At 31.3% G+C, this 68,300-nt stretch overlaps 1 protein-coding gene across 1 annotated transcript; it reads left to right on the top strand.

Annotated features, from left to right (window-relative positions):
- The first annotated feature begins 30,608 nt into the window (after positions 1–30,608).
- LOC141705021 (uncharacterized) lies at positions 30,609–57,412 on the top strand. Its single transcript, XM_074508095.1, has 7 exons — positions 30,609–30,708; positions 30,797–30,947; positions 31,048–31,173; positions 31,294–31,381; positions 33,224–33,415; positions 52,165–52,276; positions 57,354–57,412. Exons 1-7 carry the CDS (start codon positions 30,609–30,611, stop codon positions 57,410–57,412), a joined length of 828 nt encoding a protein of 275 aa, XP_074364196.1.
- Positions 57,413–68,300: the final 10,888 nt, after the last annotated feature.

The raw sequence follows: 68,300 nt of genomic DNA, 5'->3' as shown, positions 1-68,300 counted from the left end.
GTCACATAACCGTCTTTTACAGAACTCCATGGAGAACCCATATAATTCTACCCCAATTACCCTCTTACAGAATGTCATCCCAAATTGTAAAATTTTATTCAAAATTTATAAAATTTGATACTACTATAGAATGATAATTATATTGTAATATTATAAAAAGTTTAACACTAAAACTTTGATAAAAAAACAATTGATTTTAAATTTGATACCGTTGTAAAATAATTTTGGATAAATGTGATTCTACTACATAACTATTTTAAACTATTTCATTAATTTTAAATGATTTTAAATAATTTTTTTGCAACTTAGGTATATATATATGTATATATATAGGTAGTAGTGTTGACAAAGGTAACCTCCAGATTTCGGGTTGTTTTACTCTCTTTCAAACTGTGGACTTTTCAACCATTTTTGCTCGTGCTAGTGCCCCCATAAATTTTTGTATTTCTCGCAATATGAGATTGAATGTCATAACTCTTATTTGTATTTTACTTCTTATTGGTGCTGTTGAGAAATCTGCACAGATAGGATCACATACTTGGTCTAAAGAAGCCTGTGATACGGGATCAAGAAACTAACCCTACGGATTCATACTCTTTTTATCTTTATATATATATATATACATATATTCAATGCACATTTGTCATGTCTAGAATTAATATCAAGTGCACATCAACATCAAATTTAAACATTTATTTTTACATCATCTCTAACCTTCATTTCCTCTCTTATCATATATATATATAATACATGTATGTGTATACTTACGTATGTTATTTCTTCACATTCATCTCCCAACACAACAAACTGCCACAAAACGTCATTCACAATCATCATTTTTCAAGAGCTCCGAAAAAGTCATCAATATTTTATATATACACAATATATATCTTATATTCGTTAAGGGACTAAATATACCGTTATTGTTAAATTATGATCTTGTTTCATCATTATAGTATGCTAAAATAGCCTCTTAACACAACTACTTATATTCATATCTGAATGATATTATCGATTTTGTTTCAAAAATTTGGTGATTTGCATTAGTGATTTGGATATAAAATTTTGTAATACGAATAATTTTTTTTGTGATTGATATTTATTTTAGTAATTCATCAACTTGTGATGTCGTATAGTTTAATTATATTTGGTAATTTTGGTGGCGGTGGGTGGTAGTTATGGTGCTTTGATAGTGGTGATGGGGGTGGTGATGGTGGCATGCTGACGGATAGGTAGGTGGGGTCGACGTATATAGCACTCATAGTATTGATAGTGGTGCTGGATGTCATTATTGTTTAATCACTACGATATCTATGTTTAATTATTTGGTGATTGATTTTTATTTTAGTGATTTTTAATAAGTTATTATTGCTCATTTTAATTAAGGGGTTTCATTGAGTAACACTAAATATATATCATTAACATTCATTTATTTTTTTTAAAACGAGTCAATATTCAACGTATCCGTACTTAAAAATATATCCCTTATATTCAATTATACTAGGGTATACTTTGTTAAAACTAAAAAAATGTCACACACAGCTACATGGAAATAAATTAAATTCAAATCACAAGTCTACAATATGCAATTACAGCTAACTAACGAAATTAATCAAGAAAGTCAAACAACTTTTATAATCAATAAAAGCAATATTGTACCCCAATAAGAAATAGAGGTTACTTATATGTCTCTAAAATAAAAGATAGCCTCATCATACAAAAGACTAGTTGTTATTGAAGACAAATTCGTTCCACCTACACGTTGTGCAAGGATAGTGCGGATTCACTTCGAGGATAAAACATAAACAAGAAATTTGTCACGACCGGAAAACTTCAACGGAGGCCACACCTCAATTTGCTCCACAATCTAAAAATGATCTAAACCAAGAATTTAACAGAAAATAATTTGAAATATTTTATCTATTTGTAACCAGAAACCGATCAAAACCAAATAATAAATTGTTTGAAGAGAATATGATTCAAAGTACGAGATCAAATATGTATCTATATCTGAAATTTAAAAATTGAATAAAATTGAATTTTAGTTTAGTTGTTATAATTTTAAAGAGTCATAACTTATATTTCATATAAATTAAACTATGTTAAGTTAATAAATTATCTATTCATCTGAAAATTTTGTATTTCAAATGATGTTTTTGTATAAAAATAACTTAATCCGATTTTTTCGGATAATTTTGTTTTCGAGTTAAACCTGAACCTAACCAAATTCAATATAATATGAACATGATATAATTATACAATTACCGAAAATTGATCTGATCTGAAATCAATTCGATTATGTAAATTTTCATGTCTATGTTTGTATATGCGGGAAAAAAAACTAGAAAAGGGGTTATCTAGCTTTTTTTTTCACTGAAATCAATCTGATTATGTGAATTGTCATGTTTATATTTGTATAAAAGATAAAAAAATAGAAGGAGAGGTTAGTTAGGTTTTTTCACTGATATTCTCTATATGTCTATCTTCGATTATATATGTAGAGCCTAATTGACTCGCTTTGGATGGCTTGTGTCTAAGGCATTGACTCTTCCGTTCAAGCCCTTTAAAATGCATGACCTTGAACATGTAACTCAAAGTCCTTGATCTTTATATAGACAGTACACAAGTCATAGACACCATTCATTTATATAAAATATAGTAATGAACTCAATAAAATTGATAAATTGTCCAGGTCGAAGGTATTAACTTGGTTTAAATGTTCTCACCTCATCAAACACCTTGTTTAACAACACCTCAAATGAACTTTATAACAACACATTGCAGTTGTCTAACACCTATTTTCAAGAGATATTTCTTAGAATATAAATGTTTACACTTTTTTGAATAATATTGTGTGGTAATTGCCATCAATATATAACATTTTGACACATCTTTTTGACAAACAGCCAGGGATTAATGATGTTAATTTATACCAAAGCCAGAAGACATGCCCCTCTTAAGTTTCATTTCATAGAGGATGGATGTGTTGTTAAATCCTTCAATTATCCCCTGCTTCACAAAATAGTGAATTATCCCCTGCTTCACAAAATGGATGGTCAAGCAGGAGAACGAAAATATGTGAATTCTTGATGTATATACTTATTTCCTTTATAATAATATGCATGTTCTCCTCTTTAATTCCCTTTGTAACTTCTAATAGTTGGAAATTTTTATGTACAGTTTCTCACGTCTGAGCTGATAGAGGTGAAGAGAACTAAATCTATGACGCCATCAATGTTCATTGTTCGTCACAACACCATTTTATTCCTGACATTAAGGAATGAAACAGTAGGTGTGTGGAACTTACGCACATCATTTATTTATTAAAAACCGATGTATTTTACCTTAAATAAGGTGCTAATAGCTTTTTAATTGTGCATAATTAAGAGATTATAAGCAATTTTAACATATCATACATAGTGTGATTATAACCTGTTACATGGTTTATTTTAGAAAAATGATATTTATAATAACAATTCACATCATGCTCATAGAGAGCCGATGTGAAATGGCTATATAGACATCAGTTTTCCTAAAGATGTAGTGTATATGTTGGTCTTTTACAACAGTCGTCTAATGTGAGCGATGTTAATGATTATAATAGACATCAGTGCATGACTGATGTAAAAAAGAATTGAATTTTTTTAATTAACAAAGACATCGGTTCAGAGCCGTAGTCTATTAGCTTTAACATCAATCTGTAATTCGTCTACCTGATGTTATTGATTATTACTTACATCGGTTTTTTGCCACAAATAACACATTGTAATTGTTGGTTTTTTCTTATGATAGTCATCGATTTGCACATTTTTAAGTGATGTGTAATATTAAAATATTCAACTAGCCCAATTAACAAATGATCCATACCAAAACGGAAATTCCACCGATCATAAACCAAAACTTTCCAAGATACAAAAAATACAAAAAAAATTAAAGCTAACAAGCTACAAAACTAGCACTAACATAAAACAAAAGTTATAACATTGTAAAGTATCCATAATATGGTCGCATATATCTCAAAATTAGAATTAGCGCGTTAACGATCATTTCAACAATACCTTACATACTTCATCTTCCATAACTAGTCCAATTAAGTAAATCATTTCTTACATATCAACAATTCATCCATAATTTGTCCATATCAAACACCAACCAACAATAGGTAGTATAAGACTACATAAGCAAATCAAGACTACAAGTACATGTTCAGACTACAAGTACCAGACTACAAGTACCTGCAAAACAGTGACCAGCCAAAAGACCAACTATCCAACAATGTACTGATCAAATATTGTTCCCTTATCACAGATGAAAACTAAAAAAACTCTTGGACATATTGAAGAGCCTCGAATTATACTTCATCAAGTTCCTCCATTGTGTAGGACTTTTGAGTCTTAGCTGCCCACTACAGAGTACAAAACGAGCATAATCAGCATACTACGTATAGATAAGGTGCTTACAGATTGCAACTAAGGGTACATTTATTACCTTGGGTCATGAATTTCATTTCCTTATCTTCCAATATATATTTCATGTAGCGCATGACAACGTACCCACACTCGTATCCACCCGTTTGTTTCGGGAATCCCTAATTCAACAAAAAATTAACAATCAATCATTCCCAAAATAGAAAGAATATACATAAAAACCCTACTAAATAAAATGTGCCCAAATTAATAGTTATGCTAAGGGTTCTTAACCTTGGGGATATTGTTGACCAATCCCTTTTAGCATTATAAGATCTAACCGCTCTGTACAGATTAGTATGCAGTAGCGTCAAATCTAAAAAATCCTAAATAAAATAGACATCATACATATAGAAAAAATAGTTTAATAAATATTACCACGTTAATGCTGCTCCAATTTGGAAAAATTTGTCGGATGAGCCAAGGGTTTGAGAATGATATTTCCGATTCCCGAATCATAATCAAAATCTAATGATAATTGTTTTAATTTTAAATAAATCAAAATCGAAATTTAAAAAATATAGAGACAGGTTCTACTAATATAATCTGTACTTATGAAAATGCTAGAACTCATTTCATAATGAGATATTAGCAAATATGGCGAGAATCGCCAGTATTCATCCGTTCGACAATATAAGCTTGAAAAATCATCGTTGAGGTTACAATGACCGCTGGATCAATAAATGCATACATGTCAGATTGTTTTCTTTTATGACCTCGTATACAAATACCTACAAATAAAATTACAGATCTTTTATTATTTACATTATAGAACCCTTTCTTCTTTTTTTTTGTGTCAAGAAAAAAATAACGGAGTCGAATGAGAAGCCAAATATATTTGTTCTCGAGAATTTATTTAGATCAGGTAAAACTCATATACCCTAAAATTGCAGTCGCGCACAGACTCACTGCATTTCGAAAATTACACAACTACCTACATATATTAGTCCCTAATAAATTACTTAAAAACAACATTACTAAAAGATTTGCGAGAATATTAGCACAATATATCAGCAAAACCATATATCACATAAAACGAACAATTATACACATAATTCACAAAGACACAAGTGCACAAATAATCTGTCAATACATAACACCATTAATCAAAAGATGAAAAAAAATCAAATTTAATTGAAAATATAACTTACAATTTAAGGGTTCAATTTGTGTAAACAAGGCTCGGTTGGTGTAAACTTGGCCTCATTCGGGTTGTATAACACTTTTTGAGGGCTGCAGTTAATCTTTCTTGCTCGATTAAGAAGTTGTTGGAATGTTGCCTAAACTAGGCTTTAATTGGGGCCTTATTATAAATCACCATCTACATGCCCTATACTATTTCTATCAATAAATATTTGTTTCCCCCTTTTTTGAACATCACTTCTTTCTCACCATTTTCATTTGCCCCCAATTATTATTTAAATATATTGTTATTTTATAATAAGCAAAAAAGAAGGCATGTTGTTAGATTGAATTTGGAAAAAACCTTGTTTTAAATCAGCAAGAGATTATAGTTTATAATATTTATAGGATATCTCCTAGGACACTCTTGAACTTCTCTTAATCCCTTTAAAACACATGACCTTGAACCAGTAACTCCAAGTCCTTGATCTTGGAATACACAAGTCCATAGACACTATCCATTTATATATAAAGAGTAGTAATAAACTCAATGAAATTAATAAATTAGCCAGGTGGAAGGTATTCACTTGGTTTAAATGGACTACCCTACCCTAAGTATTCTAACCGTATCAAACACACTTGTTTAACAACACCTTGGATGAACTTTATTACAATACCTTTTAGTTATCTAACTCCTATTTTCAACAGATACTTCATAGAATATAAATGTTTATATATATGTACTAGTAAAGTACACTTTTTGAATAATTTGGTGCGGTAACTGCCATCAATAACACTTTGACACATCTTCTTGACCTATAGCCGGGGGATTAATGATGTTGATATGCCTAGTATAGAACCGGAACTAATCACTCACAAACTGAATGTGGATCCAAATCGAAAGATCATGAAGCAAAGAAAAGAATTTTTTTCCCAGACAGACAGGAAGCAATCAAGCTAGAAGTGGAGAAGCTCGTGGAGGCTGGTTTCATTGAGAGATACAATTTCCAGAGTGGTTAGCAAATCCTGTAATGGTGAAGAAGGCTAATGGAACAATGGAGAATGTGTATGGATTTCACTGATCTGAATGATGCATGCCCGAAGGATGTTTCCCGTTGCCAAGGATATATGTATTGATAGATGCGATCGCTGGTCATGAAATTATAAGCTTATGGATGAATTCAATGGATACAATCAGATCAAGATGTATAAGGATGACAATCCCAAAGGTATCATTCATCACTGACTTTGATAATTTTTGTTATCTTGATATGGCGTTTGGTCTCAAGAATGCATGAGCTACCTATTAAAGGTTGGTAAATAAAATTTTAAAGATCTTATTGGAAAAACTATGGAAGTATATGTAGATGACATGTTAGTCAAGAGTATTGTGAAGAATGATCACATAACCCATTTGAGGGAAGCTTTTGAGGTTCTGAGATATCACAAATGATGTTAAACCTTGTAAAGTGTACTTTCAATGTGGGATCTATAAAATTTTTGGTATTGATGGTCTCCAAGAGGGGATTGAACCAAATCCTGGAAAGATAAAGACCATCTTGGACATGGATCCTCCGCGGTCTATTAAAGAGGTTCAAAAACTCACTGGAAGGGTTGCTGCCTTGGACGATTTATCTCCAAATCTAGAGACAACTGCTTGCCATTCTTCAAAGCCTTGAAGAAAGTAAAAGATTTCATATGGACCGAGGAAATTCAGAGCCTTTTGAAGGATTAAAGAACTACATAGTTCAAGCCCCGTTCTGGCTAAACCTGTCTTGAATGAAACTTTGTACTTATATTTTGTCGTCTCAGAAAATGCCTTGAGCGCCGTGTTGGTTAAGAAGACTTAAAATCCGGAAACCCAAATACTATGTCCGTAAGATTCTGCATGGAGCAGAGTTGAATTATTTGACTATTGAAAAAATTTAATTTAGCCTTGGTGATGGCTTCAAGTAAGTTGCGTCCTTACTTCCAAGCTCATAAGATCGATGTACTAACAAATCAGCCTTTGGAAACATTATTCACATTCCGAAAGCTAGTGTGAGACAAATTAAATGGGCCATAGAATTGGAGAATTCGACATCAAGTACAAGCCGTGAACGGCAATAAAAGCCCTGAATGATGCAACTAAAGCATGAAAGTTGGTTGTGCGAGCATTGAGATATTCTTGATTGATGGAATTTCGTACAAAAGATGTTATGTGGTTCCTTACTTAAGATGTCTCAGACCTGAAGAGGTGTGTTTAGCTCTCGAAGAAGTACACGAAGGTATTTGCGGGCAACACTTGGGGAGCAGAGATCTATCACATAAGATAACCAGTTAAGGCCTCTACTGGCCAGAAATGATGGTTGATTCCAAAGATTGTGAAGAAGTGTGATCGCTGTCAGAAACATGCGCCGGTTGTTCGACAGCCCCCCCAGATGTTAACTTCCATCAATTCTCCAATTCTTTTTGCTATGTGGGGAATGGATATTCTCGGGTCTTTTCTGATGGCTATTGCTCAAAAGAAAGTTCTTGATTGTAGCAAATGATACTTTACTAAGTGGATTGAAGCTAAGCCTTTGGCCAAGATTACAACTAAGCAAGTTGCTCATTCCTGTGGGAAAATGCACTACGCCATAGATTGGATTCCGTAACCATTCACACTAGGGTTGCAAACAAAAGTGTAATAATAGCCTTCTAAACCCATCTCTATCGCAAACCCCTATTTTTGATATTGCAGTATAGTCCAAAATGTGTTACCAAAATGACATAGATGATTAAAGATGATTTTTAATTTAACTAATTAATAATTAACATAGAAATGATATAATAATTGAAATATATTCTTTAATGTAACTCAAAATTATTATTTTTTTAAAAGTGATTTTTAATAAATTAATTTATGGACTTTGTAGAAATTAAATATACGCAAAATAACTATTTTTTTTAATATTTAATAATATTAAATTTCTTTTACTTGTTTAAAACTAATTAATAAATTTCAATAATTATTTTAAAATATTGATTAAATTCTCCCAAAATAATTTTTAATTAAAAAAATCAAAGTATGTAACATATTTGAATTTATGAAAATATATTATAATAAATTAATTACAATAAATATAATATGTGCAATTTAAAAAATATTATAGACTAAAATATTGAAAATTTCATTTAAATAATGCAAAATTAAATATATTAGGCCTTGTGGTTGAATTTGGGTTGGGGCTGGGCGGCTATGTCTTGTATAAGGCGGGAAATGAAATTTTCATTGAGAGCCAAAAACAAAAAGGGGGAATCAGTACACCCCACTCTAACTCTTATCTTCTTCTCTCTTTCTATCCAAATTAGGTCTTCTACCTTTATCCCTCCATCTAAATTATGGTCCGAGGTGAGTTGGGATTCAAGGGTTCAATTGGGGTTTGAACTTTCAGTTTGATTTTGATTTTAAGGTATAATCCTCACTTGATATGTGTGTAATTATTGTGTATCTCTCTCCCTCTGTCTATCTATCTCGCTTCGTGTATTTCATTCTCTCCATCTCCTTCACTTTGTTATTTTTTCTTTTTTACAGATTTTCAAGATGGGTAGTGGTGAGTTCGTAATTGATTAAGTAATAACTAATACCCAATTGATCGAGTAATAGCCAAAAAAATTCGATTATATTTTTCAAGACTTAAAGCATTTGATTTTGGGGATTATTCCTAATTAAATCCCCAAAATGTTTTTTTGTATACAAGGTTGTCAATTGTCTTATCTGTGGTTATCCAAATTCCCCTCTTCGCTTTGAATTTGTCGAGTTCACTGATTATGGTAAGCTTATAAAAACTACTACTATTGTTAACTGTTTATTCGATTTTGTAGTTGTGTTGATACTCTTGAGTGACCTGGTATGTTCATACTTTATGCAGGAAATGGAAGTTTTGGATAGTCTCATCATTAAGATCCATAATTCTTTCTCTGCTGACGTACATTTTGCAGCACCAATATCTCTTTGAGTACAAATGAAGTTGAGTTGGTATGATTAGTTTCATCCTCACATAAACCACTGCTACTTTTATTATTAATGTTTTACTACATTTCTTCTTATCATGACATAAACATTTCTACTGTATTTAGGTTCGAGGTAGTGTTACAAATATTAAAAGGGTGCTCTAGTTCTTTATCGAATTTTGAATATATCGAATTTTCCTCCTGGTGATATTTTTTTGAGTTAGATATTCATATTGTCATATAAATCATACTTTTATTCTGAGCAGAAAGGAGATAGTCTCAAATTATTGTTGATCTTGAACAGCTATATCAGAAACTAGAAACTATATTATCTGATACTAAAGGAAAAACAAATGAAGTGTTATAATAAATGAGCTGAAAGTAGGTGAATCATTGGAACGTCCCTGCAGATAACAACTTTGCTGGTAAATGTTGAAATATACGGGGTGTTAGATGATTAGGTGTCTGGCATTGGTGGTAGTAGCTGAATCACTGGAACTTCCTGCAGATACCAAAGTCTTGGCTGCCATGATATTTATCTGTATTATAGCAAGCTGACGAGCAACAACTGCCCATTTTCGTCCCTATAATTGGGTCAGCATAATACAATAGCTGTGCTACTTGAAAATATCATTTATCTGCGTGTACTGTAATAGCATGATTGAATCCTAGCTGCGAATTCATAAAAATGAATCGGAAATGATGTATTGGAGATCTACATCACCTAAATATGGTGAGAATGAAATGTGAAATACTGATTTGCCTTATATTATTCTCTGATTTTCTGTTTTATAAGTTAGATGTCTTTTTCCAAATTGATTTGGCAGAAATGCAGAGAGCACATTGATAGAGTGGATTAATACAACACTTTCCTAATGTGAAATTGCCCGTACATTCTTCTGATGATGAATTGAGAGCATTGTTTGCTTGATGGTAGTGTTTTATGTAGGTTATTGGAATAAATTGAGACCTGGTTCAGTTAGCGAGGTAGTTAGATGATTTCACTTTACCTTTTTGCATGTATGTGTTCTTATAATTGTTATGGTTTGCCATTGTTCTCTCCCTACTTTTTATTTTGTCGTTAGTTAAGAGGTTCTGATCATCCTTCAAAATTGGGCGTAGAAAATGTGGAAGGTTTCTTGTTGCTATTGACCAGATGGCATTTCCTAGATTTCAAGTTCATGATCTTCAAAAGGTAAAATTATCTGCTTATATTAACTTGGTATTATTGCCTATATTACAAATTTAAAACGTGATGCCTATAGGCTAATGTTTTATTTGTGTTATTCTCCCTCTCTATCTTTGTTTATCATTAATTCTGTCCCGATTTTTTGCTTACTTATGGTTCCCCAAACATCCAGGGATCGAAGCCTATAGTAGATCCGTATTGGACTCAGTGACTCTTCTCCATGCGGAGAAAATTATATACCTACAATATTGGAAGAGCAAAAACGGAAAGGTTCATCGAACTCACAATATCAACATGCTGATCTTAATCCCATCATGTCACGTACTCTCTCTCTCTCTAACAAAAACATGTGTATGTGTTTGTGTAGTTGTTTCTACCAATCCAGCTGTGGTTATGTTGAAAAACCAATTTATTCAGGCAAACTAAGAAATTGAATAAAATTTTCTGTATGAACATAAAATTATGCAGTACATGGAAGTCATGGTTAACAAATAACACCTGTATTTTTTTGTTGTGACTTTGTCAATACCTACGCTTGTATATTAATATTGAAATGATAATGGTTTTACTGAGACTATATATCGTTGCAGAAAACCATTGGATTGTGACTGCGTTTTTATTTTGTTCTTTTAGGTGTTTAAATCAGAAGTCTTCAAAAATTAGTTTTATATCTCATTCGTGTTTTTCTAATATCAGTTTTGTTTTCTGAGCGAGTGGCATGCCTATTAGGAAAGTCATCCAAGAGATAGAGCGCCGTATGTCCACTCAAGCAGAGCACATAAGAACTGTAATGTTATTAAGTTTGTATTATGGACCACTTAAGAATTGTAATGTAACAGAGCCTGTCAGTTGTAAATTTGTAATTCCTATTCAATGCTCGAGTCTAATTACTATATTGAATTCTGCACGTCAGCAAAATAACTTGTTCAGGCTCGTGAGGAAAGATATCAGGCAAGAATTAGAGTTCTTGAAGCCCTTGCAAGCGGTACTAATGAAGAGGCACAGGTAACTTTAACTAATTGTGAAGTTTTATGCACTATTTAGCAATAAATCAGTTACTGTGGTTGTTGACAGCCTACTAACCAAATATTACTGATATTTATGAGCTAAGATATATTAACGTTCAATCTTTTAGGTATCTACGACTAAGAGGAGTAAGCTCTAGCTAGTAGAAGTTAGATGTTACCTTGGTAATGAACAACATGAGCACATGAGTTGTGCAAAACCAGGACGAGACTTGCGATTATCATCATAAAAACCTTACCAACTCCATTCTAATCTTTGCTGAGTTACCTTAGGTGTTGACAGTTGAGTATTCTCTATATTCTCAGGTTCTCTAAACTTTATTATTCAACGTTCAAAAAGAGACTAAACATGTACCAAACCGAAATATATTTGAGAAAGATGACCATATTTGACGTGATGGTCGTGTGTGTACTTCTTATCCTTGATCACACGTTTAAAACTCTGGTAAGAGCCCATAAAAAACAAGGGCAGAGCATAAGCTTTAATTACGATAGTCTCTTTTTATGTCTTAGAAAAAGTTTGCTTGATCCAACACAGGTCCTGCAGAAATTACTTGAAGCAAACCCCGGGTTGAACATTGACATGACTCAGATGTGTGGGACAATTTCAGGTGACACAGGAGGAGCTGATGGTACTCCTCTTATCGGTGGTCGAAGCACTTGGACCATTGGTTATCTCTCTTCTATGTTTTTTTCAAAGACTTATATGCTTTTGCGTTATCTTGCACGTTAGTTCTTAGCAAGAGTACTTGTATTTCTTAAGTTATATTTTGGTGTGATGGATTGTAATTATGGTTGGACAGAATGTAATGGTTGGATGTGTAGTTAAGACTGGTTGGATGAATTGAATTGGTTATGAATGTTGTTGAATTTATGGGAAATCAAGTATTTGAAAAGTATAATTCATTTTTTTACAGCTCAGGTGTTGCAATAGCATATTAGTACTTTGCAATAGGGTGCTAAATTATGCAGATAAATTCTTTTTTGCAACATTAAAGGTGTTGCAATAGGTGTGTTGACATAGATGATAAAGGGCCCCACATATGGCCCATAATATTATACTGGTAGCCCAAACCCTACTGTAACACTTTTCAAGACCTATTGTAACCCCATTAAAGTTGTAATAGCACGTTTCTGTAACGGATAAACAAGGGTTGCAATAAGGTGTCACCGGGGTTGCAAAAAATTCTATGGCAACGCCTAAATTGCAACCCCGAAAAAGAGTCGCCATAGCCTTTTTTCGGCCTTTAGCAACGCTTTTTTTGGCCTTTAGTAATGGTTTATTGGGGTTGCGGAATCCAATCTATGGCGTAGTGATGTCATGTGCAGATATGGGATCCCCCGAATCTTGGTGAGTGATAATGGAGCACAATTCAATAATGATGAATTTAAGAAGTATTATAAGGAGAATGAGATTGAGTTACGTTCACTTCTGGAGCACATCTCCAAGCCAATGGGCAAGCAGAGGTTGAAACCGAATTATTCTAGATGGATTAAAGAAGAGGATTGAGAAGTCCAGGAGTAGTTGGGTGGATGGAATACTTCCAATACTTGGGTCTACAGGACCACATGTAGAGTTACTACAGGAGCAACACCATTTATGTTAGCATATGGGGTAGAAGCGGTCATTTCAGTGGAGATATCACATTCATCTCCAAGAATCCAAGCGTATAATGCTGAAGAGAATGAAGAGGGACAAAGTTTTGCCCTGGAGTTGATAGATGAAGTGCGGGACAAAGCACACGCAAGGATTGAGGAACATCAAAAAAGGCTTCTTTCTACTATAAATTAAGGGTAAAAGAAAGGTTTTTTAAACAAGGTGACTTGGTTCTAAGGAAGGTGGAAGCTTCCGGTGGGGTAAAAGGGAAAACTCGCCCAAATTGGGAAGGACCATACAAGATTAAAGTTTCAAGGAAGAGGATCCTAGAAGCAAGAAACTATGGACCGTTTTGATTGTCCAAAGAACTTGGCACACTCAAAACCCGAAAGTCTATTTTGTATTAGTCTGATTGGAAAGATCTTCATTTGTCAAAGTGGCAAATAGGTTGAAAAGCACCTTAAAGCTTTGATTGCTTAGAATTTTATGTTTTATAAGACTATTATTTTCAAGTTTTAGTTTTAGCAAGAATTGTGTAAGGGATGAATCCCAAGAGATTATGGAATTTATAAAATTTCCAATATGTGGTATTGAGTTCCTACAATACATAAAGTTATAATAAATAAAACTAAGTGCATAAATTCGGATATAAAATGTAGTGTTCGATAAATAAAGAGACTATTACAAGTTCTAATCATAAATAACAAAGCCACGCAGGGCCAATAAAAACTTTTAGGAGCAGAGGTGCCATCGGCATCCATGTTATCGCCTCCTTCTCTCTCATCAGAAGTCTCTATAGTAGCGGTCTTACTAGAAGAAGGGGCGACATCGTCCTATGCGGGTCGATAAAAGGACTTAGGGGGAGGAAGAAGCTAGTCCTGAGGGATATCATCTAAGACGACTACGCAAGTACGGAACCTCTGTAGTAAGGTGTCATCATCGGGGCACATGTAATCCATCGGGTTAACATCAGGACAAGTCTCGTTCACGGTCCCGGAGGGCCGTGTCCATCCAGTCCTGAAAAATCCAGGGAACACCATGTTCTTCCTAACCTCTCATGGACTGAGCAAACTCATCCGTGTCCAAGTAAGCATCAATGATTCTGTCCTTCACAGCCTTCAGAGTAACTAGCTCAGCATTGGCATCCCCTAACTCTTATGCCTTGTGCTTCATCTTGTTCTCCAGCGCAACATACTTCCTCTGTTTCCTTCTGAGGGCATTAGTCGCGTTATCCGAGGCCTTCTTCCAGGACTCAGTTTGTCTCACAACTGCTTGGAAATAAGCATTAGACTGAAAGGAAGAAGAAAAATAAAAGGACGTAAGGAAAGGGGATAAAGTAGCCATAAGAACAAAGAAATTTTAAATATATATATATAAAATGGTTAAAAGGGGAAGACCCTTACCGAGGCTAGAGAATGGGCACCCATAAGCTTTACCCTCTCCAAGTCTGGACCATCCACAATATCAGTGAAGTCCTTAGGGGTCACATAGTGATAAGACCAATCTCATGCGCGCTTCCTGGAACCAACCACGGAATCCCCTCGATGGAATCCCCGGAGAGACTGGAAAACACTAGTAGCTATAGTAGCAGGAGCATCTGGGGTTTCAGTTCCCCCCAGAAGGAGCCTCCCACTATGGGCTCTTTATGCTTCTTCAGAAAGATAGGCTCCGTTGAATTACCACAGGGATCCAACCCCGTAAGCCGGGCCTTTTTCATTCTTGGTGTTTTCTCAATGACAGGAAAGTTCTTATTATTGATTTCCTTGGCGGCTACAAATACAAGGGAAAAAAAATAATTGGTGTCAATAATGCATGAAGAAAATAAAAATAAGAAGGGAAGAAAAAATACCCTACAACGAGATTGAGGAAAGCCCACTTGGATGAAAGAAAACTCCTCTAAGAGAGTCCAGCTGGGAGTTTCACCATTATTATTTATAAAATCATTATATATGGCATTCTCTTCGGGAGTTAGGTGAATGGATTTGGGGCTATCATCACTGACCTTCCCCAAGGGGGATCTAAAAAACTGTGCCCCGGTCTTCATTCTCCCAATTAATCCCGACAAAACTGTCTCTTCAGTGTTGGTTATTATCAGGAATTGAAGCAGTGTTAAAAATTTGTTTACACTTGGGCCTTTGCATAATATAAACTCAACCATAAGAGTTTTGGGCACTGTTATAGCACTGGAAAATTTTCCTAAACACAGCAACTGAAAGAGGGAAACCACACAAAACCATGAAATAAAGAATATTTTTATAGGCATTGGGAGGAAGCTAACAAAGTGTAAACAAACTCGTGGAAAGGAAACCTAAGCTCCGCAGTAAGGGCGTCTGTATAAACAAACAAATTATCGGGCTTTCAATGGCATGTACGGTCACCACTTTCTGCAGGAACTATTCTAAGAGGGGGACGAACGTTCTAGATTTCGTTGAGTTTGTTAATAGCATTTGAATTATACCACTTATTACAATAATCAAAGGAGTCTAAATGAGTTTCGAATGGATATTCATCCCCCTTAATATTAATTATATCTATCAACGACATATAAGAATAGCGAATTTTAATGTCCTTACCTATCTTAGAAGCTGGAGCAATCTTCGTTGCCATTTCTGAACCTTTTCCAGCCATTAATGGAGGTTGGAGTAGAGCTTGAAGTGGAGGAAGGAGGAAGAAGGTGGCCGGGAAAAGGCTGATTTCCCCGGAAAAAGCTTTAAGGATGCGGAAGGAGATTTTGAAAGGAGAGTTTAGAAATGAAAAAGTGAAGTGTGAGAAACCACTTCACTCCCCCCACTCTTATATAGGACTCCCAACAGGTCATTGGGCCAGTAAAAAGGGCAGACCAGCCAGTCATAACAGGTTAAAAGCCCAGCCCAAAATCAAGAAAGTTCCAGAAATTTCCTGGATAAATCAAATATAATAATAATAAATATATATTTATAGTTTCCAGAATATTCTGGAATAGTGGGCCAAAAGAAAAGTCCAGATAAATAATGAGCCAAAAGGAAATCCCAGGTAGAGATGGGCCAAAAGGAAAGCCCCTTAACAACGCCCATAGACGCATCCTGATTGAAGATGAAAAAATTTAATCAAAAATCTCGACCTAAAAAATTATGGTCAAAAATAAAAAAAATCATGACCTAATTTCGGTTAGGAGTTCTGATCGAATGATCCTAGTCGAAATAACCCATGATCAGGAATTTTTGGCCAATAATTCGGTTAGGATTCTGTTAAAAATAAGAAATTCTGACCTAAATTAATACCAGGATCGTGATCGAAAGGTACTGGTCGAAATAAACTTTCGATGAAGAATTAAAGACCCTTAATTTGATCAGAAAGCCCAAAGTCAACGTTAAATCCTGACCAATTCGGTCAGGATTCCTGGTCGAATGATCCTGGTCGAATTACTCCATGAGCAAGGCAAAAAGGGAGCATAATTCGGTCATATTTGAATTGTTCCTGACCGAATTCGGTCAGGATTCTGATCGAACCAACCTGACCGAAAGTAGCTTCGACCAGGGCTTTTGGGACCATAATTCGACTAGGATCCCGATCGAATGGATTCCTCGTCGAAATTATATATTAAAAAAAAGAAAAAAGAAATAGAAATTCTTGAAAATTATAAATATTTTCTGGAAATTAAGGAATATTCCTAAAAATTCCTTAAAATTATAAATATTTCCTGGAAATTAAGGAAAATTTCTAGAAAATTCCTGAAAATTAAATGAACTTAAATTCAGCAAAATCCAATACGATTTCCAAAAGTTAGGGGGCAAATGATAGGGGATAAAATAAACCTCGATTATGTCTTTAATACATAATTAATTACACCTGACTTGGGCTGCTTACAAGGCCCATTTATGAATGCCCAAATACGCTGAATATTAATTAATTTAATAATTAATTAATATGGGAAAAATCAACTGATAACTAAAGCCTAAATAAGGACACAACTTCTTGGAGATATGCTTTCAAGAAATCTCATAGGATAAGGATTTAATTTCATTCATCATAGGACTCCAAAGTTCACTCTAAATTTGAGACTTGTTCACCAAGTCTCCTAACCTTAATCTAATTTTAAGGCATCTCATGCCTATATAAGGGGTCTCCCCTCATAAATTAGAACTACGTTTTTACTTGATCCTTGGCATACAAAAAGGTACGTAGGTATCTTGTTAAGGCAGATCGAGTCAAGAAGCACAACTGCAGTCAAATCGAGCCTCAAAGCTCACGAACACTAGCAATAATTACATCCTAAATTTTTATCTAAAACAATATGGTTATAATTATATATTAATTTAATTTTAGTATTTATTATTTATATCAAAACTATAAATAATATAAAATTTAAAATTTATTAAATATTAATTAAATTCTAAAGTCAGTACCATTAAAAAGGGTTGGTAGGTACCAAACTAAACCACACCCGTATAGACGGACAACGTATTGCACGACAACATCGTAAGTGACAGATGCATATACAAATTGTACATTGGAAATTTAAGAATTTAAGAATCCAGAAAAATCATGAATTTAAAAATATTACCTTTCACCGTAGAAAAATCTAGTACATGTATACAATATTGACAAATGATTAGAAATTTACAAAATTTCCATAGAAGTCTTCATGCAAGAACTTGACCATTTCAAATTTTGATAACTTTGATGGATTGCAAGGTTAAATACGTAAAGAAAAGAGATACATCTATAGTGAATTAAAGTTTTCAAATATTGAAATCCCTATCATGATGACAACTGCTTTTCCATGCGTGTACTAAAATAGAGAAGATGGATGGGTTTCCTCAACAAGTCTTTGATATTGATGGGTATCGACGAAACGAAGAGTATTATCATTCTTAAGATGACAAGCCGCAGATATATCATTTACCCGCTGTGTATAATGTAACCAGAAGCGTACAAAGCATTCTTTTACACATCCTCGCTTCACTCCCTTTTCTTAGTTAGTTTGCTTTCTATCAATTATATTTGTTCGAACATATTAATGATTCGCTAAGTTCTCCCTTCTATGGCATGTTTCGCAAATTTCTTCCCTTTGTGGAATTTATTAACCGATAAAATTGATCGTCGTTCGTCCTCGTTTGATATGTTAACATAAATCATTTTTGCAGCCGTCCGCTATGTAAAATGCGTACAAGACTAATAACGTCTTTGTCTTATAGAATTATTAGCTTTTGTCTAATAAACAAACTGAAGTCTATAAGTCCTATTAGATTCTCGTAAATATAAGGAATATAATAATGATCGGAGATTAAGAATAGTAATAATAATATTTTGAAAAATGAGAGGGTTGTGATGGATCGTTCAAAATATATTGGCTTAAACTCTGGTATATATATAAACACAAAACTCAGAAAGTAAATTTTGTATATACAGAAGAAGAGAAGATATAGTAATGCAAAATATTGTATTACTTCTTTAACGAAAAGCTGAATACAAATTACTCTATAATGGAAATAGTAGCTAGCTAGAAATAAGCATCAGACTCATAAAATGATACCACTTACTAAAACTAAGTCCTGAAAAACTTAACTATGCTAAGACTTATTCTCATGTGCTCTAGTGAATATTCTACAAATAACAATTATTAATTGAACCTAAGCTTAAATTATATTTTCAACAGACAACCCCGTAATCTGAACTCCAGACTGCAGATTTTTAATGCTAAGCAAATCTCTCATTCTCTCAACTTTACAGTAGCCACGTGGATTTGCTTAGAATATCTGCACGCTGTCTCCTAAACTAATATGTCTGATTATAATTTTTCCATGTTCCATACAATATCACATAAAGATATATTGAATATCGATATGCTCACTCCTCCAATGGAACACATGATTTTTGGTCAATTATTTCAACGATTTATTGTCTATATTAATTACCAATCCAACGAAGTAAATTACTAAGCTACACCTTATGACACACAACACCTGTAGCGGCCATAAACTCAGCTTCGCACAAACTCAAAGACACACATTAACATTTCTGAGATACCCAAGTGATCAGACTATCTTTCAAAAAAAATGCCATTTCACCAAGGCTCTTTTAATCCTTAGTGTTACATGTTAAGTCACTATCTTAGTATCTTGAAAGTAAGTAATTTCCGGTCCCCTTTGCGTAGCACAAACCACAATCGACATTTCCCTTCATGTATCTTAAAACTCAATTTAGTAGATTCATGTGGAGAGTCGTGGAACGCTTTATGTACCTACTAACGATACTAACATGGAACGCTATATTATATTTGGGATGAACAAAATACCTAAGACTATGAAGCTCTTAAAAATAATAAACTTTACCGCCTTCCCCACGTTTGCTCAGTTGAATATTAATTTCCATTGGATATTTGATAATTTTGCATTCACTAAGTAAAGCCTTATTGAGAAGAATTTTTTATTTATGTTGCTTGCTTTAACTCTATAAATATCTTTTATAGGTTCACTTTAAAACCCAATTAGTACGATAATATTCCAAGGTAATTCGTTTCAAAATTCTAGTTCATATGCCTCTTGAATTTGTTGATGTTACTAACATTATTACCCGTAATCATCAGATCAACATCTCCCTTGACATTTAGTATAAACTGTATGCTCATATGAACATTTTGCTAGTTTCAAGCAAAATCTTATAAGGTCTACTAGTTTATCGTCTTTTTTACCTTCATAAGTAACCTTCCTACTCTATCATATACCTACAAATAGCTGACATTTAACACCGTTGTTCCCATTTTGTAGTAATTGACTAAGACTTACAATGTTTCTAAAATGTTTCTAAATTTCTTCTCCATTTATGCTGGTACTGAATGAAGGAGGTCTTCACCACATATTTTTCCTCGATTGTCTCCCAAAGTTTTGATATTAGTCACAAATCCATTCAATTTGAACCAGAAAATTTATGGGTGCACACCTGTTTAAGGAGAATATCAAGGAATTAAGGAAGGATAGTTGATCCTAAAATCAAAATTAATTTCATCCTACTATGAATTTTGCTATTGATCAAAAATCGGGGGTCATGAATTTTAGTTGCAACGCATGAATCGGTACATGGATTTCTAGTTGTAACTTGCACGATAGTTTATGATTATAGACTACGTCATAGATGGCCATATGCTATATTTTTATAATGCAAAGATAACTTTCTGTTATAATTGCCCAAATTTTTAAGTAACTGCAATACTATAAAAATGATGTTACAATAGACACAAATCTTGTGTTGCAGCTCAGTTGTAGTGTTGCAATGTGCAACACTATTGAACAAGGCTGATGGAGTAGAAGTAGGAGTAGTTCCATGTTTTTAGGTGCCACCTCTGTAGCTTTAGGTGTTTAAATTCAGGCAAGTAGTAAGTATTTTTTTTATTTTTTACGAAAAATATTTAGCATTCCGGGGGCTGAGTTGTTTTATATTTTTTTATAGTTAACGAAAAATCGATAAAATTCCATTTTTTTTAGTTTTCCACATTTTCAATTTTTAGCATTATATCCGTTTACTATAAATTAAAAATTGATAAACTAAATTGGACAAGTACAAGAAAAATAATAAAACATAACACTCACAATATTAAAAAAAAACTTAAAACTCAAAATAATCCCTTATAATAAAAATTCGAAAATACAGTTTCGAACAAATAATTAAAAAATACATTTTCACTCAAAAATTTTAAATTCAATATTAAATTTAAATATTTTAGTTTAAAATATTAATTCAAAAATATCAAAATATAACTTCGAAAAAATATTTAAAAATTCATTTTTAAAAAAAAAATTAGAAAAATAAAACGAGGAAGAACTGTTACATTTAAAACAACGTCCTCCAGTTTCATTGCACTAGTCGCAATGAAACAATGTTGTAGGTGGCAGAAAATATTTTTTTTATTTGTTACGTAAAATATTTAGCATTCCGGGGCTGAGTTGTTTTATATTTTTTTATAGCTAACGAAAAATTGATAAAATTTCATTTTTTTTAGTTTTCTACATTTTCAATTTTTAGCATTATATTCGTTTACTATAAATTAAAAATTGATAAGCTAAATTGGACAAGTACAAGAAAAATAAAAAAACATAAAACTCACAATATTAAAAAAAACATAAAACTCAAAATATTCCCTTATAATAAAAATTCGAAAATACTATTTCGAACAAATAATTAAAAAATACATTTTCACTCAAAAATTTTAAATTCAATATTTAAATTTAAATATTTTAGTTTAAAATATTAATTCAAAAATATCAAAATATAAGTTCGAAAAAATATTTAAAAATTTATTTTTAACAGAAAAAATAAAATTAAAAAAATAAAGCGAGGAATAACCGTTACATTTAAAACAACGTCCTACAGCAATGTTTCATTGCACTAGCCGCAATGAAACAATGTTGTAGGTGGCAAAGGATATTTTTTTAATTTTTTACGAAAAATATTTAGCATTCCGGGGGCTGAGTTGTTTTATATTTTTTATAGTTAACGAAAAATCGATAAAATTCTATTTTTTTTAGTTTTCCACATTTTCAATTTTTAGCATTATATCCGTTTACTATAAATTAAAAATTGATAAACTAAATTGGACAAGTACAAGAAAAATAAAAAAACATAACACTCACAATATTAAAAAAAACATAAAACTCAAAATAATCCCTTATATTAAAAATTCGAAAATACTATTTCGAACAAATAATTAAAAAATACATTTTAACTCAAAAATTTTAAATTCAGTATTTAAATTTAAATATTTTAATTTAAAATATTAATTGAAAAATATCAAAATATAAGTTCGAAAAAATATTTAAAAATTCATTTTTAACAAAAAAAATAAAATTAAAAAAATAAAGCGAGGAAGAACCATTACATTTAAAACAACGTCCTACAACAATGTTTCATTGCACTAGCCGCAATGAAACAATGCTTTTTTTATTTGTTACGAAAAATATTTAGCATTCCGGGGCTAAGTTGTTTTATATTTTTTTATAGTTAACGAAAAATCGATAAAATCCCATTTTTTTAGTTTTCCATATTTTCAATTTTTAGCATTATATTCGTTTACTATAAATTAAAAATTGATAAACTAAATTGGTCAAGTACAAGAAAAATAAAAAAACATAAAATTCACAATATTAAAAAAAATATAAAACTCACAATATTCCGTTATAATAAAATTCGAATATACTATTTCGAACAAATAATTAAAAAATACTTTTTCACTCAAAAATTTTAAATTCAATATTAAATTTAAATATTTTAGTTTAAAATATTAATTCAAAAATATCAAAATATAAGTTCAAAAAATTATTTAAAAATTCATTTTTTTAAAAAAATAAAATTAGAAAAATAAAGCGAGGAAGAAACGTTACATTTAAAACAACGTCCTCCGGCAATGTTTCATTGCACTAGCCGCAATTAAACAATGCTTTTTTTATTTTTTACGAAAAATATTTAGCATTCCGGGGTCTGAGTTGTTTTATATTTTTTTATATTTAACGAAAAATCGATAAAATTCCATCTTTTTTAGTTTTTCATATTTTCAATTTTTAGCATTATATTCGTTTACTATAAATTTAAAATTGATAAACTAAATTGGACAAGTACTAGAAAAATAAAAAAACATAAAACTCACAATATTAAAAAAAACATAAAACTCAAATATTCCCTTATAATAAAAATTCGAAAATACTATTTCGAACAAATATTTAAAAAATACATTTTCACTCAAAATTTTTAAATTCAATATTTAAATTTAAATATTTTAGTTTAAAATATTAATTCAAAAATATCAAAATATAAGTTCGAAAAAATATTTAAAAATTCATTTTAAACAAAAAAAATAAAATTAGAAAAACAAAGCGAGGAAGAACCGTTACAATTAAAACAACATCCTACTGCAATGTTTCATTGCACTATCTCCAATGAAACAATGTTGTAGGTGACAAAAGATATTTTTTTATTTTTTACGAAAAATATTTAGCATTCCGGGGGCTGAGTTGTTTTATATTTTTTTATAGTTAACGAAAAATCGAAAAAATTCCATTTTTTTTAGTTTTCCATATTTTCAAATTTTAGCATTATATCCGTTTACTATAAATTAAAAATTGATAAACTAAATTGGACAAGTACAAGAAAAATAAAAAAACATAAAACTCACAATATTAAAAAAAATATAAAACTCAAAATATTCCGTTATAATAAAAATTCGAATATACTATTTCGAACAAATAATTAAAAAATACTTTTTCACTCAAAAATTTTAAATCCAATATTAAATTTAAATATTTTAGTTTAAAATATTAATTCAAAAATATCAAAATATAAGTTCAAAAAATTATTTAAAAATTCATTTTAAAAAAAAATAAAATTAGAAAAATAAAGCGAGGAAGAAACGTTACATTTAAAACAACGTCCTCCGGCAATGTTTCATTGCACTAGCCGCAATGAAACAAAGTTGTAGGTGGCACAGGGTATTTTTTTTATTTGTTACGAAAAATATTTAGTATTTCGGGGCTAAGTTGTTTTATATTTTTTTATAGTTAACGAAAAATCGATAAAATTCCATTTTTTTTAGTTTTTCACATTTTCAATTTTTAGCATTATATTCGTTTACTATAAATTAAAAATTGATAAACTAAATTGGTCAAGTACAAGAAAAATAAAAAAACATAAAACTCACAATATTAAAAAAAATATAAAACTCACAATATTTGGTTATAGTAAAAATTCGAATATACTATTTCGAACAAATAATTAAAAAATATTTTTTCACTCAAAAATTTTAAATTCAATATTAAATTTAAATATTTTAGTTTAGAATATTAATTCAAAAATATCAAAATATAAGTTCAAAAAATTATTTAAAAATTCATTTAAAAAAAAAATTAGAAAAATAAAGCGAGGAAGAAACGTTACATTTAAAACAATGTCCTAAAGCAATGTTTCATTGCACTAGCCGCAATGAAACAATGCTCTAGGTAGCAAAGGATATTTTTTTTTATTTTTTACGAAAAATATTTAGCATTCCGGGGGCGGAGTTGTTTTATATTTTTTTATAGTTAACGAAAAATCGATAAAATTCCATTTTTTTTAGTTTTCCACATTTTCAATTTTTAGCATTATATTCGTTTACTATAAATTAAAAATTGATAAACTAAATTGGACAAGTACGCGAAAAATAAAAAAACATAACACTCACAATATTAAAAAAAAACAAAAACTCAAAATAATCCCTTATAATAAAAATTCGAAAATACTGTTTCGAACAAATAATTAAAAAATATATTTTCACTAAAAAATTTTAAATTCAATATTAAATTTAAATATTTTAGTTTAAAATATTAATTCAAAAATATCAAAATATAACTTCGAAAAAATATTTAAAAATTCATTTTTAAAAAAAAAAATAGAAAAATAAAACGAGGAAGAACCTTTACAATTAAAACAACGTCCTACAGCAATGTTTCATTGCACTAGCCGCAATGAAACAATGGTGTAGGTGGCAAAGGATATTTTTTTTTATTTTTTACGAAAAATATTTAGAATTCCGGGGGCTGAGTTGTTTTATATTTTTTTATAGTTAACGAAAAATCGATAAAATTCCATTTTTTTTAGTTTTCCACATTTTCAATTTTCAGCATTATATCCGTTTACTATAAATTAAAAATTGATAAACTAAATTGGACAAGTAGAAGAAAAATAAAAAAACATAAAACTCACAATATTAAAAAAAATATAAAACTCACAATATTCAGTTATAATAAAAATTTGAATATACTATTTCGAACAAATAATTAAAAAATACTTTTTCACTCAAAAATTTTAAATTCAATATTAAATTTAAATATTTTAGTTTAAAATATTAATTCAAAAATATCAAAATATATGTTCAAAAAATTATTAAAAAATTAATTTTTGACAAAAAAATAAAGTAGAAAAAATAAAGCGAGGAGAAACCGTAAATTTAAAACAATGTCCTACAACAATGTTTCATTGCATTAGCCGCAATGAAACAATGTTGTAGGTGGCAAAAGATATTTTTTTTTATTTTTTACGAAAAATATTTAGCATTCCGGGGGCTGAGTTGTTTTATATTTTTTTATAGTTAACGAAAAATTGATAAAATTCCATTTTTTTTTAGTTTTACACATTTTCAATTTTTAGCATTATATCCGTTTACTATAAATTAAAAATTGATAAACTAAATTGGACAAGTACAAGAAAAATAAAAAAACATAACACTCACAATATTAAAAAAAAATAAAACTCAAAATAATCCCTTATATTAAAAATTCGAAAATACTATTTCGAACAAATAATTAAAAAATATATTTCACTCAAAAATTTTAAATTCAATATTAAATTTAAATATTTTAGTTTAAAATATTAATTAAAAAATATAAAAACATAAGTTCGAAAAAATATTTAAAAATTCATTTTTAACAAAAAAAATAAAGTAGAAAAAATAAAGCGAGGAGGAACCGTTACATTTAAAACAACGTCCCCCGGCAATGTTTCATTGCACTAGCGGCAATGAAACAGTGGTGTAGGTGGCAGAGGGTATGTTTTTTATTTGTTACGAAAAATATTTAGTATTCCGGGGCTAAGTTGTTTTATATTTTTTTATAGTTAACGAAAAATCGATAAAATTTCATTTTTTTTAGTTTTCCACATTTTCAATTTTTAGCATTATATCCGTTTACTATAAATTAAAAATTGATAAACTAAATTGGACAAGTACAAGAAAAATAAAAAAACATTAAACTCACAATATTAAAAAAAATATAAAACTCACAATATTCCGTTATAATAAAAATTTGAATATACTATTTCGAACAAATAATTAAAAAATACTTTTTCACTCAAAAATTTTAAATTCAATATTAAATTTAAATATTTTAGTTTAAAATATTAATTCAAAAATATCAAAATATAAGTTCAAAAAATTATTAAAAAATTAATTTTTGACAAAAAAAATAATGTAGAAAAAATAAAGCGAGGAGGAACCGTTACATTTAAAACAACGTCCTACACCAATGTTTCATTGCACTAGCTGCAATGAAACAATTTTGTAGGTGGCAAAGGATATTTTTTTTTATTTTTTACGAAAAATATTTAGCATTCCGGGGGCTGAGTTCTTTTATATTTTTTTATAGTTAACGAAAAATCGATAAAATTCCATTTTTTTTAGTTTTACACATTTTCAATTTTTAGCATTATATCTGTTTACTATAAATTAAAAATTGATAAACTAAATTGGACAAGTACAAGAAAAATAAAAAAACATAACACTCACAATATTAAAAAAACCATAAAACTCAAAATAATCCCTTATATTAAAAATTCGAAAATACTATTTCGAACAAATAATTAAAAAATACATTTTCACTCAAAAATTTTAAATTCAATATTAAATTTAAATATTTTAGTTTAAAATATTAATATAAAAAATATCAAAACATAAGTTCGAAAAAATATTTAAAAATTCATTTTTAACAAAAAAAATAAAGTAGAAAAAATAAAGCGAGGAGGAACCGTTACATTTAAAACAACGTTCCCCCACAATGTTTCATTGCACTAGCCGCAATGAAACAATGCTGTAGGTGGCAGGGTATTTTTTTTATTTGTTACGAAAAATATTTAGCATTCCGGGGCTAAGTTGTTTTATATTTCTTTATAGTTAACGAACAATCGATAAAATTCCATTTTTTTTAGTTTTCCACATTTTCAATTTTTAGCATTATATTCGTTTACTATAAATTAAAAATTGATAAACTAAATTGGACAAGTACAAGAAAAATAAAAAAAACATAAAACTCACAATATTAAAAAAAAATATAAAACTCACAATATTCCGTTATAATAAAAATTTGAATATACTATTTCAAACAAATAATTAAAAAAATACTTTTTCACTCAAAAATTTTAAATTCAATATTAAATTTAAATATTTTAGTTTAAAATATTAATTCAAAAATATCAAAACATAAGTTCGAAAAAATATTTAAAAATTTATTTTTAACAAAACAAATAAAGTAGAAAAACTAAAGCGAGGAGGAACGTCCCCGGGCAATGTTTCATTGCCGCAATGAAACAATGCTGTAGGTGGCAGGGTATTTTTTTTATTTGTTACGAAAAATATTTATCATTCCGGGGCTAAGTTGTTTTATATTTTTTTATAGTTAACGAAAAATCGATAAAATTCCAATTTTTTTTGTTTTCCACATTTTCAATTTTTAGCATTATATTCGTTTACTATAAATTAAAAATTGATAAACTAAATTGGACAAGTACAAGAAAAATAAAAAAAACATAAAACTCAAAATATTAAAAAAAAATATAAAACTCACAATATTCCGTTATAATAAAAATTCGAATATACTATTTCGAACAAATAATTAAAAAAATACTTTTTCACTCAAAAATTTTAAATTCAATATTAAATTTAAATATTTTAGTTTAAAATATTAATTCAAAAATATCAAAATATAAGTTCAAAAAATTATTTAAAAATTCATTTTAAAAAAAAAATAAAATTAAAAAAATAAAGCGAGCAACCGTTACATTTAAAACAACCTGCTACAACAATGTTTCATTCCACTAGCCGCAATGAAACAATGCTCTAGGTGGCAAATGATATATTTTTTTATTTTTTACGAAAAATATTTAGCATTCCGGGGGCTGAGTTGTTTTATATTTTTTTATAGTTAACGAAAAATCGATAAAATTTCATTTTTTTTAGTTTTCCACATTTTCAATTTTTAGCATTATATTCGTTTACTATAAATTACAAATTGATAAACTAAATTGGACAAGTACAAGAAAAATAAAAAAAACATAAAACTCACAGTATTAAAAAAACCATAAAACTCAAAATATTCCCTTATAATAAAAATTCGAAAATACTATTTCGAACAAATAATTTAAAAATACATTTTCACTCAAAAATTTTAAATTCAATATTTAAATTTAAATATTTTAGTTTAAAATATTAATTCAAAAATATCAAAATATAAGTTCGAAAAAATATTTAAAAATTCATTTTTAACAAAAAAATAAAATTAGAAAAATAAAGCGAGGAAGAACCGTTAAATTTAAAACAACGTCCTACAACAATGTTTCATTCCACTAACCGCAATGAAACAATGCTGTAGGTGGCAAATGATATTTTTTTTTATTTTTTACGAAAAATATTTAGCATTCCGGGGGCTGAGTTGTTTTATATTTTTTTATAGTTAACGAAAAATCGATAAAATTCCATTTTTTTTAGTTTTCCACATTTTTCAATTTTTAGCATTATATCCGTTTACTATAAATTAAAAATTGATAAACTAAATTGGACAAGTACAAGAAAAATTAAAAACATAAAACTCACAATATTAAAAAAAATATAAAACTCACAATATTATGTTATAATAAAAATTCGAATATACTATTTCGAACAAATAATTAAAAAATACTTTTTCACTCAAAAATTTTAAATTCAATATTAAATTTAAATATTTTAGTTTAAAATATTAATTCAAAAATATCAAAATATAAGTTCAAAAAATTATTAAAAAATTAATTTTTAAGAAAAAAAATCAAGTAGAAAAAGTAAAGCGAGGACGAACCGTTACATTTAAAACAACGTCCTCCGACAATGTTTTATTGCACTAGCCGCAATGAAACAGTGTTGTAGGTGGCAGAGGGTATTTTTTTTATTTTTTACAAAATATATTTAATATTCCGGGGCTGAGTTGTTTTATATTTTTTATAGCTAACGAAAAATCGATAAAATTCCATTTTTTTTTAGTTTTCCACATTTTCAATTTTTAGCGTTATATTCGTTTACTATAAATTAAAAATTGATAAACTAAATTGGACAAGTACAAGAAAAATAAAAAAACATAAAACTCACAATATTAAAAAAAACATAAAACTCAAAATATTCCCTTATAATAAAAATTCGAAAATACTATTTCGAACAAATAATTAAAAAATACATTTTCACTCAAAAATTTTAAATTCAATATTTAAATTTAAATATTTTAGTTTAAAATATTAATTCAAAAATATCAAAATATAAGTTCGAAAAAATATTTAAAAATTCATTTTTAACAAAAAAAAATAAAGTAGAAAAAATAAATCGAGGAGGAACCGTTGTAGGTGGCAGAATGTATTTTTTTTATTTGTTACGAAAAATATTTAGCATTCCGGGGCTAAGTTGTTTTATATTTTTTTATAGTTAACGAAAAATCGATAAAATTCCATTTTTTTTAGTTTTCCACATTTTCAATTTTTAGCATTATATTGTACTATAAATTAAAAATTGATAAACTAAATTGGACAAGTACAAGAAAAATAAAAATAACATAAAACTCACAATATTAAAAAATACATAAAACTTATAATATTCCCTTATAATAAAAATTCGAAAATACTATTTCAAACAAATAATTAAAAAATACATTTTCACTCAAAAATTTTAAATTCAATATTAAATTTAAACATTTTAGTTTAAAATATTAATTCAAAAATATTAAAATATAAATTCAAAAAAATATTTAAAAATTCATTTTTAACAAAAAAATAAATTAGAAAAAATAAACAATAAATTAATATTTAATTAATTAGAAAAAAATAAATTAGAAAAAATATTTAATAAATTCATTGTACTAGCTGCAAGCAATGAAACAATGGGTTGCCCCAATGTTTCAATGCGGCAACCACCTGGGGCTGTACTAATTACCTGGCAAACCTAGTAACGTGGAATAATTGTTATCAAGTATCATATCAGGTTTTGTTAATCAACAATGAATTTATGACTAAGAATCTACGGATAGAGCACCATTAATGGCCATCACTCCTATGTGGCTTGACTATCTTGAGTGTTTTCCAAATTTGAGTAAAAAAGATGTCCATCCAGTGCCAAGTAAATTTGCAAAAATATTTGTAATAAAAGTCTATATTAATCATACCTATTATATAATATCCAAATAGTTTTTTCAATATATGTTTGGGAATCATCTATGAAATCTTATATAGGGTGCAGGTCAACTATTCCACTTAAAAGGGTGCCAAATACGACATATATGAAGTAGATTTTTTTAATTATTATTTATGATGTGTTGAGCATGATTGGCACCTCTCATGGTGCCTCTATTGTAGACGCTCTTACTGTAGATATATATTCTTAATGAAGGTGACAATTTATGTGTATGTATTTAAATATGAGCCTCAGATGATATGGACTTCATGTCCGATATATGTTGACCTTGTTAGTTGACCGATTCTTTTTTATGATTACTGCTCATGGCGTTGTCTTTGCTCTTTTGATGTCTGGTGTTTGTGTTGCATTTAGCCGAGGTAATCTTTTTTCTTAGATGATCATCATGAGATACATGTTAAAAAAGACCTGTTCATTTTAAACTTTTTATGCATGGCATGGCTTCAGAAACCAATCAAAGGATATGTATTCTGAATTTGAGTTCAGAAGAATATATTGGGAGAATATTTTACAATAAGTTCAATGATTCGGTCATCACTGCCTCAGCTTTCAAATCAGATAATTACATCTCCTTGAAATGCAGGACCACAAGAATTGAGTGCGTATATTACTTGTACTCTCAGAAGTTTCCATGTATTTTTAGTTTTTTACTTCCTCAGTAATTTCTTTACTCATGCAATCCCATCAAATGGTGTCAGATACATTCAAAATGGTCACCCAGATACTGGCTTCCTTGTTTTTGAATCAGAGTTACTGAAATGGTGCAGTTCTCTCCAGATTGATAATGTAAATGCTAAAGCAGTAACTTTTTGTGCCCAACATAGGCAAGAATACAACTTATTTTTGTTTATTCTTAAAAAAGGAAAATTAAGACTATAATTCTAAACATAGAATGATCCTTAATTCTGATATGAATTTTTTTTTATTTCCCTTGTCGAGATCAGCATCTACAAGGTCTTTGAACTGAGAAACTACAGCATGTTGTACTCCATTTCTGGTACAGATGTGCAAGGCATAAAGACCAGCTATATTATTAAAGATAGATGATAATCCCTCAGAATATTTATTTAAATTTATTTAAATTAACTATAATACAATCATTGTATCATTTTTTTAATAATTACAACATCATGGTCATTATATATATGTTTAATTTTTTGGTGATTGATTTTAATTTTAGTGATTTTTAGTAAGTTATTTGTTCTGATTTTAATTAAGGGGTGTCACTAAATAACCCATAAGTAACCCCTAAATATATATCATTTCACATTTTTTATTAAAATGAGTCAATGTACAACGTCTCCGTACTGCAAATATATATCCCTTATATCCAAGTATACTAGGGTATACCTTGGTAAAACTGAAAAAATGTCACACACAACTACATGGAAATAAATTAAATTCAAATAACAAGTTAGGAATATGTAATTAAAATTAATTAAAGAATTTAATCATGAAGGCAACAACTTGTATAATCAATAAAAGTAATATTATACCCCAATAAGAAATAAAGGTTACTTATATGTCTCTAAAATATAAGATAGGGTGATCATATAAGGGACACTGTTGTTATTCAAGAGAAATTTGCTCCCCCTACACGTTGTGCTAGGATAGTGCGAATTCACTTCGAGGATAAAACATAAACAAGAAATCTAACATGACCGGAAAACTTGAACGGAGGCCACACCTCAATTCGCACGGAAAATCATGTTGACGTGTATATATAGGCCTAACAAATTGTATGGAGATTCGAAGAACTGATGGAAATTCATAAAACTGAGATCTGAATTTATATTCAATATAGATTATACGATATTGATCCAAAATTCAATCTCATCCACATTCTAAAAATTATCTAAACCAAAAATTTAACAGAAAATAATCGAAAATAATATTATATCTAGTTGTAATCAGAAATCGATCAAAACCAAATAATAAATTGTTTGAACAGAATATTACTCAAAGTATGAAATCGAATATGTATCTATATCTAAAATTTAAAAATTGAATTTTAGTTTAGTTGTTATAATTTCAAAAAGTCATAACTTATATTTCATATTAATTAAACTATATTTAAGTTAATAAATTATATATTCATCATAAACTTTTATATCTAAGATGATGTTTTTGTATAAAATTAACTTAATCCGAATTTTTTCTGATAATTTTGTTTCCCAATTAAACCGGAACTTAACCAAATTCAATATAATATGAACTTGATATAATTATATGATAATCGAAAATTGATCTGATCTTCATGTCTAAGTTTGCATGTGTGAGAAAAACTAGAAAAAGAGGTTATAATCTCGGTTTTTTCACTGAAAACCATAGATTATGTGAATTGTCATGTTTATGTTAGTAAATGGGCTAAAAAAATAAAAGAAAAGGTTAGCTAGCTAGGTCTTTTTCACTGACATTCTCTATCTATCTATCTGCGAGTATATATGTAGAGCCTAATTGGCTAGCTTTGGATGGCTTGTGTCTAAGACATGGACTCTGCTGTTCAAGCCCTTTAAAATGCATGACCTTGAACGTCTAACTTAAAGTCCTTGATCTTTATCTATACAGTACACAAGTCATACAAGTCATAGACACCATTAATTTATATAAAAATATAGTAATTGACTCAATAAAATTAATAAATTGTCCAGGTCAAAGATATTAACTTGGTTTAAATGTACTGCCCTACCCTATGTATTCTCACCGTATCAAACAGCTTGTTTAATAACACCTTGGATGAACTTTATAACAACAACTTGCAGTTGTCTAACACCTATTTTCAAGAGATATTTCTTAGAATATAAATGTTTACACTTTTTTGAATAATATTGTGGGGTAAGTGCCATGAATAACATTTTGACACATCTTCTTGACAGCCGGGGATTAATGATGTTGATTTATACCGATGCCCGAAGACATGCCCCTCTTAAGTTTCATTCAATAGAGGATGGATGTGTTCTTAAATCCTTCAGTTATCCCCTACATCACACAAGAGTGAATTTTATTGAACTGTTCCATGAAAAGGTGCTGGTCAAGCAGGAGAATGAAAATCTTCAAATTCTTGATGTATGTACTTATTTCCTTTATAATAATATGCATGTTCTTTATAATAGTTGAAATTTTTGTTTACAGGTTCTGACGTCTGAGCTGATAGAGGTGAATAGAACTAAATCTATGGTTCTTATTATGTTTTTCTACAAGGCTCATTTAGATGACCTATGGTTGGGACAAAATGGTAAACATCCTTTTCAAAACCTGATGCTAAATATTATTACACCACGATTCGCACGTGCACACACTGTGGATTAATTCTTAACATATGAATTATATATATTGCATTTCATGTGTCTTTGTGCAGCTGGTTCAATAAAGATCAGCAGTATCTTGATCGGTAAATGCCTTGCCAAGATCAATGCTCGTAACACCAGCGTGATAAAAGAATGCAAGTGCAGTGGTAGAAGGTGCAACTTAAGCAAGCCAATCAAAGGTACTAAAATCAAGAGCACTCTTGAAGATGCACTAAAAAACATCACTTCTATCTTTTATGATGAAGAACGCGGTGAGATATACACTGGTCAACGGCTTGGCTTGGTCCATGTTTGGTCGAAATAAAGCAGCTCGATCTCATTGCTTTGAAAACTACATGGCCAAATCTAGACATGTGCAACTAAAGGATCTCATTAGCTTAAAGACTACAATTGGTGTACTATATTTACTTAATTACAAATACATCATGGTAAAATGTAATTGTTGCTAAAACTCAATTATCATGGGTAAGATGATATTAGGCCGGTACTCGGTGTTTTAAACTTGCAGCAGCGTGGCATGTCAAACGGCCTAGTACTCTTACTTCCTAAAATCTTGAATCCACCTGTTCTTATTAATATTCTAATGCTTATCAATATTTTCCCTACAAATTGAGCTAACATAGATAAACTTTTTGAAACATAAGCACTTTCCATTGCATTATGATTCTTATATTTATATTGTTAGAAATATGTACATATATTTTTATGTAAAATTTAACTGGCTCTAGGCCTCATTTCTTTCAACTAAGTAACTTAAAATTCCTTATATTGAAAGTGAGTGTTACTTTTAGATTTGCTCTATGTTAGGTTTGCTGTATTTCATACCCGGTAAACTAACTTCAAGTTCCATACCTTTTCCAGTTAAAAAGGTGTTACCAAACTCCACAGTGATTATTACAAGTTAAGTAGCTATTTAATATAAAAATATTAATTACATACCAAAATTAACAACATAACCTCTAGATGCATATGAATAAACCAAACACATATATTTTTTTTTGCCAAGAACCAAACACATATATTTAGTTATCTTGAAACTTGTAGTTTTAATTGAGGAAGTTAAGTTCTATATAATTATAAAAGTGAAATAGTCTTTTGTGTAATTCACCTAAATACCATATTTCTTCTTTTTTGTTTTATATTATATCCACTACTAGAAAAAGTAGAATAGACACTGCCTCTTTGAGATCGGTTGCTTGTGGAGCCTATGTAAAAGGCGTTTTATACATTGATTTTGGGAAACCGATGTCTTTTGTTGTTATAAACATCAGTGTTTTAGCCCAACCGATTTTATATGTCTTTTTTAAAAAAATTAATCAACGCACCTTCCCCTGTTTTCCCCCTTAACCAAATAATTCATTCCCTCCATGTGTTTCCCCCCTTGTTTTTTGACTTGATAAAATTCTCCCCCCTTTTTTCACACAAATCTTCCCCCTCTGTTTTATTAAAAAAAAACTAAAATTAAAATCAAAAACAAAACACAAAAAACAAAAAACGTATTCTCTCATCTCTCATAAAAAACTCTCATTTCACCAAGAACAGGTTGCTCATTGTGCTCTCATTTCCCTCTCTATGCTCTCATTTCCCTCTCTGTTCTCTCATATTCTCATATTTTTGGGGGTTGCTCTCATCAAGGTTGCTCTCATTTTCTCCTAAATTTGGGGGTTTCATTGCATTAAGTTGAAGTCGAAGTTGAAGTCGGAGTTGGAGTTCAACTCGGAGTTTAAGTTTGGAGTTTAAGTCCGAGATTGAAGTTAAGTTGGAGGTTAACATTTTTATTAGGTAAGTTTTAAACCCTAATTTCAGAATTGGGGGTTTCAATTTGAAACGCTAATTTTTTAATTTTTAATTAGTTTAAGCATTTGCATCTGCTTGTTTGAGTTGCTTGTTACATAATGTAAGTAAATGAGTTGCTTGTCATATAGAAAACCCTAATTTTATTTTATTTTGTTAAATGATAGGATTTTTGTTGAAATGAGTTGCTTGTCTTTTCTCTGTTTTCTCTAGGAAATGCATGTTATTTTGAGTTAAATACTTGGATGATAGACGAAATCCTCTTTTTGTTCTATATATGCCATTACAGCATATAGTTTACATATAATTTTTGTGTAAACATATATAAAATGACAAGAAGATGGTTCTGTGTAGAATTTATAGTATATAGTAAACATCTTTCATCTATTTGCAGTATAATGTAGATATTAAAATGCATGCCCTGTTTTGATCATCCCAAGATTTATGTGGTAATTTCTGATCATCCCAAGATTTAAACAGATGTTTAAATCCCAGCAAAAATTATGTGGTAATTTCTGATCATCCCAAGATTTAAACAGATGTTTAAATCTTCTTTGACAGCTGATTTATTGACATGGCATTCCAACCAAAGAATCCATGATGCCCAGATGCGCCACCCTGCCGACTCTCCTTCTTGGCGGAATATCGATTACAGGTGGCCTACCTTCGGAAGTGAGCCAAGAAATCTTCGACTAGCTTTATCAGCTAATGGTATTAACCCAAATAACAATGGGATGACCAAATCAGTATTCTTGTTAGCCGGTAGTATTGGTAATATATAATCTTCCTCCGTTGTTATGTTTGAAGAAGAAATTTATGATGTTAACTATATTGGTCTCCGGTCCACATGAACCAGGTAACAACCTTGATGTGTTCTTACAACCGTTAGTTGATGATTTGAAAAAGCTTTAGGAAGAAGGTGAACCGAATGTATATGATGCCTTCACAAAAGCATTTTTTCACTTTAAGGGCGACTTTGTTATGGACGATTAATGATTTCCCGGCATATGGTAATTTGTCTGGCTCTGTCAACAAGGGTTATTTGGGTTATCTAGTGTGAAGTGATGATACCGTTGCTAACTATTTACCTTATAGTGGGAAAATATGTTACCAAGGTCATCGTCGGTATTTGCCTAGGAATAATCCATACAAGAGGAAGAAGGCAGCCTTTAATGGTGAACAAGAGTTTGGACTGCCAATGCAACCCCTTTCCGGACAAGAGGTGTTAGCACAACAAGAAAACATTAAATTTTCATATGGAAAGGAAGTAAAGAAGTCAAAGAAGATGGACTGTGCTTGGAAGAAGAAGTCGGTATTTTTTGAGTTGGAAAACTGGAAATTCCATCACGTTTGTCACTGCCTCAATATTATGCATGTTGAGAAAAATGTGTGCGATAGTCTAATTGAGATGCTACTAAATTTAAAGTTCAAGATAGTGAGGCATCTCGGCTTGATATGATGGATATGGGGGTTATAACTGATTTAGCTCCAGAAGTAGGAGAAAAATGAACTTATATGCCTCCTTCCAGTTTTACTCTAACAAAAACTGAAAAAAGAAAAGTGTTGAAATCCCTCTAATCAATGAAGTTGCCATATGGGCATTCGTCAAACATACGATATTGTGTATCCATGGAGGATTTAAAGATATTTGGGATGAATTCTCATGATTTCCATGTATTTCTTCAACAATTACTCCCGGTCGTAATTCGTTATGTACTTCCGAAGAATGTTAGAGTTAGCATAATAAGACTCTGCTTCTTTTTCAACACTTTGTGCAACAAGACTGTTGACATATCAAAACTTGATAAATTGCAACCTGGTGTGGTATTAACCTTATGTGAGCTTAAAAAAATATTTTTACTTTTTTTTGATATAATGATACATCTAATAGTGCACTTGGTCAGGGAATTGCGTTTATATGGACCAGTTTTCTATAGATGGATGTATCCATTTGAGCGTTTTAATAAAGTGTTGAAAGTTACGTGCGAAAACCGTTATTTTCCAGAAGGTTGTATAGCCGAAGCATACTTGAAAGAAGAATCTGTAGAATTTTGCATAGAGTTTTCTAGAAATAGTTTCACAACTGCCGGTCTTTCGAAGGACCAAGGCAAACTTTCTGGTCCATTATCGGTTACAACAGTAAAATATGTTGAAGAGAAAGAACGAGATGAGGCGCATCTACACGTCCTCTTAAACAATAGTGAAGTGTTTCCATATATTAAGTAAGTCACTTTTCTTTTCCTTTTCTTGATTAATTTTGTAATTAGCATTATTTTAGTTTGTAACCAAAAAATTTATGCGTTTTCAAAGGATGCATAAGGAGTTGCTTAAAAATAATTATGAAGGAAAAAAACACTATTCAGTGGATGATTAGGGAGCATAATAGGCTATTTGATGATTGGTTTGGGAACAAAGGTATGACTAAATTGAATGACAAAGTCGAAGGTATTTCTGAAACTATAAGTGGCTACCAGGAAAACCATCGTGACTGTTTTGACTTTTGATGGTTATCTAGTTGACGGGATCCGATACTTGACAAATGAGCGAGACGATGCTGGGGTTGTTCAAAATAGTGTAGTCTCTTTAGTTGTTAAGACTGTCCAAGTTTGTAGTGCTAAGGATTTAAATCACGTAGAGAGTGATATGGCATTTTATGGTAGGATTGAAGAACTATGGGAATTGGATTACAACTTATTTAAAGCCCCGTTGTTCTTGTACAAATGGGAAGAATGTGACAGAGGCGTCAAGGCTCACACTTGTGGACCTTAATCGACAAGGCCACAAGAATGACAAATATGTGTCTGTTGATCAAGTGAAACAAGTTTTCTATGTCGAAGATCCTGTTGATTCTAACTGGTCAGTCGTATTGACCTCAACAACCAGAGACTATCACGAGATATACAATGATGATGATCTTGGAGATACAATTCTAGAAAACCCTTCATTCTGCTCTAACATCCCCATAGTTGATTCTAGTGTTGATGACGACGAAGAGTCTAATGTTGGCAATAAAAGCAAGGATGGCGAGGAAATCTGGCTGAAGAAGCGATCCAAGGCTTAAAAATCATATTCACTTGATTTACAGTTTTGTTTAAAAATAGGCTTCTCAAATTTATATATATTTAAGTGATGTATTGTAGAATTATGGATGTTATCGAAAAAACTTGGAGTATATTTGTCAACTTTTTATGTAGAAATATATGATATAATTACTTGGAGTTTTTTTTTTGCCAAGTGGTTTTAAGTAGTTTTACGGTAATAAATATAAATTTTTGTGATTATCTGATTTAATATCTGATATAATTATTGATGTTGACTTGAGATTATCGATAAGTTTTTGTGAATTTTGATTGTAGATTGTTAAGTAGTTTTATGGGAATAAATATAAAATTGAATCTTTTTGTGTGCCTACATCATTGTCGTGTTTTCATTGTTAATAGCATTATTCAATTTATATTGATGGTATACATTCTGTATATTCATCGGTAATCTTATCTCTTATTCCTACTCTATTTGGTTAATACAGAAAATATGGTAAAGAAAGGAAAAAAAATCTAAAAAATAGTGTAAAGAATAATTGGATGAGAAGCACATAAATGACTCCCCAGTACCGGAAGATGCACCATGTGTACCAGATCCTGACCCGGTTCCTCCAACGGACAATATTGTTCCCCAACAGACAGCTCCACAACCCACTGAAAGTAGTACACAATCTACCAAAAGCAAGACATCTGGAGCAGCCCGAGGTGTTTTAATTGAGTTGTAGTTCCAGTTGGAGACGAATGACAAACTACATTTCTACATAGGTATGCTGGCAAGGACAATGGTGCTAATTGACATTCCGACTTGGCCAAAGGTTGACCCTAACTTCAAAGAGGGAATATGGAATGAATTTAAGGTACATCAGTTACAATCGCAATTGACATTAATCTCATGGTTTTTATATAAAAAAAGTTATACTGTCTGAACTTGTTAAACTAGTGCTTCAAGATACTTACGAACTGATTCCTGAAAGTCGGAAGAGGTTTCTACAGTCGAAAGGCGCAAAATGGAGAAATTTTAAGGCTAAATTGACAGCGGAACATGTGATGCCCTATGTTGGAAAAAAGAAGAAGCTACAGAAGCCACCAAAGTAATATGCTTTTGTCGGCAAGAAAGCGTGGAGATGATTTTTTTTATTTTTTTGAGTAGATTTAATTGTAAAAATTACAGTAATTAACAAGATTTATTTGTATAAAGGAAGAGAATAAAAAATAGAGTGAAAGAGTGGGACAACGAAAATATCCACACCGACTGTCAAGAAAACGATACATTGGATTGGAAGAAGAAGAAGAAGTAAGAGTCGGATCATTTTTCTTGTAGTACTCACATTTTTATTTTTATGAATGTGTCTTAATTTTTTTGTAGATACGCTCGGGGAGGTTGGAGCCTGATGAAAGGCCAGATAGGGCAATTATGTGGAAAAATGCCGGTATGACAAAGGATGGGACTCTTGACCCAGAACTGGCAGAAATAATTCAATAAATTGTAAGACTTATTATAATTTTTTTCTTCTAAAATTTTCCAAATTATACCTAATTACTCTAATGGTTTTAATAGGATTCCTTACTCGAAAAGGAAAAAAATGGTGAATTCAAGCCGGATGGAACTAATGATGTACTCACCACTATATTGGAAACTTCAGAGCATGCGGGAAGGGTTCGAAGAGCTGTTTCATAATCTTGAGTTGCAAATTGGTGAGTTGAAAGCTTTGGTTGCTGGGGAAAAACTACACTCACCAATGTCTGAAAAAGCAAGATGTCCTGCGGTGAAAGAACAAGAACAAAAGAACAGAAGGAAAGTTGGAAAAGATTTGATGATGAATTGATGAACGATGAGGATAAAGAGGGTGTATATTTTGTTGTTATTATTCCTCCTAGTGGTCCACCGGGACAAAAGGTATACAATTACAGTGTATACTTGATTCATTTCTATGATAATGTTGCATGTTATTAAATTGTTTGAGCCGGTAATGTCTATTTGTCCTCACAAATGTGAAATGGCAGTGAAGAGCATTGATAACAAGGTAGCTTTTGGTGTTATTTTTGATGAGGGGGATGGAATGAGTAGATCGGTTCATGGATTGCCTCTAGAACCAGGATTATTCGTGTTGGGGTGGACGGAAGCATCCAGGATGATACTTTGGTGCCTGTTCCTGTGGTTGGTGAGATAGAGACCGTCCAGCAAGCCATTGGTTCTCATTTAGAATGCCCTAAAGACATGATCATATACACCTCCAGTACTTGTTCCGAGGTATATAAATTTAATTATAAACCAAGTGTCATTTTTTTAGGAGATTACAAATTTACACTAAAGTGAATAATACGGGGTATATGCTTAAATATTTATTTACGGAAAAAGAAAAATGCGCGGAATGTGAGTGAGGTGCAGAGAATGCATAATGCATTTAATTCTGTGCAGGACAATGTGCCTCCTCGCTTTAGGCTGTTGTATAGATTTGTATCGACGGTGATGAAGAAAAGTGGAAAATTGATACCGGTTTCATGTGATTTTAAAATCTTTGGAATTAAAAGAACTATATATTTACTTCATGAGAACGTACTTGAATTGCTAGAGTTTAAAATGATTGGGTAGTCTGCTATATCAACATACATGGCGTAAAGTTCTTTTTATACTATTTTAAAATCTGGTCTCATTTTATATAGTAACGATCTATTTAAACAAAATGTAATTTTTTATTTTTTTTATTTTTAGGTATTTGTATTTAGTGTTTCGGGATACGCCGAGTAGAGATTTATCAGCGATGTTTGCTTTTCTTCATCCGTCCACATACAAGTTGAATGATGAATTTAATGAATATGTTGTGCAAAGGCTAAAAGGTGAAGTTCTTCGGATGAACTTTATGCCTTATAACTACAAATACGTCTCTTTTTACGCGTCCATTTTTAAAATATTGTATGGCCTTGATTAGTCATATAGTTGTTGGTAAATTAATTATAATATATGTAAAATTGTCGGATATGTAATTTAAATGCTCACTTTAATTTATTTATAATGAAAACAGTTTATATTGGATTTTGATCGTGCTTTGGAAATCAGAAGCTTTCATCCTTAATCCATTGCCTCATCATCCTTATCCCCAGGATCTTGAAAAGGCTTTAATGCGGTAATTTTTTACTTCAATTTATAATTATATATAGAATATAATCGGTAATTTTTGGATTTGACACTATATTTTATAATTATAACATTTACAAAGCAGTGAGATCTTATAATGCTCACGAAGGACGGGTAAATAAGAATCCCAAAGTTAAAAACCTTGTTGTGCGTATTTAGTCAATTTTTTAATTTTTCATTTTTGTAAATTATAGAATTATGGTTAATCTTCGATGTCATTAATTGTCAACAATTTTTTGGAATGTATAGGGATGCCCTAAACAACCAGGTGGCCCAAAATATGGATATATTGTCAGGCGATATATGAAAGATTTAATTGAGGACCAGGAGATGAAGCTGCTAGACAAGGTATATTTTTTTTACCTTTCAGTTGGTTAAGGAATGACATAGGTTTATTCTGTTCGAGTGGGCCTCCAAGAGTCGTAGGTCTTATACAAAGGAGGACCTTGACGTTGTTCCCTATGAGACGCTTGATTATATCCAATCCATCATGTAGCTGTTTGCGACTCTAGCTTGGTGACTCTAGCTTGTCAACTGTTATTTATATTACAAACTGAAAAACACCTTTATTTTGGTTGCATGTATTTGGATTGTAACTAGTAATTAGAAAAGATTATGGATTTCTAGTAGTTCAAGTTTGGTGGTTTAGATTTGAAACTATGTAGCTAGTATTATATCAGGTTGATAATTTAGATGTTAGGAGATTGGGATGTTAATTTGGATGTTTGAAGATTGGAATGTTAATTTAGATGTTTGGAAGGAAATGATAGTTTGGTAAATATTAGAAGCTGAATTTGGTTGTTAATTCACAATTTCTTGTTTTTTTGGCAATTTTTTGGCATCTGTGTTTTTAAATTTTGCATGGATAAAACAGGTGATCAGATATCATTTTATACAAAGCAACTGATTTTAAAACAAAGCCATTTATCATCGTTCTTTTACATAAAACTGATGTTAATTTAACACTCTAAACATCTGTTATAAAATAAAAAAATGATGTATGTCAAAACTTAATACATCAATTTTAGTTAAACATTGACATAGTAAGACCAATGTTAAATACTACAACAAAAAAATCTTAAAATAGAAAACTGATGTTGTTAAGCTTTATAGACATGAGTTGATCACCAATAGACATCGGTTTTCCAATAAAGAACTGATGTCAAACGTTATGTTTACATCGGTTTTAGATGAAAACTGTTGCTACTGGTATTAGTAACATCAGTTTAATGGTTAAATGGAAAGATTTTTCTTAGCTTGCATATATTTAAATTGATAAAAATATCATATTATGATAATATATGAAGATTATATGCATGAGAAATTTAATATCAAGTTACAGAAATAAGTTTTAACAAGGAACTGATGTTATATGTCATATTTAACATCTGTTTAAAAGGAATATTAAATGGGGGGGGGTCTTTAACATAACTCAAGAAGACATGATATTTTTTCATTCATAGACATCGGTTTTTAGGCGATGTCTATTGACGTTTTTCTAATAGTGATCGTTTAGATCTAAATCATAATTAGTCTTACATATAGATATTGAAATTAACTAATTTAAATATTTAATAGACATAGAAATGCACTTAATTTTTATATACTTTAAAAGTTATTAATAGAGTATTCTACAACACATTTTGTACATTTATGATTAACAAATTTAAAATGTATTTTATATTAAAATTTATGCATACACACTAATATATTTTTATTATTATTATTATTATTATTATTATCATTTTTAAATCAAAATTTCCTATTATTTTTCTTAAAAAGAACTTTAAGAATAATATATATAATATATATGTTGGAACGTAAATGGGCTTCACTCTATTTTTAACGCAAAACACAAGGTTTAAGAGCATCTCCGATGCTAACAATATGTTATGTATAATATCTACGTGTCAGTCTATTATACCTAATGTGTAAAATATATACCTGTCATGTCCATGTTTGTATATGTGGGAAAGAAACTAGAAAGAGTGGTTGTCTAGTTTTTTTCACTCACATTCTGTATGTGTCTATCTTCGAGTATGTATGTATTATATCATATGTTGTAAATCTCACTAACAAATATAGCAACATAGAAGCAAGTGTATAAAGAATTTAGCAAGTTTAGGCCAAGACCACAATTAACAAAACAAAACATGCAGGTAAACAAATCAGTAACTGAAATAACGAAGAGAGAAAGAAAGATGTACCCGAAACCATAGCTTTTAACAGTGAATGAAATAAAGGTTCACAGATACAAAATGCCAAGAAAAATGATCACAGCTGAGTCACAGGCCTTGCTCGAAGTCCTGGCTGCTCTTGAAGAGAATATTGCCCCTACCTGCTGTGTTTGGGATGTGCACAATATCTCCACCAGGATAAAACAGCTCAGAGTTTATGTTAACAGCAGCAACAAAAGCTCCACTTCGACCAGCACCTCAGTCGCCGGAAAATATCAGCACTTCAGGACTTTTGGGAGAGAAATGCAGAGAGGTTGAAGAGAAGAGAAGAAATGTTGTGTATATAATACATTCACTTTAACCTCTATTTATAGGAGAGGAAAAAATGAAACTGTCCACACACTTAATGTATGAATTAAACTGCTTCATTAATAAAAAAATCAAAACTGATCAGATTTGAATTTAAATTACTTGTAACAGCTTTTCACATTAACACCCATTAAAACCCACATTATTATCAGAACTTAAGTTAATTTCTGATTTGATATCAGAACTTAAGTTAAGTTCTGATATCAGAACTTAAGTTAAGTTCTGAGATATTATATCAGAACTTAAGTTCTGATTTTATTCATCAGTTACAGATCAGATTATATTATTTGTCCAGGTTCAAGGTATTTAGACTAAGCCCAACAATTTATAATAATCCAATCACTGATAAATAAATTCGAATTAAAATTAATTCTCAAATAAATAAAATCCTCGCCCAGGTCGCCTCGCGTACGTGAGACACCGAGACATTCGCCCAAATCGCCCTTCGACCCGACCCGGTCCAGTCCGGTGCGTGGCGTGGCGTGGCGGGGCGGGGCGCGCGTGTGTGTGTGCGTGTGAAGCACACAACAACATAATGGACCATCACACACCTTAGTAGTTGTATACTACTCATGTGGGTAATACCATATAAAGCACACAACCTCCTTTATTTATTTCAATGTGGGACAAACATTCTCAAATTTTTCCAAGCTTTTCCAAGCTACTTTCAACTCTCATTTCATATGGATTTCATTAAGAAAATTCTTAAAACCATACATGAAAATTTAAGTTCAAATATCATTGAACAATTTCCAATCATTAGATTTTAGGATTAACATCAAGAACATAATTAAATTAAGCTCTAAAATCCTAATTTTCTAACAATCCCCCACAAATCCATACAGAAATGCGATCAATTTCCCATCATGACTTGTTTTTCAGAGTCGGTACCCTTCCGGGTTTGAACCCTCCTAATTCATCTACTTCAATGGCTATCGGACTCAGATGGAATGTTTCACCTTGAATCTTAATCCGTTTAGTATAACCATATTCCATAGACGACGACAAGTCAAAGGTTATGGTGCCAATCTACGGCTTTGAGACATTAATGGTCATGTCTCGATCCTGTTCATCGAATGCTTCAAGGATTAACCCTATCCTCTAATTGCGACCACACAATTACATTCGCTTAGCTGGGCATCTCCAGAGATATACTGCATCTATCTCATCAAATGACTTGATCCCATTCAGAGTTTTACCACTCTTGCTTTTCTGGAAGTGTCAGTACCTTCTAGGTTTACAGGGGATAGACTCAGATACTATAGTATCATCTATGTAGCAAAGGTACTACCAACTCATCCTTACAGCTTGTTATTACCCATTGAATACACTTCGAGGGATCTCCTCTCATATGTATTGGGTTCCCACTGTTGATGAATTATGATGGGTGGACAGTCCCATCCCCAACCTTGACTTAAGGACCACTGCAGGTTCCAGTCCTTTAGTAAGAGGATTAGCTACATTATTCTGAGTTCCTATGAACTCTATAGCTATGATCCTATCAGTCACTAAACCCCTTATAGACTTGAGTCTAACTTGGATGTGTCTCTTAGTTTTAGCATTATGCTTTTTACTGCTAATCTTGTCGATAGTTGTTCGACTATCACAGTGAATAGCAATAACAGGAAGCGGTCTGCTTACTACAGGTATTGCAGACATAAGTCCGTGTAACCATTCAGCCTCCGTCCATGTGGCGTCAAGTGCACACAATTCAGCCTCAAGAGTAGACCGAGTAACAATAGTCTGTCTGCTTGACTTCCATGATATTGCTCCACCAGCCAAGGTGAACACGTATCCAGTCACTCCATTGGAACCAGACTTCTTAGCTATCCAACTTGCATCACTGTACCCTTCAAGCACACCAGGAAATCTCCTGTAGTATAAACTAAGGTACATTGTGCCTTTTAGATATCTAAGTACTCTATCAAGAGCATCCCGATGAGTTCTGTTTGGACAACTTGTATATCTAGCCAATTTAGACACAGAATATGAAATATCTGGTCTAGTACAGTTAGCAAGATACTGCAAGCTCCCAATAATCTGAGATTACTTTAACTGAGACACAGGCACTCCTGAAGTATTCTTGACAAGGGAAACTTTCGAATCATAAGGTGTACTAGCGATTCTACACTGTGAATAACCATATTTCTCAAGTATAGATTTCTCTATATAATGAGATTGAGTCAAGGTTATTCCTTCAGTGGACTGAATCAGTTTGATTCCAAGAATCACACTTGCCTCACCCATATCCTTCATTTCAAAATGCCTTTTCAAGAATTCTTTAGTCTCGTTAATAATCTCAATATTGGTTCCAAACAATAAAATGTCATCCACATATAGGCATAAAATAACACACTCATTACATTTAACTTTAGTGTAGACACACTTATCACTTTCATTAATCTTATAACTAAAAGGCAATATAGTTTCATCAAACTTTTTATGCCAATCTCTGGGAGCTTGTTTCAAGCCATAGATGGACTTGATCAACTTACATACTTTCCTTTCATTGCCTGATGTAACAAATCCATCAGGCTGATCCATATAAATCTCTTCTTCAAGTTCACCATGAAGGAAAGCCGTCTTTACATCCATCTGATGGATGATAAGACCATGGACTGAAGTCAATGCTATAACCATTTGGATTGTTACCATTCTTGCAACCGGAGAGTATGTATCAAAATAATCAATTCCTTCCTTTTCCTTAAAACCCTTAGCTACCAATCTAGCTTTGTACTTATCTATTGAGTCGTCAGGGTTCAACTTCCTTTTAAAAACCCATTTACACCAATAGTAGAACACCCAGGAGGGAGATCAACCAACTCCCATGTTCCATTAGAAATAATAGAGTCAATTTCACTCTTGATAGCGCCCTTCCAGTGCCTTGACTCAGAAGAATCCATTGCTTGCCGGAAAGTTAAAGGTTCGTCCTCGATATTGTAAGTGATGAAATCACCTCCAAAATCCTTGACTACCTTTGCACGCTTACTTCTCCTTGGTTCCTCTATTTCCTTAGGACTAGAGCTACTACTAGGTTCCGCCCCCACATTGTCATCTTTTCCACATGATCAGGAATAGAACTTGATGTGTGAGTAGGATCTTCATCAGAAATCATTTCAGGTATTCCAGTTTTCATAGGGTAAATATCCTCAAATAATGTCGCATCTCAAAATTCAAACTATCGTATTTACCACTATACCATCTATGTCAGATTTTAACACTAAAAATCTCATAGCTGTAGTGGTTTCAAGATAGCCCAGAAAGATACAGTCAATAGTCTTTGGACCTAGTTTCTTTCTCTTGTGTTCAGGAACAAGCACCTTAGCAAGGCACCCCCACACACGAAGATACTTAAGACTAGTCATCCTGCCTTTCCATAACTCCAAGGGTGTTTTATCCATGTGTTTCAGAGGGACTCTATTCAAAATATGGCAAGCCGTATTTAGAGCCTCTCCCCACATGTATTTAGGCAACCCAGAGTTAATAAGCATACTATTAATCATATCTTTAAATGTTCTGTTCTTTCGCTCAGCAACCCCATTAGACTCAGGTGTGTATGGTGGAGTAACTTCATGAACTATACCATTGTTTGCACAAAATTCATTAAAAGCATTACTCGTATACTCACCACCTCTATCAGATCTCAATCTTTTAAGTAGCTTACTAGTTTGTTTTTCTACTTCAGTTTTATATATAATGTATTACTAAGTGCTTCATCCTTATGTCTAAGTAAATAAACATAACAGTATCTACTACTATCATCTATAAAAGTAATGAAGTATCTAAACTGGTCCTTGGTCAATACACCACCAAATTCACAAATATCATTGTGTACTAAATCTAACAAGTCTGAATCCCTAACAACGTTATGAAAAGGTTTCCTTATCTGTTTAGCAGACACACATACTTGACATTTAGAATTCTTTTCTATGGTATATTTTGGAATCAACTCTAAGTTCATCATGGTCTTAAGAGCACCAAAGTTTAAATAACCTAGTCTAGCATGCCATTATATTTGAGGATTCAATACAGTTAACAGTAGGAATAACATTATTATTCAAATTTCCCAAACGGGATCCGCATTAATAACAAATAAACCATTTGACAAGTAACCCTTGCCAAAGAATGTACGAGTGTGAATAAGAACTACTTTATTACACTTGAACGAAATTTCAAAACCACTAGAAACTAAACAGCTTCCACTTATTATATTTCTACGCATGTTGGGAACATGATGCACTCTCGTCAGAGATAGAATACATCCTGGAGGGAACTTCAGATCCACGTTTCTAACTCCATGTACTTGAGCAACACTAGCATTCCCCATCTTCACAGTCAGGCTATGACTCTGTTGATAAGATACAAATAAACTAATATCAGCACAAATATGTACATTAGCTCCAGTATCTATCAACCATTCATTTGACAGATAGGTAGAAAATATCACAGGGTTGTAGGATACATACCGGTCAACGTCGGTTTCAGAAGCCGTAGCCTCACCAACAACCATGTTCACTACAGGCCCACTTGTGGTTCCAAGCACAACATTTGCTTGTGCTACCTCGGTTTTCTTCGCTTTCTTCGTAGGGTAGTCCTTACTCCAGTGCCCAACCTGCCCACAAGACCAGCATGGTTTGTTTGCCTTGGGTTTCTTGGCCTTGTCCTTGTCACTCTTAGGTTTATTACTATTAGCTTTCTTAGCAAAAGCCTTCCTCTTCTGTCCTATAGTTGCTATGTTTACCTTCGAGGTACAGTGTTCAGTTGGCATCACATGTCCCTATTTGGACTTGTGTTGTTCTTGCACCGAGATGTCCAGCATAAGGTTGGTCCAGGTGATCTCTCCTTTCTGTCTTTTCAGGGAGAGAGAGAACTCTTCCCAAGACTTCGGGAGTTTTTCAATCACACTCATCACCTTGAACTTTTCCGGGAGATTCATTCCAGACTCCTTCAAAGCATGCACTATCATCTCGAACTCATGCACCTGCTCAGTCATGGACTTATTGTCCACCAGTTTGAACTCGAGGAACCTTGCCACATAATACTTTTCTAGACCTTGTGAGTCAGTATTATGTGTCTGGTCCAACTTCTCCCATAAGAGTTTTGCGGAGTAGGCATCAAAAGAATAGACATCAACAAAGTGTTTGTTAGTGCCGCCAGAATTGCTGCCCTAGCCACTCCATCCTTCTCAGCCCACTTCGCAAAAGCCTTAACTGTGTCAGCCTTCTCTTGATCCACTTCTGGTTTCTCATATTCCACAACCGGCCACAGACCTTTTATAGTCAACCACAACTTCATCCTTTTCTGCAAGCGAGAAAAGCCAATGCCACCGTTGAATTTCTCCGGTAAACCGGTTAGTTCAACAGCCTGTGGGAAACTATAGGTGGTCCAATCACTGGCCCCAGCAGTGCACCCGAACTGCTACCACCACCAACGATAACCTCACTTTCGTTAACCATTATGCTAAATTCTATATAACTAATATTCTCTTCAAGAATGTTGTAAATCTCACTAACAAATATAGCAACATAGAAGCAAGTGTATAAAGAATTAGCAAGTTTAGGCCAAGACCACAGTTAACAAAACAAAACATGCAGGTAACAAAATCAGTAACTGAAATAACGAAGAGAGAAAGAAAGATGTGCTTGAAACCATAGCTTTTAACAGTGACTGAAATAAATGTTCACAGATACAAAATACCAAGAAAAATGATCACAGCTGAGTCACCAGGCCTTGCTCGAAGTCCTGGCTGCTCTTGAAGAGAATATTGCCCCTACCTGCTGCGTTTGGGATACGCACAATATCTCCACCAGGATAAAACAGCTCGGAGTTTATGTTAACAGCAGCAACAAAGCTCCACTTCGACCAGCACCTCAGTCGTCGAAAAATATCAGCACTTCAGGGACTTTTGGGAGAGAAATGCAGAGAGGTTGAAGAGAAGAGAAGAGAATGTTGTGTATATAATACATTCACTTTAACCTCTATTTATAGGAGAGGAAAAATGAAATTGTCCAGACACTTAATGTCTGAACTAAACTGCTTCATTAAAAAAAATCAAACTGATCAGATTTTGAATTTAAATTACTTGTAACAGCTTTTCACATTAACACCCATTAAAACCCACATTATATCAGAACTTAAGTTAATTTCTAATCTGAGATCAGAACTTAAGTTAAGTTCTGATATCAGAACTTAAGTTAAGTTCTGAGATATCATATCAGAACTTAAGTTCTGATTTTATTCATCAGTTACAGATCAGATTATATTATTTGTCCAGGTTCAAGGTATTTAGACTAAGCCCAACAATTTATAATAATCCAATCACTAATAAATAAATTCGAATTAAAATTAATTCTCAAATAAATAAAATCCTCGCCCAGGTCGCATCGCGTACGCGAGACGCCGAGACGTTCGCCCAAATCGCCCTTCGACCCGGTCCGGTCCGGTGTGTGGCGTGGCGTGGCGGGGCGGGGCGCGCGCGTGTGTGTGTGCGCGTGAAGCACACAACAACACAATGGACCATCATACACCTTAGTAGTTGTATACTACTTATGTGGGTAATACCATATAAAGCACACAACCTCCTTTATTTATTTCAATGTGGGACAAACATTCTCAAATTTTTCCAAGCTTTTCCAAGCTACTTTCAACTCTCATTTCATATGGATTTCATTAAGAAAATTCTTAAAACCATACTGAAAATTTAAGTTCAAATATCATTGAACAATTTCCAATCATTAGATTTTAGGATTAACATCAAGAACATAATTAAATTAAGCTCTAAAATCCTAATTTTCTAACATCATATACACATATATTTTAGAACCAAATTTTTAGATAAGTATATTTACATAAGTATTATTTATATGTATATATATTTATATAGAAGTTTTATTTATATTTATATAAGTATATGTAGAGCCTAATTGACTCATTTTAGATGGCTTGTGTCTAATACATTGACTCTGATGTTAGAGCAAGTCCAAGAGTGGTCTAAATTGTTGTCCTAAACTAAATTTTGAGGCATTCTCCAACAATGTCCTAGTGGTGCCTTAAAATACTAGGACATTTATGATGTGCCTTATTTATAAAGCATTACTTTGCATGCCCTCTACTATTTCTATCAATAAAATATTTGTTTCTCTCTTTTTTTGAACATTACTTCCTCCTCACCAATTTCATTTTTCCCCAATTATTATTTATATATATTGTTTTTAATAGTAAGGAAAAAAATAAGGCATGTTGTTGGATTTGATGTGCAAAAATCTTGCCTTAAATCACGAAGACATTATATTTTGTAATATTTATATGATATCTTCTAGGACATTCTTGAACTTTCTCTTAATCCCTTTAAATATGACCTTGAACCAATAACTTCAAGTCCTTGATCTTGGAATACACAAGTCATAGACACCATCCATTTATGTATAAATATAGTAATAAACTCAATGAAATTAATATATCGTCCAAACCGAAGGTATTAACTTGGTTTATATGTACTGCACTACGTGTTGACACCCTATCAAATAACTTGTTTAACAATAACTTGGATGAACTTTATAACAACACCTTATAGTTGTCTAACACCTATTTTCAACAGATATTGCTTAGAATATAAATGTTATGTATATGTACTAATACAATACACTTTTTTGAATAATTTGTTGCGGTAACTGCCATCAATAACACTTTGACACATCTTCTTGACATACAGCTGGGGATTAATGATGTTAATTTATACCAAAGCCATAAGACATGTCCCTCTTAAGTTTCATTTCATAGAGGATGGATGTGTTCTTAAATTCTTCAATTATCCCCTACTTCACAAAAGAGTGAATTTTATTGAAGTATTCCGAGAAAAGGTGATGGTCAAGAAGGAGAACAAAAATTTATGAATTCTTGATGTATATACTTATTTCCTTTATAATAATATGCATGTTCTCCTCTTTATTTCCCTTTGTAACTTCTAATAGTTGGAAATTTTTATGTACAGGTTCTCACGTCTGAGCTGATAGAGGTGAAGAGAACTAAATCTATGACGCCATCAATGTTCATTATTCGTCACAACACCATATTATTCCTGACATTAAGGAACGAAACAATAAGTGTGTGGACCTTACACACATTATTTATTTATTAAAAACTGATGTATTTCACCTTAAATAAGGTTTTTATAGCTTTTTAATTGTGCATAGTTAAGAGATTATAAACAATTTAAACATATCATACACACTGTGATTATAACCTGTTACATGGTATATTTCAGAAAAATGATATTTATAATAAGAATTCACGTCATGCCCATAGAGAGCCGATATGAAATGGCTATATAGACATCAGTTTCCTAAAAAATGTGATGTATATATTGGTCTTTTACAACAGTTGTCTAATATGAGCGATGTTATATTGATTATAATAGACATCGGTGCATGACTGATGTAAAAAAGATTGGATTTTTTTTAATTAACAAAAACATCGGTTCAGAGCCGTAGTCTTTTAGCTTTAACATCAATCTGTAATTCTTTTACCCGATGTTATTGATTATTACTTACATCCGTTTTCGGCACAAAATAACACATTGTAATTGTTGTTTTTCTTATCATAGACATCGGTTTGCACATTTTAAGTGATGTGTAATATTTAAATATTCAACTAGCCAAATTAACAAATGATCCATACCAAAACTGAAATTCACCAATCATAAACCAAAACTTTCCAAAGATACAAAAGTACAAAAAAATTTAAAGCTAACAAGCTCCAAAACTAGCACTAACATAAAACAAAAGTTAAAACATTGCAAAGTATCCATAATATGGTCGCATATATCTCAAAAGCATAATTAGCGCGTTAACTATCATTTCAACAATACCTTACATACTTCATCTTCCATAACTAGTCCAATTACGTAAATTATTTCTTACATATCAACAATCCATCCATAATGTGTCCATATCAAACACCAACCAACAATACGTAGTAGAAGACTAAAGAAGCAAATCAAGACTACAAGTACCAGATCAAGACTACAAGTACCAGACTACAAGTACCTGCAAAACAGTAACCAGCCAAAAGACCAACTATCCAACAATGTACTGATCAAATATTGTTCCCTTGTCACAGATGAAAATTAAACAAACTCTTGGACATATTGAAGAGCCTCGAATTGCACTTCATCACCCGGTTGTTTCGGGGATCCCTAATTCAACAAAAAATTAACAATCAATCATTCTCAAAATAGAAAGAATTTACACAAAAACCCTACTAAATAGAAATGTGCATAAATTAATAGTTAAACTAAGGTTCTTAACCTTGGGGTTATTGTTGACCAATCCCTTTTTAGCATTATAAGATCTAACCGCCTTGGAATTAGTATGCAGTAGCGTCAAATCTAAAAAATCCTAAATAAAATAGACATCATACATATATAAAAAATAGTTTAATAAATATTACCGCGTTAATGCTGCTCCAATTTTGGAAAATTTGTCAGATGAGCCAAGGGTTGAGAATGAAGATTTCCGATTCCCAAATCATTATCAAAATCCAATGATAATTGTTTTAATTTTAAATAAATAAAAATTAGAATTTAAAAAATATAGAGACATGTTCTACTAATATAATATATACTTATGAAAACGCTAGAACTTACTTATTATTATGAGACATTTTGAATATGCGAAAATATAAGCTTGAAAATCATCATTGAGCTTACAAATGGCCGCTGGATCAATAAATGCATACATTATATAATCCTTTCTTCTTTTTTCTCTTACGAACCTCGGTATACAAATACCTACAAATAAAATTACTGATCTTTTTATTATTTTACATTATATAATCCTTTCTTCTTTTTTGTGTCAAGGAAAGAAATAACAGAGTCGAAATGAAGAAGCGAAATGTATTTGTTCTCGAGAATTTATTTAGATCAGGTAAAACTCATATACACCTAAAATTGCAGTCGCGCACTCAACTGTATTTCAGAAATTACACAACTACCTCATATATTAGTCCTCATAAATCATTTAAAACAATATTACTAAAAGATTTGCGAGAATATTAGCACAAATAATCGGCAAAACCACATATCACATAAATAACGAACAATTTATACACCTAAATTCACAAAGATACATAAGTGCACAAATAATCTGTCAAATACACACACATGAATCAAAAGATGAAAAAACTCAAATTTAATTGAAAATATAGTTACAAATTTAGGGTTCAATTTGTGTAAAATAAGGCTCGGTTGGTGTAAAACTTGGCTGGATTCGAGTTGTATAACACTTTTGAGGGCTACAGGTTAATCTTTCTTGCTCGATTAAGAAGTTGTTTAATGGTTGCCTAAATTAGGGCTTGTATCGGCCCTTATTTATAAATCACCATTTTACATGCCCTATACTATTTCTATCAATAAAATATTTGTTTCCCCCTTTTTTCGAACATCACTTCCTTCTCACCATTTTCATTTGCCCCCCATTATTATTTTAATATATTGTTATTTTAATAATAAGGCAAGAAAGAAGGCATGTTGTTGGATTTGATTTGCAAAAACCTTGTTTTAAATCATCAAGAGATTATATTTTATAATATTTATAGGATTTCTCCTAGGACACTCTTGAACTTTCTCTTAATCCCATTTAAAACACATGACCTTGAACGAGTAACTCCAAGTCCTTGATCTTGGAATACATAAGATATACACTATCCATTTATATATAAATATAGTAATAAACTAAATGAAATTAATAAATTATCCACGTGGAAGGTATTAACTTGGTTTAAATCTACTGCCCTACCCTAAGTATTATCACCGTATCAAACAGCTTGTTTAACAACATCTTGGATGAACTTTATAACAAGACCTTTTAGTTGTCTAACGCCTATTTTCAACAGATATTTCATAGAATATAAATGTTATGTATATGTACTAGTAAAGTACACTTTTTTGAATAATTTGGTGCTGTAACTGCCACCAATAACACTTTGACACATCTTCTTGACATACAACCGGGGATTAATGATGTTGATTTACACCAGAGCCAGAAGACATGCCCCTCTTAAGTTTCATTCACTAAAAGATGGATGTGTTCTTAAATCCTTCAATTATACCTACTTCACAAAAGAGTAAATTTTATTGGAGTGTTCGAAGAAAAGGTGCTGGTCAAGCAGGAGAACGAAAATCTGCTAATTCTTGATGTATATACTTATTTCCTTTATAATAACATGCATGTTCTCTTCTCTATTTCCCTTTGTAACTTGTAATAGTTGGAAATTTTAATGTACAGGTTCTGACGTCTGAGCTGATCTATGACACCATCAATGTTCATTTTTCTTCACAACACCCGATTATTCCTGGTAAAAACTTTATTTACACATTCCAGGATCTTATTATTTTTTCTGCATGGCTAGTTTGACCTATGGTCGGCACAAATTGGTAATAAAAATCCTTTTAAATACTTGATGTTAAATATGAATACACCACGTTCGCACACACTGCCGATTCTTAACATATAAATTCTGGTAACACCAGTGTTGTAAAAGAATGCAAGTGCAGCGGTAGAAGGTCCAGCTTAAGCAAGCCAATAAAAAACTGAAATCAAGAGCACTGTTAAAGATGCACTAAAAGACATCACTTCTATCTTTTATGATGAAGAACGCAGTCGTGAGATATACACTGCTCAACGTTGTAGCTTGGTCCATGTTTGGTCGAACTAAAGAAGCTTAGTGATATAAACACACTACTGACTTGTAACAATGCTTTCATCTGAAGCTTCGGTCATGGTCTAACTTGTGTTGATCACCATCTTTTATTAAATCATATATAAAATTTTAATAAATACGAAAATTTCAAAAGAAATATATTTGTAAAATTTTATAATCTATTATATTTGTCAATAAGTGAAAATCAAGTCTAATTTTTCCTAAAAATATTGCTTTCAGTCAATATATAACTATAAACGGCTAAATCCAAGTAAAATTCTATTTCATAATATAATCAACTAGAATTATAATTAATTTTCCAATTCATTACCCCTCCTAAATATATTAAAAAGAGTTTCCCACCCACCTCAAGAACATAATAAGCACAATCAATAAGTAGAATCATATTTAACCAATAAATACTACCTAATTCCTCAATTATGAAATTAGTTACTAACAACAAATTCCATTGGATGGGCTGGTGATTAAATAAAAATCAATATTATAACTCAAACTAACAACCGAGATCGGTATAGGTATAATTATTGATTAATATTAAATAATGCACTTACATATATATTTATGACAACACACTCATTTACTCATTTAGTGATCACATTATATAATTTTACGACTCTCGGTAATTTAGTAATTATTTATGTGTAACTTATTGATAGGCCCTAAATAGTTATAATATAATTTATTGTTATGTGTAGGTCAGAGAACCCTTTTACAGAATTTCATCGAGAACCCATATAATTCTATCCATGTTTCCTTCTTATAGAATGCAATCCCAAAATGTAAAAATTTATTCAAAATTTATAAAATTTCATAGTACTGTATAATGATAATTATATTAGAATATTATAAAATTTTATCACTTAAAATCTGATAAAAAAAACTATTGATTTTAACTTTAATACCATTGTAGAATAATTTTGGATAAATGTGATTCTACTACATAATCATTTTAAACTATTTCATTAATGTTAAATGATTTTTAAATAAAATTTTTGTGTAACTTAGGTATATATATACTAATCAAATTTGTCATGTCTAGAATTAGTATCAAGTGCACATCAACATCAAATTTAAATATTTATTTTTACATCACCTCTAACCTTCATTTCATCTCATCATATATATAATACATATGTGTAAATTTACGTATATTTTTCTTCACATTCATCTCCCAACACCACAAATTGCGCAAAATGTCATTCAAAATCGTCATTTTTCCAGAGTTCCGAAAAAGTCATCATTATTTTATAAATACACCATATATCTTATATTCATTAAGGGCATAAATATACGGTTATTTTTATTTATGATGTGGTTTCATCATTATAGTATGATAAATTTAGTGACTTGCACATAAAATTTTGTAATTTGGATAAATTTTTTATGATTGACATTTATTTTAGTGATTCAACAACTTGTGATGTGGTATAGTTTAATTAAATTTGGTAATTTTCGTGGCAGTGGGTGGTAGTTATGGTGGTTTGATAGTGGTGAACGGGGTGGTGATGGTGGCATGTTGACGGATGGGTAGGTGGGGTCGACATTGATATCATTGATAGTATTAATAGTGGTTGTGGATGGTCATTATCTATGTTTAATTTTTTGGTGTTTGATTTTAATTTTAGTGATTTTTAATAAGTTATTAGTTCTGATTTTAATTAAGGGGTGTCACTAATTAACCCCTAAATATATATCATTTCACATTCATTTTTTTAAAAAATGGGTTAATATTCAATATCTCCATACTTCAAATATATATATCCCTTATATCCAAGTATACTAGGGTATACCTTGGTAAAACTAAAAAAAATGTCACACACAACTAGATGGAAATAAATTAAATTTAAATAACAAGTCAAGAATATGCAATTAAAATTAATTAACGAAATTAATCATGAAGGTCAAACAACTTGTAGAATCAATAAAAGCAATATTATAACCCAATAAGAAATAAAGGTGACTTATATGTGTCTAAAATATAAAATAGCCTCATCATACAAGAGACAGCGTAGTTATTGAAGAGAAATTTGCTCCACCTGCATGTTGTGCTAGGATAGTGCGAATTTACTTAGAGGATAAAACATAAACAAGAAATTTGTTAGGAGGAAAAGTTCAATGGAGCCCACACCTCAATCCACATGGAAAATCATGTAGGCGTGTATAAATAGGCTTAACAAATTATGTCCAGATTTGAAGAACCAGATGAAAATTCATAAAACTATTCGATATATATTATACGATACTGATCCAAAATTCAATCTGATCCACAATCTAAAAATTATCTAAACCGAAAATTTAAGAGAAAATAATTTGAAGTATTATATGTAATTGTAACCAGAAACCGATCAAAACCAAATAATAAATTGTTTGAACAGAATATGACTCAAAGTACGAGATCGAATATGTATCTATATCTGAATTTTAAAAATTGAATAAAACTGAATTTTAGTTTAGTTGTTATAATTTTAAAGAGTCATAACTTATATTTCATATTAATTAAACTATGTTTAAGTTAATAAATTATCTTTTCATCAGAAAATTTTGTATTTAAGATGATATTTCTGTATAAAAATAACTTAATCGAAATTTTTTCTGATAATTTTGTTTACGAGTTAAACCTGAACCTAACCTAATTCAATATAATATGAACTTGATGTAATTATACGATAACCGAAAACTGATGTGATCCGAAAGTAATTCAATTTTTAAATATTTTTGTCTATGTTTGTATATTCGAGAAAAAAACTAGAAAAAGAGATTATCTAGGTTTTTTCACTGAAATCATTCAGATTATGTGAATTGTCATATTTATGTTTGTATATGGGAGAAAAAAATTGAAGAAGAGGTTAGCTAGCTAGGTTTTTTTCACTGCCATTCTCTATTTGTCTATCTTGGAGTATATATGTAGAGCCTAATTAACTTGCTTTGGATGGCTTGTGTCTAAGACATTGACTCTGCTGCTCAAGCCCTTTAAAATGCATGACTATGAAGGTGCTACTCAAAGTCCTTGATCTTTATGTAGACAGTACACAAGTCATAGACACCATTCATTTATATAAAAATATAGTAATGAACTTTATAACAATACACCTTGCAGTTGTCTAACACCTATTTTCAAGAGATATTTCTTAAAATATAATTTATGGGTCTCCTGGTAGAAGCTTTAAGAACATTTATGTCACAGCTAGCCAGGATCTTATTATATTTTTCTGCAAGGCTCATTTAGATGACCTATGGTTGGGACAAAATGGTAAACATCCTTTTCAATACCTGATACTAAATATTAGAGTAATTGGCAGTTTGTACCCTACTATTATTTTCATTTTTTCGATTTGGGCCTATATTATTTTTTCTGTCAGTTTGCACCCCGAACAATTATTTTCGCTTCTTTTTGCACGCCATGGGCGCTTTTCCATCCAACTGTGCCGTTAACGTTAACGGGAATGAGGGCATTTTAGTCAATTACTAATTAAAAACAAAAAACAGAGTAAAATAAACCAAAACAGGAAACCAAACTCCATATCAATTAAACCTAACCACTCTCTCATTTACGTTAATTTGTGAACCCCTAATTGAAACCCCTAATTTGTGAACCCTAGACATCTGTGAGAAAATGCGAGGCCGTATGCGAGTAGTAAGTGATGATAACTTGAGAACAATAAGTTGGAATGAAGTTCCAGAGGATTATTGGCTACAAGTGTTGGACAAAGGAGTTGAAATCCCGGTGATTGAAGCACCAATAATGGAAGATGATGCTGAAATACCAGAATATGGGGGTTAATTTCTATTCCAAGTCTGGTTATAGTGTTTGTATGGTATCGATTAAACCCAATATGTTTGCATGCATGATTTTTAGGGTTTCTATTGTTTATTGAACAATTGGTGGTCCCTAAATACTTTGTCATCTAGCAATTTCAGTTATAAGTTATACAAGTGGGGTTACTTTGTCATCTGAGTTTTTAGGGTTTTTTTTGTCCAATTCGTGGTCTTTTTTAACTGTGACAATGTGTTTATGTTGTGATATTATTGTTTACATGTATACAAAATTGGTTTTATTTCAGATTATTCACTTAATTTCTCCATTAAACTGTTATATGGGGGAGAGTTTAGTCAAGATTTTACTGCGTACATTGACGGGGAATGCAAATTTTTTGATATGTGCTCTCTTAGAAATTTTAGAATAGTTGATTTGGACTCAATGTGTAAGGAAATAGGCATAGGAGAGGGTTCATATGATCTGTGGTTTTCCCTTCCTGAGAGAGAGTTATGTGTTGATACTATAAATCCATTAGATTTCGATGATGATGTTGGGACCATGTTGGATATGTTAGTTTACACTAAGTGCCTTCAAGTTTATACCACTGCCAAAGATAATTACAGTGACTTGCTTGACTTTGATTTCACTCAATTTAACACTGATGAGAGAATACAAAGAGTTGAGTGTATGATTGAAGAGTGTCAAGCAAAAGGAAAACATGAAGAAGTGGGGAAAGATGACTGTGAGGGGGATGAAGAGAAAGATGATGTGAGTTTTAATGGAGATAGTTCAAATATGGATTCCAGTGAGAGTGAGGTTGAAATTAGTCCTAAAAAGAAGAAGAAGAGAATACCACCTCCCAATCCTCCTTTCAGAAACAGGAAAAGAGGAAGATACTCAATGCTAAGGGTAATATCTAACTCTCCTTATCAATTTTTAATTATTGCATTTTCATAAATTCTGCTTGATGGTGCATTTGTTTCCTAACAGGGCTTCAAGAATACTGTTGACACTCCTGTAGTGCTTGATGAAGATGAAGATGATGGTCCACCACGTTCGCACGCACACACTGCGGATTAATTCTTAACATATGAATTATATATTGCATTTCATGTGTTTTTGTGCAGCTGGGTCAATAAAGATCAGCAGTATCTTGACCGGTAAATGCCTTGCCAAGATCAATGCTCGTAACACCAGTGTGATAAAAGAATGCAAGTGCAGTGGTAGAAGGTGCAACTTAAGCAAGCCAATCAAAGGTACTAAAATCAAGAGCACTGTTGAAGGTGCACTAAAAGACATCACTTATGTCTTTTATGATGAAGAACGCGGTGAGATATACCCTGGTCAACAGGGTGGCTTGGTCCATGTTTGGTCGAACTAAAGCAGCTCGATCTCATTGCTCTAAAGACTACAAGGCCAAATCTAGACATGTGCAACTAAAGGAGCTCTCATTAGCTGAAAAAGTACAACTGGTGTACTATATTTACTTAATTACAAATACATCATGGTAAAATGTAATTGTTGCTAAAACTCAATGATAAGATGATATAATTAGGCCGGTACTTAGTGTTTTGACCTTGCAGCAACGTGTACTTATTAATATTCTAATGTTTATCAATATTTTTCGTACAAATGCAGGAAATATATAGATAGACTTTTTGAGAAATAAGCACTTTGAATTACATTACTATTTTTATATTTAGATTGGTAAAAATATATGTATTTTTAATTTAAATTTAACTTGCTGTAGGCCTCCTTTCTTTCTACTAAAGTAACTTAAAGTTCTTTGAATTTAAAATAAGTTATAGTGTTAGATTTGGTGTATGATAGGTTTACTGTATTTTAAACTACTAACTTCAACTTACATAACTTTTGTAGTTAACACAAAAAGGGTGTTATCAAACTCCAAAGTGATTATTACAAGTTAACTAACTATTTAATATAAAAATATTAGTTACTTACCAAAATTAATAACTTAACCTCTAGTTGCATATCAATAAACCAAACACATATATTTAGTTATCTTGAAACTTGTAATTTGAACTCACAAAGTTAAGTTCCTACATAATTATAAAAGTTGATGAAACTAATAGTATTTTGTGTAAATTCACCTAAATACCATTCTTTTCTTTTCGTTTTATATTATATAGTTTATATCTGAATCATAATTAGTGTCACGTATAGATTTTTAAATTAACATAATTTAAATATTTAATAGACATAGAAATGCACTAAATTTTTATGTATTTTAAAAGTTATTAAAAAAGTATTCTTCAACACATTTTATATATTTCTCATTAACAAATTTGAACTGTATTTTATATTAAAATTTATGCATACACGCTATATTATTATTATTATTATTATATTATATTATTATTGTAATTATCTTTTTTGAATCAAAATGTCTTATTATTATTCTTAAAAACATTTGAAATATATATTTTGATAAATATATATATATGTTATATATATAAAAGGAGATTAATTTTTCCTAAGAAAATTAAAGTAGTATAATTACAATTATTATAGGAAAATTTATTTTAAAAATTAAATAAATTATTAATAAAGATGTGCAGAAGAACAAAACATGTAAATAAAGTACAAATAAATCATAAATCTCTACTTTCTTGAACTAGTTTTTAAGGGTCCATTCTGGAACATAGTATTACAAAAAATGGTAACTTTTGCCAAAAAAACATACTTATGCGGTTACCGTTAACTTCATTTAGAAAAAGGCTCAAATTAGTTTATTTTGAAGATAACAAATAGAGTACTCAAAAATTTAATTTAGATGAATAGAGAGCAACTGCTAGGGTTAAAAAAAAGATAACTGTTAATGCACGTCATTATTGCCACTATATTAGATAAAACCCTATATTCTATAAGGCACTAACTTTAATATCCCGTAATTTTTAGAATAATAATAATATTAGTAAAAAGGAGGTAAGATTTGAGAAAGATTAGGATTTAAAATTGAATTAGACTAATGTGCCTAAAATTTTGATCAAATTCTAATACGGATAACTTGGAGGTTAAGATATAGAGTTTTGTATCATCATAAATACACTATATTCGTATTTCTCATTTTTAATATCAAAATTCGTATTGCTCTTTTACACAAAAATCGGCACTTTTGTAAAATTCGTAGAATATCATCGTAAGTCGGAATTCGTTGATTATGGACTTTTCGAAAAAAACATTTCGTTCTCTACAACTTTTGTGGTTCGTCTTTTCCAAGAAAATGTTATTTAAAAGGTTAAAAAGGCTAAATCATAATCTGATCAGAATTCATGGAGATATTAGAGATTTGAGATGTGCATGTATTTTGAGATACTATTAATCGAATATGTGTTCCAATGTGATTTATCTGTGTGCGTGATTGAGCTAAGTAACATTTCGTTGCTCCGTACCATTTGTTTACTTACGTGTTCTGTAAGTGATTATCCATTACTCCGTATATTTTGAAACATGAATTATCTGTTTGATTACGTAGGTGAATCTTTATTGCTCCGTATGTATTTTGTAATGTGCCTTATTATGTGTGATTAGATGTTCTCCAATATTTGTTTAACTATTATAAGTATGACATGGATATATGATTAATAAGATAATGTATTTTTGGAAATCCCCAGTCATAGTAATGTATAAATTAGAACTCGATCACTGGCAGTGTGACACATAGAACTTGGAACTAGTTTGTGCACGTCCGGAACACATCTATACCTTTTCAAGCTTTGGTTTCAGTTGAAGAGGGACGTAAACTAGCCCCCTCATCGAATAAGAATAAGAACCCGGTCACTTGGGAAGTGTGGATTAAAGTATAAGATGTCGGTCACTCGCAAAGTGTGACATAAGGTGTGATTTCGGATTGGGGGACTAATGATAAGAATTTGTTATTAAGATTTATCGATTGATTAAGAATTTATTATGTGGATTATAAAATATTTCTTGTTCCTCGCTTTGATAATAGTTATTGATTATATCGTGTGCATATTTTTTCACCTTGTAATCGAATATATGTCTGGTTTTGTGTGTGTTATTCTTAGATTCTAATTAGGTTATTAAGCATGATAAGAACATACCTCAAACTGTGTTTTGAATAATAAGGGCTATGGTGAGAGAGATGTTGTTGGTGACTACAAACTAGGGTTTATTTTCCTAATTAGGGTTATGAAGAGAGCGACGGGGATGGTAAGAGAAGTGAGAGAAAAAAGAGATACTAGGATGATGATGGAGTGTTATGGTAAGAGAGACGGAGATGGTGACAAAGAGTATCGAGAGAGTGAGAGAGAATACAGATAGCTTGATGAAAAGGGGGGAATTAGGGTTTTTCGGATGAAGGGAGGGGGAAATGAATTTTTGGTTTAAGGGGGAACTTTTTTGTATAAAATCGGAGGAATTTGAAAAGCGGGTGTTTTTTATTTTTATAAAAACGAAAATAGACATCGGCTACTTTATAGAGCGATGTCTTAGACGATCTTTAAAATCGCGTTAAAAAAGTTCGATGTTAAAATTTCTTGTAAAATCGGTGACATTTCTAACCGATATTAAATGTGTGATATCGTAGGCAGTATTTCTAGTAGTGACTATAAGTTGGATAAAGTCTGGAGTAGACACTATCGAGGTAACTGAGAGATGTTAAGTTCTATTCTCCATTGGGAAATATAGTGACGAAATATTTTACGATGTGGTGGATATGGACATATGTTATTTGCTATTTGGAAGATCATTGGGAAAAGTAATCAATAAACTTTAGAGAAAGGGGGAGTGAAATTTACTTTGCCACGTAATTTACAACAAAAAGGTAACTCGTTGATGCAAAAAAACTTTCTTACTGTAACTCATTATTTTGAGGCAGAGGCAAAAGAGACATGACAGATTTTCACATTGGTGTCAAAACAAAAAATCTTGTGGTAACAAAGTTGGAAATATTCCAGAGCTGTTAAGCCCATTAATTTCTGAATTAAAAGAGGTGATGCTCGAAAAAGATCCTGATGGATTACCACCTATAAGAGATATCCAACATTGTATTAACTTGATTCCAGGAGCTATTTTACTAAATCTCTCTTATTATCGAATAAGTCCCAAAGAGAGTGAGATTTTGAAAAAAATAGTGGAGGAGTTGTTGCGCAAGGGACATATCCAAGAGAGTTTGAGTCTGTGTGCTGAACCTGCTTTTTAACACCAAAGAAAGATGGAACTTGGAGGATGTGTGTGGATAGTCGTGCCACCAATAAAATTACGGTGGGATATAAATTTCCAATGTTGAGGCTTGATATATGTTGGATATATTACATGGGTCTAAATGGTTTACTAAGCTGGATTTGAAGAATGGGAACCAGCAGATTCGAATCAGGCCGAGATATGAATGGAAGACTGCATTTAAAAAATAAGGCTTATTTGAGTGGTTGGTGATGCCTTTTGGACTTTCTATTTCGCCGAGCACCTTTGTACGTCTAATCACCAGTAACTAAAATGCTTTATTGGTAAATTTGTGGTTGTTTACTTTGACGATAATTTGATCTATAGTCAGACAGAAGAGAAGCATGCCTCACATTTACGAGAAGTTTTAACAATACTCCGAGAATACAAGTTCTATGTTTATCATAAAAAGTGTAGTTTCATGACCAAAAAATTGTTAATTTTGGGTTATATTGTTGGTGCTAATTGAATTCAAATAGAAGATGTCAAAATAAAAGAAATTTGGTATGGGCCTACAACTAGAACGGTTTTAGAGGTTCGTAGCTTTGATGGGCTTGCAACTTTCTATAGGGCGCTTCATCAAAGATTTTAGCACTATAGCGTCACCTATTATGGAATATACGAAGAAATAAAAGTTTAACTGGAGTGAAGAGGCAGATACCAGTTTTTCTATATTAAAGCAAAAATTATGTATTGCACCTTTTTTTAGCTTTACTAAGTTTTGAAAAGTTGTTCGAGGTTGATTGTGATGCTAGTGGTGTGGGGATTGGTGTTGTTTTATATCACGAACACAAGCTTATATATTATTTTAGTGAGAAGCACAGTGACGCGAGGCAAAAGTTGAGTAACTATTATATAAAATTCTATTCAGTTGTGCAAGCTTTGAAAGTATCAGAGCACTATCTTGTGGGTAAAGAATTTATTCTTTATTATGATCACGAAGCTTTAAAATATTTGAACAGCAGAAACGGATTAGTAAAGACATGCACACGATATTGTGGCTAATGCCCTAAGTCATCGAGAAAGAATGTTAGTCACGTTGCAACAAGAAATTATTGGGATTGAAGGTTTAAAATATTGTTACGTTGGTGATGAGGACTTTGGAAATATTTAGGGGAGTTGCACTACCGGGCACCTTTCACGTGATTTTTATGTTCATGATGGATTTTTAATGCATGGCAATCAGCTTCATCTTGCTCGAACATTTTTACAAGAAGAGGTCATTTAGGATTTGCATGGGGGAGGGCTTGCTAGCCATCTTGAAAGGGATAAAACAATCACAGCGGTTCGTGAATATTTTTTTAGCCGCATTTACTTCGAGATATTACAAGGTATGTGGAAAATTTGTTATATTTGTTAAACTTCGAAGGGAAGTCTAAAAAAGAGGTTAATTATTAGTATCTGCTCATGGTGTTGTCTTTGCTCTTTTGATGTCTGGTGTTTGTGTTGCATTTAGCCGGCGTAATCCTTTTTCTTAGATCATCATCATGAAATACATGTTAAAGAAGACCTATTCCCAAAATGAGAGATTGATTTTAAACTTTTTATCCTCAGTAATTTCTTTACTCATGCAATCCCATCAAATGGTGATAGATCCATTCAAAATGGTCACCCATATGTTGGCTTCCTTGTTTTTGAATCAGAGTTACTGAAATGGTGTAGTTTTCTCCAAATTGATAATGTAAATGCTAAAGCACTCACTTTTTCTGCCCAACATAGATAAGAATATAACTTATTTTGTTTATTCTTAAATAAGGAAAATTAGGGCTATAATTCTTCACATAGAATGATCCTTAATTCTGATATGAATTTTTTTTATTTCCCATATTGAAATCAGCATCTACAAGGTCCTTGAACTGAGTAACTACACCATGTTGTACTCCATATGTGGTACAGATGTGCAAGGCATAAAGACCAGGCATGGTTTTATTATGTATAACTAGCTATATTATTAATGACAGATGATACTCCCAATCCCTAAGAATATTTATTTAAATTATTTTAAATTAACTATAATACAATCATTGTATCATTTTTTTAATAATTACAACATCATGATTTTTTTACATAATATCGTTATCTAATATTACAAGGTCAAATAAATACTTCAAAAATTTAAAAAAAGTAAAAACATATTGTATTTGTGCCCTAGGTACGGTTACAATACAATAGTTAAAATTAAAACAACCTTCCAACAATTATATTATTTTATCATAAACAGTTTGAGCTCGACTCCTTAAAAGTTATGTTCAGCTCAGTTCGTTAAGAGCTCGATCTTGAACTCGAATAACAAAAATGTTCGTTAAACTTTTCGAGCCGAACTATAACATGTTCAAACTAGAGAACGACTCAAAATTAATATTTTCCTCGTATAATTTTAAAGTGTGCGTTCTTTCTTGAAAAGGCCATTTAATATACCAATTTGCCATAAAACACAGCAAAAAGAACATTACAACACAAATTGATATACAACAAGATATATAAATATGTATATGTATATAATTAGATATGTGCATCGTGGGAGATATAGAAAGATTGTAGATGATTATAGAGAACTAAGAGATGATAGAATGGCAAATGACTAAGTCGAGATACACTACAAGAAATTCGGCTAAATTCGACTGAATTTTTTAGGTCGAAAATAGCTATTTTCAACCAACCAGTTGTTAGTCGAACAAAGGCTAGTCGAAAATAAGGGGTGCGGTCGAATTTAGCTAAATTCGACCATACTAATTTCGACCGAATAAATTCGACTGAATAAATTCGACCAACTAAATTCGACCGAAATTGGTTGCAAAAACTCATCCCCAAATTTTTTTGACAAAATTTCAAAATTTCATAAAAATTCAAAACTCCCTCCCACAAATACTAAATTCGACCAAATCTGGTCGAAATTACTACGCTAAATTGGACCAAATATGGTCGAAACAAGTGTGCTAAATTCGACCAAATTTGGTAGAATTTAGTAAGCGCCACATTTTTAAAATATAGCAGCAATATGCAGCAGAATGCATTTTGTTGCTCAAATTTTTTGTTTGAAATTTTTTACTAGGTTTTCCGTAATGTAATATTATAAAATAATAACGGACACAATAAGAATTTTTATTTACTAATATTAAAATTACATAAATATGTAATATAGATTTTTAAATACCACAATTTCAATCCTCTAGTAACATATTGAAAATCAAATATTATAAAATTAACTCTCCCAAATGATAAACAAATTTGAAAAAAATTAAAAATAAACTTAAATTGTTCATATACATGAACTGATTAATACAAGTCTTATTTTACTTGTAAGTTTTCGGAAATGAATTTGTCGGAGGTAATGGCATATACTCTCGTCGGAGGTGATGAGTTGAACTCACCGGAATTGTTGTCAAATGGAGAATTCCCGAGAATTGGTGTGAATCGAATGATTTCACCGGAATTGGTTTAAATTA

Source organism: Apium graveolens, unplaced genomic scaffold, assembly GCF_009905375.1.
Source record: "Apium graveolens cultivar Ventura unplaced genomic scaffold, ASM990537v1 ctg8462, whole genome shotgun sequence".
Taxonomy (NCBI): domain Eukaryota; kingdom Viridiplantae; phylum Streptophyta; class Magnoliopsida; order Apiales; family Apiaceae; genus Apium; species Apium graveolens.
Note: the sequence above shows the minus strand (reverse complement) of the source record. Positions and strands in the feature narration are given on the sequence as shown.

What these genes read in the sequence shown, in the direction of transcription:
- LOC141705021 (XM_074508095.1), top strand. Translation starts at nt 30,609, where the DNA reads ATGTTGACCTTGTTAGTTGACCGATTCTTTTTTATGATTACTGCTCAT. An exon ending in TGCAGGACCACAAGAATTGA is followed by an intron (nt 30,948 to 31,047) that starts GTGCGTATATTA and finishes AAATGGTGTCAG; the next exon opens with ATACATTCAAAATGGTCACC. An exon ending in AAAATCTTCAAATTCTTGAT is followed by an intron (nt 33,416 to 52,164) that starts GTATGTACTTAT and finishes TTTTATGTACAG; the next exon opens with GTTCTCACGTCTGAGCTGAT.